Source organism: Agelaius phoeniceus, chromosome 15 (assembly GCF_051311805.1).
Source record: "Agelaius phoeniceus isolate bAgePho1 chromosome 15, bAgePho1.hap1, whole genome shotgun sequence".
Lineage (NCBI taxonomy): Eukaryota > Metazoa > Chordata > Aves > Passeriformes > Icteridae > Agelaius > Agelaius phoeniceus.
The window spans coordinates 17,943,706-18,004,653 of record NC_135279.1 but is presented as its reverse complement, the minus strand read 5'-3'; the positions used below and the strand labels follow the sequence as shown (position 1 = coordinate 18,004,653).

Sequence of the window (60,948 nt, the reverse complement as noted above, 5' to 3'; positions counted from 1 at the left end):
CCTTTGCTCCAGGCTGAGCCCCTGCCCAGCTCCCTCAGCCTCTCCTGGGGCTCCAGCCCCTTCCCAGCTCCGTTCCCTGCCCTGGACACGCTCCAGCCCCTCAGTGTCCTTGCTGCAGTGAGGGGCCAGAACTGGGCACAGCCCTTAGGGGCCTGAGCAGGGCCAGCACAGGGAGAAACATCCAGAAACACAAACTGAGCTGTGAAAGAGCTGCCTCCAACCTCCAGCCCTGAAGCTGGCATTGAGCTGAGAGCAAAAAGCAAGAGTTTCCTGGACTAGAGAAAATAAACCAGGAGTCTGTACTATATTCTTAAATATGGTTTAATACTCTTCTCCATTTCTGTACATCACAACACCAAGATATCACTGCTTGGGATCTCTCTGCAGAGGCTATATAGTATGCAAAGGCTAGGATCTCCCACCCCCACTGAGTGTGTTTGCATGTGTAAGTGTAATACATATCAGTATATATTGATATACACATCAATATATAATGCAATATATATCACTGAAGAGAACACATTGATTAAAGAAATACAAAAATTTGGCATCATTTCCAAACTTAAATAGTAAAAATAAAAACTACAAAAAGGAGCTGCATACCCTAATGTATCATGTGAAACAACAAGCAGTATATTCAAAAATGTAAATTTACAACCAATTTTTGTGGTCTTGTCATGTCACATTAGACCCATTTACAATGGCAAAATCCAGAACATACTGCTGTGAGGGCCAGGGCTGTGCTCAGCCCTGAGCAGACCCAGCCCCATCTCCCGGGAGAGATTCCAGCTTGGATGTGAGGACGGCAGCGAAGCCGCCGGCCAGGGTAGGGACCAGGGGGACAAATGGTATTGCTCACAAGGACAGGAATTTTGGACCTCAAACAACAGTGTGGCAGAAATTTGAAGAGAAGCTCCCTCTGTTCAAGTGAACCAGGACAAGAGGCAAAGGTTTGCAGCTGGAACAGGAGCTGCTCCTGAGGGAAGCACCGGGAGCAATGCTGGGAGAGCCCCCAGGGAGGGAGCAGGACCTGAGCTGTGTCACTGGGCACAGTGCCACTGCTCCCCTGGGACAGGACGTGAGCTGTGTCACTGGGCACAGTGCCACTGCTCCCCTGGGACAGGACCTGAGCTGTGCCACTGGGCACAGTGCCACTGCTCCCCTGGGATAGGACCTGCCCTTGAGCCACTGCTCCCCTGGCCTGCACAGCCCCTGACCCCCAGAGTGTCACCAGCAGGCTGGACACACCCCAAGGATGAGCTCCCTGATCTATGGATGCTCTGTGGAACAGGCAGGACACAAAGCCTGGGCAGTCTGGGACCATCCAGAGGTGATCCTTTGCCTCCTGAAGGGCACATCCCCACAGGACAGACACTTCTGGGAGTTGGGTGTTCCCAGGGCTGTGCCAGTGCTCCACGAATCAGAATCAAATATTCCACACTCCCAGCACTAATTCAGCCTTCACTCCACTGACTCAGTATTCCTGTCAAACACCCACTTCCATTTAAGACCTGTGGGCTCAAATTCACATAATCAAGGAAACCTTACGCAGTCCTAAAGCAAAAAGAAAAACTTACTGAGGAACAAAAAGCCAAGTGTACCTTACTTCACTGAAATCTCATGTTTATTTTTGTCAAGACTGAAAAAAAAATAAATTCCTGAAGGCTGCACTGCTCAAATCCAAATTAAGCCCAAGACTTCAGCAGCATTTTCATTGCAATCCATGAAGTGCATTTCCTAGTTTGTAAGAGCAGTGTTTCTGCAAATAGATTAAAGCACGTTCGGCTGGTGAGCCTCCCCAAACCATCAGAATTTGCAAGCCACATGTAATGAACCAGCACTCAGGTCAGTGCCTCCTCAAGCTTTTGAAGAGAATTATGGCTCCAACCTCGTTCCATTTCTTCTGCAGGCTAAGCTGAGAATGCCATGTAAATGGGTCACGGCGCTGCCAAATGCAGCAATTGATTTCTCCAATCAAAGTATAAAGAAACAAACCAGTAGGATCTTACTTCTATTAATTTTGGAAGGAAGAGGTTTACAGCAGTTAATGTATCATGAAGGTTAAAAAAATCATTTCCATAAAATACAAGAGCAACCAATTTCACCATTGAGTAAAAGTAAAAACTGGGATTCTTTTTAAATTAGTCCAAAGTGGCATATCGGAACTTAGTAGTTTGCTGCTGTACTGACACTATGACAAATCAAAGTGTAGGGTTTTGCTTTCTTAAATCCAAATGCTCGTGGATCAAGTTCTGGAAATGTTCCAATACTAAGGCAGGGATCAGTTGTGTTTTCCACCATGAGTTTGCTCCTTGGGTTGGATGCTGGAGGGGCGAGGCACGTGTTGCCGGACCCAGCTCGACTACCTAGTAGTCATCAAGGTCAAAAAATTCATCGTCTCCTCCTTGGTATTCCATGCCCTGGAAGTCCACCCGGTACCGCAAGATACCTGCCAAAGAAACAGCCTTTAGCTTCCCCAGGCACAGCTCCCCAGCCTGCTCCCACAGCTTCCCACTCATATCCAGCTCAGGCCTGGCAGCAGACAGGCAGCTGCACTGAGAAATGCCACAGGGAATTCAGCGCCCCAAGGAAGCTGCCCAGCCTGGCCAGCTTTCTCCTGGAAACGCTGAGCCTGTTCTGGGGCTGCATCTCCACAAAACACCAGTGGCACATCACTGCTCCCAGTGGCACTGCTCAGATCCAGCCTGGCAGTAAAATCCAGAGGGCAGCTGGCACTGCAGCTACTTTTACAATGCAGTAAAAGCAGGATTTAGGATCTGTCTCTTCCTATCCCAAACACCAACCCAGGGCTCTGGAAATCCTGTATCCCTGGAATCATTTACTGAGGTGAAGGAGATTTTCAAGGACATTTCCTTTCCAGCCTACAGAGCATGGGAGCAAAGAGGATCCCACCATGCAATGAGGCTGGACCTGGCAGGAAATAAGAGACTCCTGGAATTACAAACCCTGAAACTTAGAAACCTTGCTCCTTATGGAGCCAAACAATCCCAGGTTCTTTCCTCCTGACTGGTGCTCTCTGTACCCTAGAAATTCCCCTTTACAATGCCCTTCTCCCTGACTCACATCCACCAGAGCTGAGCCCAGCCAGTGGCACAGCATTGTCTGGAACCCCTGCCCAGGCAGGATGTGCAGCTCCCCCTGGCACTGCTGTGGCTCCCCCTGCCCAGGACTGGTCAGACTGGCACAGGAGCCACCTGCACCTCTGCCAGGCGTGGCTGATGCCCAGTGAGCTCCAGAGCAGGACTGGCTCCCAGAGGCCTCACTGCTCCACAGGATGGACTAAAAACACTTTTCTTTTGAAAAGAAGCAGAAGATCAAGGAGCAAAGTACAGAAAGGCTCCGAGAGAAGAGCAACAGCTCCAAGTGCTTCAGGAACAGGGCTGGGGGTTGTCAGAGCTCCCAGGGCAGAACAGGGGCTGCCACCAAGCCCCTGTGCAGACAGAGCCAGGGCCCTCCTGAGCTCCAGCAGCTGCACAGGGCAACAGCCCAGCCCTGAGCCCTGCACAGGACACAGGCATTGAGGAACACAGCTGGCAAGTGACAGGGCCCAACATGGATCACCATCCTGCTGGACAGGGAATGAATCCACCCTGGTGAACACAACTGTTTCTAAAACTGGTTTCAAGACTGCCAGGAATAAGATTAATCCCACTCATGTTGGCACCAGATTATCAAACCAACCACTATACAAAACAAACACATTTTCCTCTTGCAGTTTACCTCCAATTCCTCCAAATCCTTTCACAAATTGGGATCCTTCTTGTGATTTGTCTGTAACAATTTCCAATGTTGCTCCAAATTTCTTGTAGTTGTTTGCAAACCACTCCAGGAGGGGCATACTTTCTATGAGTTCATGTTCCTGCCCAGTCTGTGGAGACATTGGAAGGGAAAAATAAATAATAAAGCCCTGTTACAGTCACTGTGTGTTCAGTACTGAGAAAATCCCCTCCCAAATTGGCTCCATGGCTTTGTCAGCTGTAGCAGGGACAGCAGCCCTCACAGGGCTCCCTCCACAGGGACATTCCTGGGGGAAGGCATTCCTGGCACAACTGCACCAGGGAAGGGCAGGCACAACCAGCAGCTCCTGGTGCTACAAAATTAATCACTGACAGGTTTTTGGCCCTCTAATAGGACATTTAGTGCAGAAGCAGGAGAAAAACTGCCTTGATTCTTCTGCTCCAGTGTCACTCCATGCTACATCTCAGCTTCACTGCTCATTCAGACTTGCTCTGCCCCCTCATCCAGCAGGCCCTGTTCTCAGGCAGGAACACTGATCCATGAAAGCACAGAGCCAAAAGGCACCATTTTCTAAGCAGGAAGTGCAGTGATTATTGTGAAACAGAAGCACCTCACTGCAGGTAACGCTGCAAACCCTCCATGCACAGCAGGGATTGGCAGTCCTCCCTCCAGGAGGGAATACAGCTGGAAATGGCCCCCAGGCACAACCCAAGTGGGACAGATCCCCACCCTTTGGCAAGGGACACTTTTTCCCAGTTTATTCTGCAAAGTAATACAGACCCCTGGTCCACAAGGGCTGTTTGACCTGCACAGGCAGGAAACTCAAGCAGCAAATGACAGTTCCAGGTGTCAAATGCATCCCCCAAAGCAGACACTCCCTTGGCACCTGATCCAGGTCACCATTCCTGACCTCACAGTGGTTCTGCACAACCAAATCAGTGCCAGAAAGCAGGAAGTGATGGTTCTGGGGCCTTGCCTGCATGGTGGCTACCAAACCCTTGGAGGTGATGGTTTGGTGGTGCTCAAAGATTGACACTGCCCATTTACACAACCTTGGCATTGGCAGCAGGGAAGACTGGAGAAAAGCAGGGGTAGGATCCAAGGGGTTACACAGGAAGAGCCACAGGTTCCTGCCCTGAGGTGTCACTGAGTGCCAGAAGGTCACTGTGCTCAGGTGCTTGGGACAAACTTAGCCCAGATGTCCAGAGCTCTGCACCAACACACTGAGAACAAAGCCAGAAGCCCCAAAGCTGAAATACCTCCTTGTCTGTGAAGTGGGATTTATCCTTCTCTTGCTCTGGTGTCAAATACAGGATCTTCTCCTCTAAAAAGGGAGGAAAAAATGATAATATTAGTTTGGCTAAGGCTACAAGATGCAGTTTAAAGACAGCAGGAGACTGAGCACAGCCAGCAGCTACAACACAGAGGGTCTGGGCACCACCACTGCCTTCCTTCCTCTCCAAAGCTCTGTGAGCAACCCCACAGGGCACAGCAGCACAGAGCAGCTGCAGAGCCAACACAGAGAGGGACAGGTCCTGCTGCAGGCCCAGCAATTGTGTTTCTGGACACAAGGTCACCTCAGTCTCCCCTCTGGTACCACACTCCCTAAGCTGGAAGGAGGTTCCAGGCTGGCCCTGGGACCAAGTGCCCCCCTGGCACTGCAATTCCCTCTGTGCACTGGAACCCTGCTTGTTCCAGCTTTTCCCCCAGAGGCTGGGAAACCTGCAAAGTAACAGAGCCCTGCACAACATCCCTGTGGTCAGACATCCTCAGGGAGCTCCTCCAGCCAACCCATCCCAGCGAGGCACCTCAGGTGTCAAACCCTGAGAGCTCCCATGTCCCAGAGCACCACGTACCCTCCGTGCCTTGGCAGTGCAGGACGTATCTCATGATATCCAGGTTTTCATAGACTATCAGGATCTCTACTGCTCCCATTTCCAAAGCTTTTAGTGTATCTTCCACACCAAAGCAGTACTTGCCCGTGTCCTGGCTGATCTCATCGAAGTATCGTCCTGCAGGGCACACAGAGCCTGCCATGAGCACTCAGCACAGCACACACACTTCAAACAAGCTGCATTTGAGTGCAAGAAACTGAGAAGCAGCTGCCACCAGAAGCCTGGAACTAAGGGGGATCTCTGATGGAAGGAGAGAGAAGGTCCAAGAATTCTGGTGTGGAAAAAGAAACCAACCAAACCCCATCCCCCCATACCAGCACTTGAGGTGTGCAGGTGGTAAAAAGAACCATTGCAAGTGCCACTCTCAGCCAGCATGGCAGGGCTGGGGCAGCACAAGGGCACTGCCAGGAGGGTGAGAGCAAGAGCAGCACCTGTGCCACACACCTGGTTCAGGAGGAGGCTGCAGTGCATCACTTACCTATTAGCTTTTTCTCTTGGATGAATTTCACATTGGAGAGGACCTCAGTTGACAACTCAATTGCTTGATTGAAGCCATTTTCTCCTCCATATGAAATATCAACTAGTTTGAGCACTTTGGATTGCAACCGCTGAACAAGAGAAGGAGGAGACAGGAAATGGTGAATCCAGCCCAGAGCAGGGCTGTCACACTCCTCACCCTGCCATGGGAGTCACTGCTCTCATTACTGCACTTCACCTGAGGCACCTCTGAATGCACAGTACTGAACCACAGTTTTCAGGCAACAGGACCAGGATCAGGTTTACTGGAGTTCAATTCCAGTAAAACTTCTGCTTTAGATTTGGGAGCACAAAGAATGTGAATGCCAGTTCCAAACCAGGGAGGACAGATTTCTTATCAGCCCTTTTTCAAGAACAGGAGCTCTCAGCTCCTTGCAGGAGGTATCAGGAATGGGAGACTTCTTTGGATACATCACATTTTTAGTTTGGATCAAATCTCTTCAGAGGCCAGAGTTACATTCCTCTGCTACAATGACTGCTTCACCACTGACACTCAGACATGATGTTTGCTCAGAACAGGCCACTCACCTGATCAAACATGTCGGACTGACTGAGCTCAGTTTTGAAGTCGGCCGAGCCAGCGAGGACGAGCCCGGCCACGTTGACCTTGTCCCCGGAGATGAAGAGCTGCACGGCCGTCTCGGCCACCTTGCGCACGTAGTTGTGCCTCTTCTCCATGCGCAGGCGGGCGAAGCGCAGGGCAGACTGACCTCCTCTGCCTGCAGGGAGGGACAGGGCAGCATGGGGGACCCACTGCACGCCAGCAGCATCCTCAGGACACAGCTGGCACGGAATAACCACAGCCGAGGGCAGCTGCAGCCTCCTGAATTCAGTTTGCCATGAGCCGAGGCAAGGGCTGCCATGGAACACTCAGAGAATAGAGGGTTCATTCCCACCAGGAGATTTTTCTCCACAGAGGAAAATATTTCTTTTCTTTCTATAAAGACTCGTAACTCTGAAGAAATTGAACATCTGAGCGCATCTTCTCTCCCTGTACCTTCAAGAGAAGCCATCTCCTTTGTACACTGCTTCAAACGCTGCTGACGCAGCACAGCCCAGCAGTCTCTGCTGCACAGCCTCACCAGAGGCAGTGTTTTTGTTTCATTTTGTCCCATCCCACTCTACAAAGGACAGTGGGCCAGGAGTAACCAGCAGACAATTTGCTGAACTCATCAGTGGCTGGCTACAACACAGCAGCACAGAGTGGAACTCGAATTTTCCTTGCTCTATGAGGCCCCGTGCTTCCCGCAGAGAGCAGCTCGCTGCTCCTCCCTGTGGGGTGCACACAGCACCAGCACATCAAACCATAACGACCCCACTGAGTGGGATTGCTGATTGTGCTATGAATACTTAGTTACAACTGTCCCAAAGCCAAAGAAAGGGTCAAACGCAGCAAGAAATAAAAAGTGCCACTTCTGAGATCAACTGAATATTACTGTGATTCATTAATTCTGACAGAAGGCTCAGACTGGAGGCTTTGCTGTCAGATTCCAAGGGAGCACAAATTTGAGCAGAGCTAAACCCCCACAGGCCAAGTTCCCCTTTCCACCCTCACATCCCAGCCCAGGACAGAGCCAGCCCAGTGTGTTACCGTGCTTCTTTGGAAGATCCACAGTGAATTTGTGCAGCACTTCCCGTGTGTTTCCCTGCAGCGTCCCGAACAGGGCCCCGCTCCCATCTATTACAATGAAGCCAAACTTGCTGTCGTCAGAGAGCAGCGCCGTGAGGGCCTGGAACAGACACAGCCATGAGGGAAGGCCAGGACAGCACAGCCCCAGCAGTCCCAGCTCACAGCTGCTCATGGCTGTATTGTCATTAATAAAGTGGAGAAAAACCGGCACATTCAGGAGCTGTAACTATTCCAGATCACTGCAGAATCCCAGGATTGTTTGGGCTGGAAGAGACCTTAAAGACCTTCCCCTGCCATCCCAGGCTGCTCCAAGCCCCAGTGTCCAGCCTGGCCTTGGGCACTGCCAAGGATCCAGGGGCAGCCCCAGCTGCTCTGGGCACCCTGTGCCAGGGCCTGCCCACCCTCACAGAGAGGTATTCCTTCCATACATAATCCCATCCCATACAACACTGTCAAGAGCACAGAAGAAACTCACGTTTAAATTTGATCACAATTTCCCAGCTTTGCCAGCTCCCCACCTGAGGTCACGGGCAGGTGTGACAGCAAAACTCTGGAGATGGGCTGTGGAGAGTGTGAAGTGAAATGGATCCCACCTGTCTGAGGCTGCCTCACCTCTCTGGCTAGCACAACTGGAGCAGTAATTCTCCTGGCATTCCAACCAGGAAAGCAGAACTTGCTCAGTTCATTGTTGGTTCAGTTTTGTAGTCCAAAGCATTGACACAGCCTCCCTACCACCACTACTGGTCTGCTGCACCTGCTGACTTCAAGTTCCACAGGCAGAATGATGAAATAAATCTACAGTGGCTGTAGCAAATTCAGCCTTACAGAGCACAAGGAACAGCAGCAATAATAGTCCTGTGCATAACTGGCTGTGGAGAAGACAGCCAGAACATTTGCTGCAAAATGAAGTTATCCTTCAATTTTCCTCCCTTTAAAAAAAGCAGCTGACTATTTCTCATAAGGTCATTTAAGTTGCCCAACCAAAGCACAGAGTAGTATCAAGGTTTTTGAGTTCACTTTGCCCAAGCATCCAAACTCTGCACTCCTTTCTCAAGGCAGTCTCTCAGCTGCTGCTCCCTCAGGGGCTGTCTGAGTGGGCAGAAACATCCAGCACACACACACACTCCTGCTCACTTACACATGCCCAAAAAAGCAATAGCCAGAATCCTCTTTCTGGCTGGCAAAACCACATCAGTAGGATGGGGAACTTGTCAAAACTCCAGATTGCTTGAAGTCACCAGTTTAACACTGAAAGTGATGGTGCTGGGTTACTGCACGGGACCTCAAGCTGCCTGCAGGGCTGTCAGCCTGATTACTGGGCTGAACTGAAAGGATAAAACCCATCAGTCATCCTCTTCCAAAATCCACACAACCCAGGATGCAGCTCTCTAGCTTAGAAGAAACAGGGGCTAAGGTTTAATGAAATCTCCTGGCCAAAGTTAATATTCTGTATAAATTCCTCAGCAGTGGGATGAATGAGAGGAGGAAGTGGCATTTTACACTGCAATCTCTTGAACTGGGACCGAGCCAAGCAAAACGTGTGACTGGAATGAATGCTCCAGCCAAGGTATCAGAGTAAGTCATTGTAAATCCTACCCCTCAGACACACATCAGGGCTCACAGCCCCCTGGGGGAGTTATTTCAGTTTCACACAGGCAATAAAAGATCTAGAAGATATCTTATCAGATGCTCTTGCCAGACAGCACATGACTAAAGCTCTGATTTCTTGATTTCCTCTTATTTTCATACAGTAGCAATGATCAGTGATTCCCTGGTCAGCTCTGGCAGCAATTGCACTGTTTGACCTGTCAAGCACCAAGGGACCATTGCCTTTGTTCTGCTCCTTCAGCCTGGACTGAGCTCCCTCTCTGCAGCTGTAGCCCAAAGGTGAAGAGCAGCCCTTCCTCCCCACCTTTCCAGGGAAGCTGTGGGTGCCCGAGCAGCTGCCCCTGCTCTCAGCTCAGGGGTTCAAGGCTCTACAGCCAGAGAGGGGGCAAAGGCAGAGCTCAGAGCTCACAGCCCCCAGCAGGCTGCTCCAGCCCCAGCAGTGCAGGCAATCCCCAGGGCAATAACCCCACAACCCCAGCCAGGGAGAGCACAGAGCCCGTGCAGGGAGGGGCTGGCAGTGATCCCATCATCAGGAGCAGCAATTCCCACAAATTCCCCTCAGGTCACTGCCACTCGTGGTGAGCAGTGCCACACACCAGCACCAGTGGACTTGCAGCTGCTCCTGGGAACAGCCTGCTGGGCACTTCTATATGGAATCAGTGCCCTGAGGCACAGGAGACCAAATGAATCCATCTCCTGCCAGGGCAGGAGGAAACCCAGCACCCTCCCACTGCCCACAGCAGCAGGGACAAACACTTCCCTGGGCATGGCATCCTGGCTCTCTACTGAATTCTCTAATTTCCTTCTTGCTTTCACTCATCTATGGACACAGGGACCCAGCAGAACTCCAGACCTGTGCCTGTGCACAGGTTTTTATTCCTGGGAGATCAAAGGCATGTTGGGATTTCATCCTTTGTGGGGAGACAGAACAGTAGGGATGGACCTCACCTGTACAATAAGCACACCTTTCCCTGCTGTACTCCTGCCCTCTGGAAGCTACTTATGGATCAAATCTCCACAGACCCACAAAGACAAGCAGAACTACATCACTGGAGGGCCTGCCAAGCCCTGTCAGATGGGTCTGACAACAGGCAGTTAAGTCTCAGGCCATACATTTATCATGGGAAACATCAAGGATGTGAGGGGCACTGCAAACATTGAGACCTCTGCACCTGCCAGAGCCAAAATAGTCTCAGAGGCAATACACTGACTGCTGTAATCCACATTTCTTTCAAAATGCCTCAAACCATTCATTTAACTTAATTAGATGTTGGATAAAAATAATCCCACTTCCCCCCAGACAGATTAGGCACATGCCAGTTCTCCATCAAGGCTCTCAGTTAACACATCTGATAGCAAGACTGGCAACACTGATATTATCTTGGCAGTATTTTAAAGCCTGACTTGGAATAGTATCTATGGGCCTCTGTGGTTAAGAAAAAACCCAGCCTTCCTCCAGTTACAGAGAGGAGCTCCTGTCTGTGGGTTACACAGACTCAGGGGTGGGAGGAGCTGGGCAGTCCCTCAGCTCCTTCCAGCGGGCATTCCTCATCTCTGGCAGTCCCAAGCCATCCAGAGCCCTCCCCAGGGCATGTTCCTGCTGTTCTTGTGGCTCAAGCACAGCAAGGCTGTGCCCAGACCTTGGCTCCTGCCATGGGGGAGTCCTTACCTCCGTGTGGAATTTGTTGTCACACAAATACAACGACGTATTGATTGGTTTGAAAGGTTCAAAGTCAATGTTGACTTTCTTCTCTTTTCCTTCTTCTGTCACAATTGTTCCACAGTAAACAACCAGACCATTTGGAGGTACTACAAACAACACAATGCAGGTTTAGATCACTAAGGAATGTGACAAGCTGAACTCATCAAAAACTGACTGCCAGCGCCCCTTGAGACTCATAGCAGAATGAAATTCAAGATCCCAAACTTTTCATTTTCCCTTTTCCCCACCTCATTCCCACCCAGGTCTCTACAATGGGAAACAAACTCATTTAGTGCACCTGTAGCAGACATGCAGCCTCTTAAAGCCATGAGTTTGCAAGCTCACACCCCCCAGAGAAAGGCTGAGCAGCCCCTGAAGCTCTGCTGGTCCCCATACAGGGATTTGCAGAGTGCCCATCCCAGGGAAGGCCACAGGCCAGGGCAAAAACAGTAACAATGAACTCTCCCAGGCTCATCTGAGATGGCCTGGGTCTGTTCCCCCCAGAATGATGGCAGCTGCTCAATGCCATGCTTAAGGCACACAGAAGTTTCTGCTTGACAGAAAATTACTACTTTAACACAAATGAACTATTGCAGAATATCCAGCTCTTAAGCCTGGCCAAGTTTAGCACAGTCATCACTAACAGAATCATGACCCCACTCCTTTAAGACAAGGACCACCTTACTACTCTAGTCCCAAAGTCCACCCCTGAAGTAGCCATCCAAGGGCAACATACCTGGAATATCAGTGCAAAACAGCAGCACAGGCCAACAGATTTGATTAGCAGAAAACTGCATAGTGCAGGAACTTAAGGCTGCTTCCAAGAAAGGGAAGTGTGCCAGCATCCATACAAGCTAGAAGTTACCTTTGTTATAGAGTTTCAGTCTTTGCTGTACAGATGTAATGGCTCCCAGTACTGAAAGGCGATTCACTCTGGACTTTATGTTGGAGGCAGTGCCAAACTCGTCCGCTAACATTTTTGCCACTCGCGAGATCTGGTCTTTGGGGGGAATGATCAACGAGATCATGCTGGTACCATTGCTGGGGAGGGAAAAAAGGGATGTGAGCAGGCAGCAAAGCAACAAGCACCCTCACACCATAGCCCATGAACACAGTTCTCTCCTCCCTCCCCCAAGGACGCTTCTTCACCGTCACTGGTGTAATTCCCCTTCTGCTGGACAACAATGGGAGAGGAAAGAAAACAAAACCAAAACAGGCTCTTCTTCAGTGCTCAGCCTCTACCAAGCAAGTCCTCCAAAAGCTGCTTTTTCACTCTAGGGCACTACATGGGAAGAAAGAACACATGTGCAGACCAAGGGCTGCACAGACCAGGGGCTGTGAGCAGAAGGAATGGAAGCAGCTCCCAGCAGAGATTATTTAAAACAATGCAGCCACATACTTCATGGACATCTTAGAGCCCATTTAATTTGTTCTCAGACAGCTGGAGCACTAAGCAGCCCAAGTGCTTTCTTAACTCGTTGTTTTCCTCAGATTAATACAGAAAACTGAACTGGAAGGATCCCTTTGTCACAGTGAGTATTTTCTGCTTTCCCACTATCACTTTTCTCCCCAGAGCAGCTCATCAGCCCTGGCAGCTGCTTTAACTGAACTGTGCTAAGCACACACTGCTGCTTCACCAGCACCAACCCCAGGCACAGAGTCAGAAGATAACACCCCACAAATCACAGGACAGGCTTAAATTAAAGGAAAATAAGTTTGATATTCATTTTTCCTAGGGCTTTGGGGTGGGTCTTGCAGAAATCTTAATCCCCAAAGCTGCCTTGTGGTTTAAATCCACCCAAAGCCAAAAGGAAAATTGGGGAAGCTCCCATCTGCCTTCCAGCAGGTACCTCCCATTTGCCATTGAAGTATCCCAGATGTCTGAAGTGCTGCCTCTGCATTGTCTCAGATTTAACCCAGACCTCATGCTTCCCATTAGAGTAATGGCATAAAAATCAAATCCCTCATCGTATCCTCCAGTTCTCTCAAGGGCAAACCAGCTAAGCTCTGTGAAAAAGCCTTTTCTCAGGATTCTGAGTCAGAGCACCAACAAAGTGCTTTTCAGACATCAGACTCCAGGGTTTTGCTCTTTTACATTTCTTATGGAAGGAGCCTACCCCAGCCCCTGCTCGCTGCTGTTTCAGGCTGTCACATACCAGTGTCCTGCTGAAGTGTTTGGGCTACAGAGGCAGCAGGGAAGTGCTTTAAAAAGCATCACTTCATTAGCTTCTTTACACAAGTTGTACAGCCCTCTCCCAAAGATCCTCAATCCAGGCCAAGTTGAAATGGAGGCTGGTAGGTCAAATAAGTCCTTGACCTTAAAGACAACTAATTGGTTTTAATATCTGAGCTCCCCATACACACCAGTGGAAGTCACAAAGCCACTCTGGCCTGTGTTATTCCCAGGAGGAGCTCTGAGCCATGCTGGCAGCTCTCAGGCTTCCAGGTCACCCCAGCCAAGAATACTCCACAGCCCAGTCAATTAAAGCAGTTCCCCACCCAGTGAATGGCACCAGCCTTGGGGACAGATAATGGCTATCATTCCCAGCAGGCTCCTTTGAGCAAGAGGCTGATCAGAACTAAAGCAACTCTTCCCCACTTCTGTGCAAGTAGCACTCCTGAGTTATCTTCTCCTCTCAAAGAAGAAAGTCTTACAACTTCCCAGAGATTAGAAAGCTCTGCCCATCACACCTAACTTCCTGCATCCCCTAGGGGCATCCCAGTGGGGCAGGTGGGAGTGGGACTGTTACACCCCTTGGGCACTCCATGGCTCTCCTGCTAGGAAGAGATTACATACAATTTTTCCTGAATTGAGGAGAGAGGGGAAAGAGCAGGGAGCAAGTCCTGTCACAAGCTGTCTGGAAGAAGAGCCCAATGTCCCCACCTATAAACCCCTTGCAGGAATTTGCAGAGAGCAATAAGGCCCCCCCTTGAGCCTCCTTTTCTCCAAGCTGAGCCCCTCCAGATCCCTCAGCTGTTCCTCACAGGACTGACTCTCCAGATGCTTCCCCAGCTTTGTGAACAATACGGAGGAAGGCTGGGTGTGCACTCCCAAGAGCAATTCCTCAGTAAAAAGTCATTTGAAAGGCTCCCTTCAGTTTTCAAATGCAAGCCACCCCCCCTCAGACGCCAGCCCCGGGCCTTGTGCTGTGTGCCAGTGCCCCAGAGACACTGGTGCCAGCACAGAGCACCCACTGGATCCTACACACAGCTTGGGGACAGATACTCATCCACCAGGCAGGGTCACAGCACTGCTCCTCAGGGATATCCCACCCGAGGTAACAGAGTGGCCTTCACAAGCCTTGGTGATTCATTACTGCAAACAAACAAATTTAAAGGGTCTCAGAGGATGCACTCCCCTCATTTAAATCTCCAACTAGTTCAACACAGCACAGTACTGTGCCTGGGCCAATCCTTCAGCAAATTCCAGTCTGGATTTGTATCCAAAAGCACCTTCCACTACCAACATCAAGTGCACTTCTCAGGTTTGGCATGCTTCACCACTATTTACACAGTCAGAGCTATTTCAGGCTCTAACCAATTCCTGAAGAATCCAGCAAAACAGCTGGCATGCAGCTTGCCACAGGAGCAACCTCCCAGGCTGCTGGAAGCCTGGAGCACAAGGAACCAGCCAGCTTGTCACCATGTCCCCATGCACCCAGCACTCCAAGGGATCACTAAACAAGCAAACAACCAAAGACTGAGACCAGCAAGACACCACTGAAGCAGATGGGCACCAGCACTCACGGTGGCTGCAGAACTCCCTCACACGCTGCCAACACCTCGTTACCCGACCATGCAAGAGCAGCTTTCCTCTTTCAAAGCAAGCTTGTACCTGTCTGTGACCCTAATGCAGTATGGCAGGGTCTAAAAAACCCTGTGGTGCATCTACTAAACCCACCCCAAGGAGACAAAATGCAGCAAAGAGTTTCTAAGAAAGCTGCTGTTCAAAAACACTCAGAAAAAAATAGGTTATTCTGCAGAATAAGGTAATTTCCAAGTCTGCTCTGGGTCTTTGTAGCCTCAAAAAAATAAAAGGTTTTCTGCAAATCCCACCCTGTCCCCTCCGGAGCTGAGGGCTCCAGAGAACACTTACCTGGGAATGAGGTAAGGAATTTCCCCATAACCATCCTAAGGCCTCCCAAAAGGGGGCACAGCTGCACCACACACCTGCTATGGGACACAACCAAGTGATCTAGTGAGATCAGAGGCACTGCTCACACTGGCAGCTCGGGGTCAGAGGTGCCAGGAGCTGGGTCTGCCCTGCATCCCCCACAGCATTCCTGAAGGAAGCATGGACCCCATGCCAGGCTATATCCCGATTTCACAGCACTGCTGAGGTTTCCCCTGCTCAGCACACCCAAGTTCCACCAGAAAAGCTGGGAGCTGATGCTTTTGGACCAAGCCAAGCCAGGGGCTTGCTGAGCTCCAGGCAGTTGCTGTCCCTGTTCTGGCCAAAGAGCTGCCAGTGCCATCCAAGGGCGGGATGCTCGAGATGTTTGTGATGGAGGGAAGCAGCACCCCAGCCCACAGGCCAGCACCACAAGTGCCACTGCTCAGGGGACAGGGGCAGAGGAAACAATCAGGAGCATGAGGGGCACCAGCCCACACATTCCAAAGAACCAAGGAAGCAGTTCTGCCAGCTCTGGAGAGGCAGAAGGCCCGCACTGTCTGCACTGCTCATGGTGCCAGCCCTGCCAGGAACGGGCAGTTAGCTCAGATTTAGCAGCACCTGCCGTGAGCAGCATTAGGTATCTCCAGGAGAGAGGACAAGGATCAAAGCTCCAACTTTCCCACACCATAGCAGGTGAGCTCTAGCTTTCTCCCACAGTGTGCTGGAGGCCTGTTTGAGGAAAGAGGAGAAGGAAAAACAAGCACATTTCTCTCTTGGGAGACAGCAAGTTCCTCAGAAAATCAAGGCTTGTGGATAGGACAGCCTTTCTGTTATTAAAACTCCGATGTTGCTACAGTTGGAATTTCAGACAACTGTGCCACCAAACAGCTTTCCCAGACACACAGAGAGACCTCAGAGCAACTGCTGACAAGTGATCACAGCGAGTGGCCGTGTGGGCAGCGCTGAATCACCACCAACCCAGTCCCCAGAGCTGCAGGGGAGCTGTGCCACTCCTGCAAGCAGCTGCTGTGGCACCCAAGCAGCTCCTGCCAGGAGAGGAGGGATGGCCCAGGAGCCCTCCCTGCTGTGTGTGCAGGCCAGGAGCACGGCTGGGTCCCTTCCAGGAGCAGGAATGGCCCAGAGGATGCTGGCACCAGCTGGGTCCCTGCTCCCTGCCCACGCCACGCTCAGTACAAGCAGTGGGGCCCTCTGTGGATGTGCTCTGTGCTCCAGCACGAGGGAGGCACCAGAGCAGGAGCCAAGAGCACAAAGCAGGCACTGCACCCTCCTGGGATGGGCTGCCACATGCACCCGGGGCTGCTTTCCATGACAGCTGCCAGAGGGGCCTCCTGCTCTGGGTGGCCATCTCCACCTGCAGGGCTTTGTCACCATGTTCCTACCATCCTGCCACCAGAAGGAACAGCTGAGCAGATCCTTAGACCTTCAGTTTTCAGCTGGCACTAGACAGCAATGTAGTGGTTTTCCAAAAGGCTCCTACCACCTTACACAGTGCTGTGCCACTGAAATGGGTCGTGCAGTGCCACACCCCAAACCAGCAGCAGCCAGCACAGCTCCCCTCCAGCAGGCAGACAACCACAGCACTCTGAGGAGGAGCAGTCAATCAACCTGGCTCCTGCAATTTGGGCTATGAGCTGGCACGGGAGAGCATTAATTTCACAGCCTGCTATATAAATAGCAGTGACTGGCCTGCCCTGTGCTATCAGAGAAGACCTGACAAACAGCAGCTGAGCTGTAGCTGTTCCACAGTGAAACATTTCACACTAACAGCACACTGTGGAATGTGGGATACAGAGGCAAGGGAGGGCAGTCATTCCCTAGGACTCAAAATGGGCTTATTTTTACAGGGCACAGCTTCATGAGCATCCTGCTCTCCCCAGGAACCAAGGGCAGCACCAGGCCTGTGTGTGACTGCCAGAGACTGGCAGGAGCACAGAGCCAGCAGCTCCCAGATAATCTGATCCCAACCACATTCCACAGCCAGGAAGCTTTCTATGAAACAACTGTTGCCACACACTGCTCCAAGCCATGGTACCTTCCCCAGGTAACCTCTGCTGCTCTCCATCCAGGACTGTGCATCAACATATCCCAAGGAGCCCAAGATGCCTGGACAGCCAAGGCTACCCAAGTTATGTGGTGGCTAAAGCAGTTCCACGTGCAGCCAGCTGCAAGGCAGATGCCAGCAATATCACTGCAATCCAAGGCAGATGCCAGCAATATCACGGCAATCCAAGGCAGAACTCCATCAGGCACATCCCAGAGGTGCCAAAGAGCTGCTCCTGAACCAACACCCACAGTGCTGCAGGCACGTGGCACTTCAGTGAAGGACTACATTCAGGGCACACAAAATCAGTGATGTGAAGAAAGAATATTTGAGGGTTTTTCATGCTGTACCTGAGCAGAGATGTTGAATGGAGTGCTATAAAAAGGAAGTGTCCTTTGGTACAGGCAAGTACAAAATTGCTGGTTTGGGTTCCCTTACAACACCCAGGCCATCAGACACTCCCCACTCATCCTGCCCTGAGTGCAAGAGCACTGAGCTTGCCAGAGGGAAGTGCTACACACACTCCTGAAACTTATGAATTATGGCTGTGAAACAAACAGGTCACAGCTGCACCCATTAAAGACTTAATGTCTTTTAATAAGACAAAGCCTTCATCAAACAGAGTGGATCAAGTCCACTTGAGATGCCAAATCTGGAGAGACAACAGCAGATGAAAGAGCTGCACAACTTTTCCTGGAAAACCTGCTAGGAAAGAGCAGGGAATCTCCAGAGTCCAGGATCCCTCAGAGGCCACATCACCTGGAAGCCAAAGACTGCACAGTCTGTAAGATATCAGTTGAATGCTCTGCAATAAACCCAGCAAACACCCTCAGCCTAACTGCTGCTTGGAGGCACCAGGGTTTTGTGATGCCTCCACCAGAAGCAGATGAACTCCCCCTCCCTGCTCAGCCCATGGGCTCCGAGCACATGGAGCAGGACACAAGCACTGCACAGACACCCAGCCAGAGCACACAGCACTGGGGAGCTCAGTGGGACCCACCACAACCCCTCTGAGGTTTAATGTGGAGCTGAGCCAAAAGCCATGCAGAACTTTGTACAGCACAATTTCAGCAGGAACCTCACAATCCCCCAGAGGCATCCTGCATTTCACCCCAGCGTGCAGCAGAGCTCTGGATCATCTCCTAAAAGGCAACATGAATACAAGTCATTCCTCAAAGGCTTCCATGTCATCCAAAGAAGGGTTTGAAGGTATGGAAGGGACCAGTTCCCAAGCAAAAGTAAGGCAGAGTTCACCTCTCTGGATCCACTGACACCTCAGAAGCAGAGAAAAAGGACAAGATGGGGGCAGGGTGGGTATGAGGAGAGGATTTGCAGAGTCAGGAGACCAAGTAATTAATTCTTCAGGAATCCTTTTCAGCATAAGCATGTATTGGAGAAACTGAGCCCCACCCCCCCCTCCACTGAACTGAAGAAACACCCCAGACACTGAATTCTTCCATCAGCCTCTGAATGCCACCTCTCCCCTGGACAAAGGAAAACCACTTAACTGCACAGCATGAGACCATGCAGCTATTCCACCATGGCTCACACAATGCCAGGCTCTCCTGCTGTAGTCCTGCTCCAAAGCCCACAACAGGAATCCTATACATCATTCTCCTCTAATGCTGGCAGACTGGATAGAAAAAGCACTTCATGTAACCAGAACCAGCTTGAAGCAGACACTCACACTGGCCTGGAAAGGTATCCTGCCCTCCTACCCTCACCCACCACCTTTTCAGAGACGAAAGGCCTCCAGATGCCAACCAGGCTCTGAGTGCCAGTCAAGGAGAAAAGCACCCAGCCAGAACCCACCCTGGAAAACACAAGTGAGCCTCATTTCCTCAGTGCACGTCTGGCTCCAGCAGCCAGGGAAAGCTTCCCACAGGGAGGCAGCAAATGGCTGCACAGCAAAGGAGCAGAGCAAGCCTGGCCACAGCCTGAGCAAGGGTCAGGTGAGGCAGTGCTGCCCCCTGAGCCGCCGCCTGCCAGGAGCTGCCTCCTGAGCCCAGCCTCCCTCACTGCCAGGACACAGAGGAGGTGAGACAAGAATCAGGTCACGGACTCCTGCTCCTGCACACAGCACAGCCTGGCAGCTCTCCTGTGGCTGAGGCTGCACAGGTAGCAGGTGATAGCGAGCCCTTGGCCCCTGGGCCACCACACACCAGCTGCCAGAGGGACATGTCAGCAGCTCTGTCCCCAGAGCCAGACTGGGGCTGGCTCTGATACTGCTGCTCAGGCCACTGCCAGCACCCCCGTCCCTGCAGCTCCAGGAGCAGATCCCAATTTCATCCCAAGCACTGAATCAACACAAGTGCATCCTGCACACCCCTTGGAGAAGGTGAATCAATGCCTCTCCAAAATCCTTGGATCAAAGGCAACACACCACAAAACATAATTGCACAGGCATGTTTTGAATAGGCCTTATTGGCTGCATCTGACCTCATGCAGAAAGCCCGGATGCCCAATTACTGGGAAGTGGAACAGACATTTCTGCACTTCAGACATTTGTGACTCACTGGGAGGCTCAGTTTTGCCACAGCTCCCCTGCTCTCCCTCCTCCTTCTCCAATTATTAATGCTCCAAGTTTAAAAGACTTGTTGCATTATGCTAATGGGCCATTTGGGTACAAGATGTCCACTGAGGGACTGAAACAAATCCAGATTTGCTTATTAAGATGCTAATGCCCCAGAGCTACATGGGAATAGGTGGCTAACAGGAGGGAAAAGAAATCCAGTTGCCACAAAGCCAAAAAAGTCTGTCCTCTTTTGAGGTGCTTGTTCCCATCTCCTACCACGTCATTCCTCAGGGGCTCATTCATTAGCTCGATGTGAATGATGATCTGTGCATGAATCACACTGCTCACTAATGATTCACACAGTTGTAAAAGAGGTACCAGGCTGCTGAACAGCCACAGGCTGTCAGACACTCGCTGGAGTTCTGATCTGGAGCCACTTTTCCAGCTCAGGTCCTCCTCAGCCACCTGCTAGTGAGCTCTCTCCAAACAGCACTTCCTAATTGTCACTGCACTACAAAAGGAACAGGTACAGCAGGCAGGTGAGAGCCCAGAAAATGTTTTACAACCATTAGACTGAGGCAACCAGCAGGATGTCAACAACCCTTTGGACATTGTCCCTGGCTTCAGCTTCCCTGGCTCCTCTTCTGACCTGGCACAGCTTTCTCAGACCTCCCACCCTGAGCACCACTGAAACACGAGACACTGCTTAGTCCTGAGAGGTCTGATCAGTCCTGCCTATAAGAAATCCACATGCAGCTTCTACCCCAGCACTGTGGACACTGGCAGCCTGAAGAGGTCCAACAGAGCAGGGAAATGGTGTGGAAGCAGCTGCTGTTCATCCCACGTGGTTTCCTGCCACAGTGCCCTCAGCTCTCCCTTCTGCTCTGGACTGTTTCTATTCCAGCCTCTCTGCAAACACCTCCTCCCTCTCCTCACACAGCAGAAGCAAAGGCACTATTAGCATCATAGCCTCTGCCTCTCACAGAAACATGACCTCCTTTAGGAACTCCCCCTGCCATAGGCAGGATGAGAAAGCACAGCTTGGAGGAAGCAATCTGCCTTGGGTAGGAACTTAAACCACAACCTCTTCCCTGAACACGCCACACTAAGGTCAGATCACCAAGTCAAAGCAGAAAACTCACTGTCAGTAAGGCTCAATTCCTGCACACCCACCTGCTCCTCCAGCCCTTGTCCCACCCGTGCCTCACATTTCCCAGTGTGACAGCCCAGCTCAATTCCAGCTGGAGCAGGACCTTTCTGCAAGAGAGGGCCACTGGAGACACCAGCTCACAGGAGAGATCCTCAAGCCTCTCCCATGACTGGCACTGGCACAACATAACAGAGCTGCAACCTAAATACCACAGCACGAGTTGGAAAGCCAAGGACCACCTTGGTGTGGCTCTGCCCTTCCCAGATGCCCTGGCTCACCCAGGCCTGGGGCAAGGCCTCCATCATAACCCCCATCCTAAGGTGAAAGCTGCAGAAACAGCTCCTGTATCAACAGTTAAACTGCCCCAGAGCTCAGGCCTGAGGCACAACCACAACAACAAACAGATCCTGATAAAGAAGGCAGGGAGAGAGATCTGCTGCCAGGCTGGGAGCAGGGGAGGGAGCCCCTGGACTGACACATCTCTGGCAGTCAGGCAGACACTAGTCAGTGCTGACAGATCTCACCAAATGCTCCTCCTGGTGTGTGACACCCCCTGAGCCAAGAGAGCTGCTCTGGTACCTGCCTGGGCATGGTGGTGGTGTCACCCTAAATCTGCTGTGCTGTGTCTTGTATGGAGCAGGAGAATCCACGCTGGAGTTAACCCAGCTACAATACTGTCCCATAGTTATCCCAGCACAATTCCACCTTCAGCACCACCAGCAGAATAATCCACTCACAGGAGAGTGTTGCAGGAGCTCTGCCTAGTCTAGGTGAGAAATACAGCTCACTCAGGCAGCACGAGAGAATGCCAGCACCATGGCTTCCCAGGACTTTGTTCAAAAGAAACTGGGAACAAGGCAAGGCAGTACAGGAGATAGCTGTCACTGACCCCTGTGATCCCCTGACTGCCTCCAGCAGTGGAGCTGCTGCAGCTCTGCCCACAGTGCTGTTAACTCACAGCCAGGTGGGCTCTCAAGCCACTTCTGGAAAAGGCCCACCATCCTCACAGTGGAACAGGTTAAGACTGCCTTATCCCCCAGAAGCATCAGGCTGTCCAAGCCATCTTAGCCCTGCCAAGCTGCCTGCTCCCAGAGCAGCACCATCCCAGCATATCCCAGAACAAGGTGTTGAGAAGTCCAGCCTCCTGGTCCTGTTCCACAAGGCTGGGAAACAGCAGCAGCTTGAACCTAATTCCAAGATTGGACTTTCCCATCAGGACCAGCAAGACTCCAGACAGACTGCAAGAGAACCCATCTGCAAATGATGTGGGCAAATCTTTTCTGTCTAAGCAACAGGTGAGTTTGTTCACCCTCTAGCAGAACTATATTCCATTTTCCAGGATCTCAAGCAGAACTTTGTCTCTCTTTGCAGAAGAGAAAGGCCCCTGTCCTTCATGGTGACTTTGTTTCTCTCCTTTTCTGCTTCTCCCATATAGCAGATGGAAATCTCAACATGGCAGAATCCAAACCCAGGCAGGAACTGCAACACTTTGCTTTCCTCCCAAGACTCTGGAGACACCAAGATGTCCCCTTCTCTTGCCATTTCTCCCTCCTCCAGCTTTGAAACATTTCTTCCAGTTACAACCAGAATAAGTTACTTGTTCAGACTTTGTTTCTGCATTTGCCCTGTTTGACCCACCTTCCAGAGCACATCATTTGGAAAATGTTCTTCCCCACACCAGCCTCAGTTGTGTTTGCACTCAGTGCCTTCAGTGACACCTCAATCTTCACCTCCTCTTTTCCTGTTCCAGTAAAATAACCAACAAGGGCTTCTGCCCCCAACAGAGCAAGCTCAGGACAGGGGAGATGTCTCCAGAGAGCACGTTCCTCAAAGTTTTCCCATTGTAAGGGAGCTCCACACCCTGCACTCTCACCTGGGGTCTGGAAGCCTGGGAGGTGTCAGTACCATCTGCAAGCAGAGATGTTTGCAGAGGAAAGCATTTCTAAGATATGGAGAAGTTTCCAAACATGATTCCAATGTGACATCTCAGGTCCTCTCCCAGCAAAGAGACTGCTTGTTGTTGCTGATACTTGATTTTGCCAAGCATTTACAGCTTAGATTAGCAGAAAACCCTGCCCATAGCCCAGCTAACTATTCAAAACTGCACAGACCAAAGGAACAAAGAGGGATTGTCAATTTAGCACTGACACTGAAAAACTGCATGAAGCAACAGCAGAAAAGCCCCGAGAGAGGAGAAGAAAGGAAAACACAGTGGCTAATGCTGCTTCTACTTGGGCTGCAGCAGCCCCACAGAGAAAGACACAGCTGCAGTTTCTGGGGGGCCCAGTGTTTCTCCAAATCTATTCTACAAAACTGAACTGTGTACTGAAAGCAAAATGAATCCCTCAGTAGGGGAGAAGTAGAGATGTTGGATCTAAGTCTGAGCACTTCAAGCTCTCAGAGATGCATGACAAGGTTAAACTTCTGACAAGGCCACAACTGCCCTATCAGGAGCCTTTTACTCCCATCTTCTTCTGGCCACAAAGGTTAATTGCCTGCAGTGCTGAACTGGTCCCTCTGCTCCTCCTCACACCCTGTGAGAGCCCAGCTACCCCCCTCCACCTCACCAAATCAGAAACACCAACTCAGCCACTCTGTACAGGATCACACAGTTTGTAACTCAGCTTTGGAGAGCTGGAAGGAGATAACTTCTGGTTTAGGAAGCAAGACACAGATAACAGCTCCTTCTAGTCCCTGTCAGCAGAGACAGGGCTTTGAGGTGGGGTTAGGGAGTTCAAAATTATTTTTCATTGTTTTGAACTGACAGATTCTTTCCATAGAGATCAGTGAGAAAGCCAGATTTCCTTAGCAGGGCTGGGAAAACAACACAGGGCATTCCCACTAGGATGTTACCTCCAGGTATGAGAGGCAGACCTATCCCTGCTGGCCTCCAGCTGATCAGCTTCTGGGAAAGCTGAGGTTTTAATCTTTCCCCTGGGTGCTGTGACCAAGCACTGCCCCTTTCCTCATCAATCCCATAAAGGCACTTCCTCGCCCTCCTGCTCACTTGACTTTTGTTAACACCCTGCAGACTCCACTGAGATTTTACCACATGAGCTGGATCAGAGCAGAGGTGCCCCAACCACCACATGCCAAGGGAATGTCTAACTCCAGCTTCCTCCATTTCCCGTCCTTTGATCCCCTGCAGGAACAGCCAGCACACGAAACTGGGACACTGCTGCTGGGTCACTAATGGAGCACATGAGTAAGGGAAGGTGGGGACGCCTTCCCAGCAAGGCCCTGGCCCTCCACATCACCCTGCTGGAAGGCTTTGCCCTCTAACCCACCCCAGAACAGGTCTTCCTACTGCACAGGAAGAGGAAGTGACTCTTCCAAAGGCCGGAAAAGCCTGTTCCACTGCCCCACACCTCCTGTGCCGGGGAGCCTGAGCCTGCTGGGGGCTGAGGCTGCAGCACCTCTTCTCCTCACTGCACCCAAACCAGGATAATTTGGGCTAGGCCTCCCTGGAAGACACCAAATCAGCATCACCTTGCTCAGATTAGACTTGCTGGCACCAGTACCGCCTTCCTCAGGAGCTGCTTTAGCAGCTGGCAGAGATTAAATTAAGGGACAGCAGCATCACCACCTCCAGGAGATGTGCTGGATCCAGGGGGCACAGCTAAACCTCCTACACAGATCTGACTGTGCCTGTGGCACCTCTACTGCACAGCAGAGCTGTTCCAGGGATCACTGGAAGAGGGAAGACAGGGCAGACACCTGGGCTGTGGCCCCAGGAAGCTGACACCACAAGAGACACCTGCCCTTCAGCCTCCCAGGAGCATTCCAACAGCTGCTGGGACCTTCTCTGCAGCACTCACCTATCCCAAACAACACAAGAGCTGACACTGAAATGGGCACAGCTCGAACCAGGGAGAGACAAAACTCCAACTCCACATTTCCAAAACCCACCCAGGCTCCCTAAGAGCTCTTGCACAAAGCTCCAGCGGATGCCTGGAGCTTCCTGAGCCCTTTCAGCTTCCCAGGACCCCTGTGAGCACAGCCCGTGCTGCCCACACCACGCACAGGCCCAGCCCAGTGATCAGCTGGGGCAGCCAAAGTCCAGTGTGCCACAGGGAAGGGCAGCCCAGGCTCCCCACTCCCTTCTCCCCCCCACCACCCCTGCACAGCTGCATCATGAGTCAGAGTAAAACACATTCAGGACGACCTGTGACTTGGGATCCCCTCCTGCCTGGGTTAGTTTTCAGCTGAACGACTGCACAGAGCAAGCACCAGCACTAAGGACATGGCAAGACAGCAGCTCAGCCTCTGCCAGCTGGCCCCAGGCTTTTGGGGTGGCCCCAGAACGATGCCAGTGCTGCCCCAGCTACAGCAACACCTGTTCAGGTGAGCCTGTGGAAACTGGAGCCACAAGGGTGGCTAAGGAGTGACCCCTCATTTTTATTTTACCAGGCTGTCTGCCGAGACACACTTTCTTTGCTATTTTACAGCCCCAGAACCTTGAAGTCTTGCAATTCCTCAGGCCCAAGAGGGTTCCCAAACGATGGAACCAGCCACTGCCAAGCTGCCCCCTCAAACAGGCACTTCTGGCATGGGGCAGGCTGCAGGAACAGATATTCTGGGGGGACAAAAAAGATTAAAGTGCAAGGATTAAAGGGGGATTAGAGACTTTAAATTTCCCACTGTCCAAACTTTGGAAGAGCTTACTTTCAGGGAAATGGAGCTGAGCACCTCTGCTGGGAGTGGAAGGGTTGAGAAAGATCAAACAACTGTCGGTAAGGAAAGCACTGAGTAAGTGCTGCCTCAGCCCCTGCCTCCCGGCCCTTACCCCGCCGCCCTCCCCGGCCCAGCCGGTCCCTTGGGAGCGGCCCAAGGCTGCACGGGGGACAGCGGAGCGTCTCCTCCGGCTGGAATCCGCCTTTCGCCGGTGCCAGCTGGCACGGGGCAGCCGGACGGGCCGGGCACCGGGGACACGCACCTGTGCCACCCCCGCCGGGGCCGGGGGGAACCGCCCCGCCCGGGGCCGGGTGCGGGAGCAGCTACGGGGCCGCGCCGGGGCCGGCGGAGCCCCGGGCAGCCGCGGCCCTTTTCCCTTTTCCCGTGCGGGAAGCGCGGCCACGCTTCCACTCGGCCCTGCCCTCCCGACCCCGGCCCGCCCTCCCCGCCGCCCCCCCGGGCCCGAGCGGCCGCCGGGTCCCACGCGGCCGCACAAAAGGGCCCCGGGGCCGGGCAGGGGCGGCCGGGCCGGGGCTGCGCCTCCCGTCCCCCCGCGCCGGGCGGGCCCGGGCAGCGCCCCGGCCGCGGCCCCGCTCCAGCCGGGACACCCGGAGCTCCGGGGCGGCGGCCCCGCGGGCCCGGCGCTCACCCGCGGGCCGCCTCCAGGCTCTTGATGAGCTTCTTGATCTTCCAGATCTCCACGTTGCGGTCGGCAGCGCTGGGATCGTCCGCCATCTTCTCCCTCCTCCTCCTCCTCCTCCTCCTCCTCCTCCTCCCGCGGCGGCAGGCGCTGCGGCGGGCGCGGCGGCGCGGGGCGGGCGGGCGGTGCGGAGCGGGGCGCTGGGGCCGGGTGTGTCCCGGGCGGTGCCGGTGCCGGTCGGGCCCCGCCGCTCGGTGCCCGCTCCCCCCGGCGCGCGGCGCTGACGTCGCACGCGGTGCTCGCGCTCCCCCGCGCCGCGCACCATGTGTTGCAATCGCCTCACATGGGGGCCCTTGACGTCACTTCCGGGGGGAGCCGGCAGCGGGGCGCCGCGCCATTGGCCGACGCCCCTCCCCGAGCGCGCGCGAGGCATTGTGGGGCGTGTAGTCCGGAGACCGCCTGGCGGGGCGGGAGCGCGCGCGCGCGTCTCGCGAGAACTGCGCAGAAAGGCCCGCGCGCGCTTAAAGGGCCCGTGAGGGGCGGCGGGGCCGGGGCGGGGCCCGCACTGAGCGGGGACTGAGGGGGACACGGCGCGGGAATAGCCCCAGGGACGGACACTCCACAGCCTCCCTGCACCATCTCCTCACGGCCGCGCACGCCGCCCCCGGGGGAATCGGCCACCCCTGGGGGCTTTGTGTCACCGGAGAGCTCGCACTGACCCCCCCCCCCCCCGCCTCCAAGTCACGGACGGCCAAGTTCATCAATGCCCGCAAGGGAGAGGCCTCCGGGCTATGGCCCCCAGGCAGTGCCCAGCCCGTCTCACTGTCCCCTCATCCAGCGCACAGTGCCCGGCTCTGCCCAAAAGGATTCCAGCAGGGGAAAGGGCAGAACCTCGCTGAAGCCCGGAGAGGAAACGGCCTCTGCTGTGCACTCACCCATGCAGGGGCTGCTCCACTGTGGGAGGCAAGCACACGGGTCAGACACAACTTCCCTTTAATGACCCCACACTGACAATTCCTGACGATTCCACACATGCTGGCCCACCTCTGTCCCCTCTGGTGGAAACTGTCTTGAGTGCCAGAACAAAACCATCCTTTCCTTCCACTAATACTTGAGCTGGCAGGACAGAGCAGCTGCAAATGTGGGTTCTTTTCCAGTTCAAGCGACACAGAGTAAGAGATGGGGGAAAAGGAGACACAGCTACATTTATGCACCTCCCTGCAAGGCCGGGCTGCTGGAAGCACAGTGGGCAAGTGCTGCTCCAGCCTGCAGCCTGTTTTGTAAGGGTAAGCCCAAGCACAAGGTGCCTGACGGGGAAGTCCCATTGCTACTGCAGTCACAGGACCTGGGGCACCTCGTGAGAGCAGCACTGACACGCTCAGAAGAGCCCAGCCTCAACCTGACACCAGAAACCTCCTTTCTGCCTGTGAATGAAGCACAAATTCAGAAAGTTACAGCTGCCTGGCTGTTCCCTCTGCAGCTGTCACAGGCAGTAAAGTGCTTGTGTTCTCCATCAAAGGCCAGGAGACCAGGAACTCCATGTTGGACACTTTTCTGCTTTTATTTTAAAAAAATCCAGAATGGATCCAGTAACAGTTTTATTATCAAGGAAATTGTTTTACCATAAGCAGAGAACAGACACAGGATGGAGCAGAAGGCTTAGACAAGCAAAGTATTGAACTTCCACGCTGCCTCTTTTGTAAGAAATAATGTTACAGCTGAGTTTGAAGTAGCCCCTTTCCTTCAGAACAAGGGTACCAGCCTAGCTCAGGGCTAAATGGTCTCCAGCGATGTCCCCAGCCTTGCCCCTGCTGCTCCCAGCCCTCCACCTGCTCCCAGCTCCTCAGACCCACAAGGAGGAGACATGCAGGCTGTATTCTCCGCCCCATGCCCGGACAGCTTCCATCTCCACCCTCCAATTTCATGACATGGTTTCCAAGCTTGGATCTCAGATTTACTACACCATTGTGTCAAGTATTAAATGATCAGCCAGTCCCCAGGTGCTCAGGGAACACGCCAGGGCCAAACTCATAACTTTGTCTGGCATGAATTAACTTTCATCAAGTGACAATTTATCTAGCAGACACATCACTAAATTTATACATTGAAGAATTTTATATATAGAATACTGCAAAAACACAGTAAGTCTGAATTCTGCCCCTTGCTGCTCAGGAAGGTCCCTTTTCTCCCAAGCATCAAGAAAATCGACCTCTTCATCATTCTCTCATCAAGGCAAGACAGAGACTCCTCCTTATTGCTTCTCCTCCTTCTGATCTCCTGCACTTCCAGAACCTTCTCGCTCCGAGGCCATCTGTGAACAAACATGTTTATTACTTCTGGTAACAACAAACTGCTTCTCCTGGCCATTTTTCCCTGGCTGGCTGCTCAGGTCAGCTCCAGCCTGGAGAACCCTCCCTTCAGTGCAACGAGCAATGTCCACTGAGAAGGGAAATCTTCATCTCTGCCTGAGCTCTGAGAGGGAGAAAACAATCTTCCCATTATTCCTTTTCCCAGGGGATGTAACAGGCTGACACTGCAGCACTAAAGGTTTGGTTTGACATCAGGAAAGCAGCTGTCCTTACTGGGGACAGCTCAGCACCAAGGTCACCTGGGCACTGTGCCCCTGCCATGCTGGGACTCCTCCCTGCACAGGCAAGCACACCCTGGCCAGGTGCCAGGGGCTGGGAGGGCCTTCCACTGGGAAGGGGGTGGAGAAGAAAATCCCAATGGCCTTTACTGTGGCTTTAGGCAGACTGAACAGGAATCGTGTTTTACAATCACCCTGAAGAAAGCTCAGGAATTACTTTACTCCTTCAGGCACTCCATGCACTGAGGTGAAAAGCCCTCTCATTATTCTTCTGGATGCCCCTTACTAGGAGCTTTGCCCTTTCCATGGAATGCAGTGCAGTTATGAACACCCAGCCTGGAAGCATGGTCAGGATTTCAAGCCTTCAACTCTCCCTGACATTCCAGAGCTCCCCCTTCAGCCAGTGTCAGTCAGAGGGAGCTGCACAGAGGCTCAGCACCACCTCCACCCAAGAGTTTGGTGTCCTGACTCCCCCCTTCCCATCTGAAGGCTCTGACTGTGACCTGGCCATGCACCTACCTTCTTGTATGCCATTTCAAAGAGTTTCAGGGAAGCCTGCTGCAGGCTGGTTGCTGCCTGCCTGATGTTCTCTCCTGTTTCACTATCTTTACGAGCCAGAAGTTCTCTCATTTTAGCAATTTCTTCCTTTAATTTGTTGCACTGCAAAAAAGACACAAAGGTGAAATGCTGCTCTTGGTTCATCGTTAATCTCCATCCTGTCATTTCACCACCTGCTGGCCCCCTTTCCATGCCAGAAGCCACTCAAAGTGAGTGTGCAGGGCCTAGGACTGTGCCCAGTTCCCAGTGGGCACCTGTCCACTTCACCAACAGTGTCCCAGTTGGCATTAAAGGGCCCCTGTTTGCTGTCTGGGCAGAGGTGCCAAGAACAGAGCTCAGCAGGCCTGACCACTGGCCAAGGCCATGCTCTGTGCCTGGCACAGCTCACCTGGCACAGCCATGCCAGGGCAGTGGACATCAAGCTGGCTTCCATGGATATTGAAGCCCTGCTGGGGAGCTGGTGAGCAGGGCTGCTCCTGCCCTGCTCAGTCCCTGTGCTGCCTGTGGAGCAGGAGCTCAGAGCAAAGCAGCAGAGTGGGCTCAGCCTGGCCCAGAGCCATCTGTCAGTCCCTGCACAGGCTGGCACTGCCTCCTTCCCTGGCAGGCTGCTGGAGAGGGCTCCTGGGCACGGCTGTGCCAGCAGGGCTCACAGACACGGGCACAGCTCTGCAGCACACCATGAGACAGGGACACAGAGTGACAGTCACCATCAGCACCAGACAGTACAGGCTTCCCCCACCTCCCCAGGGAAGTCACAGGGAACAGTCCCTGCAGGGAACTGGGATTTAGGCTCCATGCTCCTGTGAGAGGAAACTCTCTCACATAATTCCAAACAAAGAGCCAGCTATTATCATGGAATCACAGAATAGTTTGGGTGGGAAGGGACCTTAAAGAACATCTCATTCCACTCCCTGCCATGGTCACTCAACCAAATTATTCCAAGCCCTGTCCAACCTGGCCTTGGACACTGCCAGGGATCCAGGGGCAGCCACAGCTGCTCTGGGCACCCTGTGCCAGGACCTCAGCACCCTCACAGGGAAGGGTTCCTTCCCAATATCCCATCCATCCCTGCCCTCTGGCTTGTCTGCCCCTTGTCCTGTTCCCATCTGCTGGCAGAGAAACAGCCTTTCACCGACCAGAGGCTGCTACCAACAAACTGTAACTGTGCTCCCTCAGACACCTCAGAGCCCCCAGGAGCCCTTTAATTCTGGTTCCCAGAGTTGTTAAATTGGTAATTGGGTGCACTCTTCTAAATTTGACTTTTGAAATTCACAATGCACTGCCTTAGAGTGGTGTGAAAAGCACTCTTGGATATTAAATACTCTCTCATTTCCTGAGATAGAAAAACTGGAGTTAAGTGGGGGCTGCTTTTTACTGCCCCCAGGTTCCTGGGTGCTGTGCATGCACTGCCAGGAGAGCACAGCAGCTGTGCCTCTGTCCCTGTGCTAACAAGGGCAGGCACTGTCCTCAATCTCCAGCCTTGGAGCAAAGCCCCTGTGAGGAGCCAGCCACAGCACAGTCCTTATCACCGCATGCAAGGCCACACCAGGGCCACAGCTCTGACAGAAACCTCTCAGCAGCAGCTTCCCAGGCTGATGAACCTTCAGAGCCTCGGTGACACCAACCCAGCACTCTGCAATAGGTTATTTGCACACACCCAAACCCTGTTCCCCTAAGGATGTCTGTCCATCCATCCTCCCCTCAGGAACACTCACCCCTCCCAAGGAGGGCCACAGCCAGAGGTGCAGGGCTGTGCCACCTTCACCCAGCACAGAAACACGGCCAGAGCTGGAGCCACTGGCCAGAACCAGCTGGGAGTTGAGTGGGAATGTGAGCAATGATTTTGTGCAGAATTTCACGTGCTGTAGCACTCCAGGATCAGGAACCACCTACCTCATCTGCTGGCAGCTGATCCTTGAACTCTTCCATCTTGGACTCAGTGTCGTGGATGATGCCCTCGGCCATGTTCACGGCCTCCACGCGTTCCTGGGGGAGAGAGCTCGTCAGGGCTGCTGCCCACACCCCCGGGGACACAAGTGGTGACATTTCATGCCTAAACTGCCAAGCCCCATAATAGTTCCCACCCAGGGTCCTTCTTAATGGCACCAGTGCAAGGAGAAATGCAAGCAAACCATTCCTAGGTGCACTGTGGCCTCACAGGGCCCCAAGAGGAGTCTGTGCCAGCCATCCCTCAGGCTTTCACTCACAGTCACTCCCCTGAACTACAAGTGACCAATGCACCACCATTGCTGGCACATGGGGAAGGACAAGACACCTCAGGGACAGCACAGCACACTCTGTTCCATGGGAAAGCAGCAGAGCTTTTGGAGAACATCCTGAAGCTTCTTCAGCAACAGGGGCACTAGAGATAACTCAAATGTTGGGTGCTTTGACTCGTGGTCCCTTATTACAAAAATTCCCATTTATGCATTCCTGATGCTTTTATGGCAGTAAAACCAGGAGCAGAAAAGTGTAACAAGGCAATTTTTGAAAACTACAGTTATACAAGTGATCACCTTGCTCTGTGAGCTCACTGGACAGGGGTGAGTCCCACTTCAGGATTACAACAGGGAGAAACTTATCCAGCAATTTAAGAGACAAAGTAAGGCAGCAGAACAATTTTCAGTGCAGCCTCTTTAGATGCCAGACATCCCCCTATGCTCCACAGCAATGGTGAGGTTGTTCAAACAGTGGGACTTCCAGAGCAAGGTCTTTGAAGGTTCCCCAGCTAACCTACAAACGCCTATCAGCCACTGCTCTGTGGCTTTAGAGGTTCTGAGGAGGCCAGGCAGTGATGCCTCCTGGGGATTTATTCCATGCTTTCTCCCCTTCAGCCCTTTTCTGATCCCTTCCCTACTGGGGGCAAGATTTACAGCACTGCCTGGACACCTGAGACAGGCTCCCGCAGGCTGAAGGACATAAAGTGGATCAATTCCATGGGCCAGTTTCAGCAATCACTGAACACATGCTGGTGCCACATCCCAGAGTCAGCCTGTGTTGTGTCTGCTTAAAAAATCAATGGTCTATATTTAGTTGCATAATTCATTATTACTACCCTCATTAAACCAATTAGTTCCAACCATTAATCTTGTGTGTATTACAGGTTCAGTCATTCCTCCATGGCAAGTGCCAGTCTTTACTCAACAAGGCCAGTGAGCATTTCCATCACCTCCTTCTGGTCTCACCTGCACTGAGGCCAGCACTGCTCACATGGACACAGCATTCCAGGTGCCAAATGAACAGCCAAGGGGGACACTGGAGAGCAGTGATGACAGAAACCCTCACCAGAGCTGCAAAGCTGTTTGCCATGAGCAGCAGGCAGGTGGCTTTGCTCACTGCTGCCTCCACATCCCAGGAATTCCTCAGGGAGCAGTAAAGCGCAGTCACACAGAGCAAGGTATCCAACCTCAAGACCCAAATGCCTCTGCAAACACCTTCATGCAACCCTGGAGTGTCAACTGAGCGTAGGGAAAGGGGCAGAGGCTTGGTAAGAGCTCACAGAGCAGAGCCCTGGGCCCCCAGGGGTGGGCACAGCTCAGAGCAGAGTGCTGAAAGCAGCAGGTCCTCTGCTCCCCATTACCTTTCTCCGCCTATCCTCCTCCGCGTATTTCTCTGCGTTCTTCACCATGTTCTCAATTTCATCCTTGCTGAGGCCGCCAGAGGACTGGATAACAACTGCAGCAGAGAAGAACAGGAATAAAGGATCTGCTCTCACCTTTGAGGAGAGGATTATTCCCCAGCCTAACAGCAGCAGCCTCGCTCAGAGACTCTGTGCCCAGGGAGGCCCCATGGGCAGGACAAAGACTGTGACTCTTTAAAGAGCCACTGATGCTGCTGGCAAGGTGAAAGCCTCATCTCCTGGATCTGCAACTCTCCAGCTCTGCCACACACACCCTGCCTGCTGGTCTGCAAGCCACTCTGGCCAGTCCTCACTTAATCCACCTGGAAAGTGAGGGTGCAAAGCCCTCAAACCAAAGGAGCATCCCAGATTAGAACCACAGGACTAAAAAAAATCCAAACGAAAACCCCTTAAACAAATAAACCCTCCAGCAAAAACCCAACCAAAAAAAGAAAAAAAAACCCACCCCAAACCCCCACCCCCTCCCAAAAAAAAATCCAAAGAGAAGGAATGGTTTCATGGTTTCACTAAAGACTCCGTTCCCTGTTTGAAAACAGCCCAGGCCTAGTGGCAGGGTAAGACAACATTTCCCACCCAGCTCCTAACATTGCCCTTAATAAGGAATGGAGCATGATTCTATGGGCAGGCTCTTACACATCCCTTCCTTGGTCTTTTCCCTCTATTAGTGTCAAAAAGCACAGTCCAGATTCAGGTTTTACTGCAGGGATTAGTCAAATTTCATTGAAAGAGGACCAATATCCAGAACATCTCAATGCCCATAAAAGTGCATGCTACAATCCCCACTTAAAGGAACTTTTCTAAGGAATTCTTTGTCAATGGACAGAACCCCGAACAAAGACACACACACAGAGGTGTCCTTTGGATACAGATGTGGGATGAGCAATTCAGCTTTGTAATTAGGACTACATCTACCTACAGGTAGGCAGCTAAAATTCATTCTGGATGCCTGTGACCAGGAGCCTTTTACTCAGCAGTAGAAGGCTGCCACATGTGCAAGATCTCCAAGGAAAATCCAAGTAACAAGTGTAGGGTGGTTTTGGTGTCAACCTGCTGCCAAAAAGCCAAGCAGTGTGATTAAAAGCAGCACACACCCTCCAGCTGTGCATAGTTAATGCTTCTGCTAACTGGAGCATTTCACTGCTCAAGGGTTCTCTCCAAGAAACAGCTGAAGGGCAGTACAGAGGCTTCCAATTAGAAGGGAGAAGAGATTTTTGTTTTGTATCAGGGGAATCTCTAAATGCTTAAAATTAATCTCCTGAACCCACCACAGAGCTTTTGAAACTGACAACTGTGTCATTAATTACCCCAGTACATGGGGCCCAACATTTCACTGTACCACAGAGCAGAATACACTGGCAACTTGAATTCCCTGAGCCTCCTGCCAGCTGGAGTCACTTCCAGCTTAAACACAAGAAATGGACAAGGTGGTTACAGGTAAAAGCTGCTGCCTTAAAAAAACCCCATCTCCAGACTTTTATGATGGAATATAACAAACAGGGTCTTGGCACACGGCTGGTCTGCTCAGCTGTACACAACACACCCTGGAGTCAGAGATCATCCCAATTTGATTCTGCCTTAAAAGCTGGCACCTTCATGCAGCCAGGCTCACAGACAACAATCCCTGTGTGTTCCCAAAGAAACAACACTCCCACACAGCCCAAGGACAACTCATACACAGTGCTGCATTCCTAAACTCCAACTTCTGTCCCCTCAGGGTAACACAGGGCACACATGACTGCCCCAAACACCTTGGTGACAGAGCATGGCCCACTAACACCAGGAAGCCCTCAGTGAGCCACCCTGTGTGCCCAACACTTGGGCAATGGAACACAGCTGATCCATGCAGGAAACCCAGGAAACAGCTGCACTCTGCTCACATGTTGCTGCAATTATTCCAGATGGCAACACCAAGGCAGGACTGCCACACAGGGCAAAACCACTTGGAATGTGGTGAAACCCTGCCAGTGATGGCTGCCTAAACATTGGCATAGGCAGGTGCTTCATCTCAGCCTAACATGCAAGGAGAGCATCCACTGGCAGCAGGTTACTGGAGAGAGGAGAGGCTGTGTGCTTACAGAAGCTTCACTGCCCTACAACAAACCCACAGCTCAGCTCTGACTTATCCCTTTGCCCACCCTCCTTTCCAGGGGAGAGACAGGCTCAGATGACTTCAGCTGCATCTGCGCTGTACTGGCAACAGACTGAAGAGTGGGGGTGACCCAAGCATGGAGCCACACGCTCCATCCCCACCCTGGACTGTGGGACACTACCCAGGCAGCACTGGAGCACACTCCATTCCCCCTGGAATCAGTGTCGCCCTCAGCACCCCCTGCTCAATCCCTGCCATGCCCAGACACTCACTCTGCTGCTCCCGCCCGGTGCCCTTGTCCTTGGCTGACACGTGCACGATGCCGTTGGCGTCGATGTCGAAGGTGACCTCGATCTGGGGCACTCCCCGTGGCGCCGGAGGGATCCCGACCTGAGCAAGGACAAGGGGTGGCCATCAGCTCCCACAGGGACAGAGCTCAGGGGACAAGGGCTGGGCAAATCACCGTGGGGATCTGATAGCGAATGAGCCTCTAAAACAACCCTCAGAGCTGAGTCCTCTAAGTACCTGTTGGCACCATGCTGTGCCAGTGGGATCTGGTTTCTGCCCTGGGAAAGTGCACAGAAACCGCAAGAGAGAACTGCCAGGGTTGGTTCCAAGGTGGTACAGGCTCTGGTTTATTGCTACACAAGCCCATCTTCCCTAGATGTGGCAGGATGCTCTATTTCCCCAGTTCTGGACATAGATTTCACTGGCCACCTCTGGGGAACCATTTTAAGACAGCGAGAGGCAGCACAGCTTCCTTCAAAAGCACAGAAGGGCAAAGTCCTTCCTTTCTGCTGGGTTCTTCCTAGGAAGTTCACAAACTTGGACAGTTTAACAGTGCCAAACTTTGCCATCACTGACCAAACCAATTTTGCTGAGGGAGGTGGTTGGGCAGCCCCCCTCGGCTCCCAGCAATCCTACAACACATCTATTCCCCAGGGAGCAGGGTGTGGGCTCAGTTCACAAAGTCTCCACACAATTCTTCAGAATGATGTGTTGACAGTTTAACATCATGGCGCACACACACTGCAATCCCACAAACACACACCCTGGAGTACCTCAGCTCACACTGACTCTGCTCCCAGGGTCTCACTAGCCTGAAATGGGCTTCCCTGGGGACTGCAGGTATCCTGGAGCTGCTCCAGATCCCATCTTTGCTACACCAGAGGAGTATTCAGATTATCTCCTGGTATTGGTACTGCACAGGCTTTTTTACACCCAGAGAGCCCTTCCTGGTGACCAGGCTCTAAAGCTGCAGTAGCCCCAGTGCTACATGGGAGTGCTCAGAAACTCTGAGCTCCATCTTCAATGCCAGCTGGTCCTCAGCCACAGAAAGGCTGTCCCAGGGCCAGGCTGTGCCTCTAGAGGCTGCCTTTGTACTAGAAAGGGGTCAAATGTCTTCTGTAAGACGATTCCCCCTCAACACTGCCTTCAGGGGGCAGCTGAAATGGAGAAGGCTCTGAACATCTCCCAGAAGGTCAAGTCTAAGGTCAGGAATAGAGAAGCCAACGTACCAATGTGAACTGGCCAAGCAGTTTGTTGTCACTGGCCATCTCTCTCTCCCCCTGGCACACTTTGATCTCCACTTGTGTTTGCCCATCAGCAGCTGTAGAAAACACCTATGGAAAAGGAACTGGAAGTTACTATATAGCTAATTAGAACACAAACATCTGCAGTTACAAGCTGACTGAGCAAGGAATAAAAGGAAGCTGCTAGGAAGGGAAAATAATGAAATGCTTGTTCCCATGTTCCATCTGACAAAACTCCAAGACTAGCAAGAGCCAAGCCAAGCCAATGTTTTCTTGTCCTGTATGCACCTGGGGACACAAAAACTGGCCATCCATGGCAGGAGCAGGTTCCAGGGCAGCCACCACACTCCAGAAAATCTCCCCTAAAGCAGCAGGCTTCAGCCCACACCCCAGACAGCTCAGGTGTTATCAGAGAAAGCACACAGCAGCAGGCCCAGACAGAGGCAAGGGAAGGAAGAGATCACACCCAAAGCACCAGGACATTACAATGCAGAGAAAAGATAACCCCTTCCCAGGCACTCAGCCAAGCAAGGGCTCTCCCATGGGTGTGGTGCTCAGTTCCAGAAGGGCTCCACACAATCCTTCTTCAGAATGATGTGTTGACAATTGACATCATGGCACACACACTGTAACAACCCTCACCAGGCCACAAACACCCTGGCATATCTTGTCATCATTAACTCAACTGCCCTCCCCTCTGGGCCACAGCAATAATCAGAGATACTCAGTGGCTGACATTAAACCTGATTTCTCCACTGCTTCTCTTGTCAGATGAGGAGGCAAAATCATCTACTCGCATGCTCTGGGTGGCCTTTCCCGAGCTGTCTGACAGCACCAGCAAAGTCCCACCCATCCTGAGTCAACTCTTACCTGGCTCTTCTTGGTGGGGATGGTGGTATTCCTGTTGATGAGCTTTGTGAAGACACCTCCCAGGGTCTCAATGCCCAGGGACAGGGGAGTTACATCCAGCAGCAGCACATCTGTCACATCACCAGCCAACACCCCGCCCTGGATAGCTGCTCCAATGGCCACAGCCTCGTCAGGATTGACTGCTTTGCTCGGAGCACGGCCAAACAATTCCTGCACAGTCTGCTGCACCTGAGTGGAGACACAGCACAGCTTATCCACAGGGAAACCACCACGGCCACAGCAGCCTTGGCTCAGCTCTATGTCCTTATGCTGCTGCTGCCATGGAAGCCTGAGACAGAAACACCAAGCCTCAGCTCTGTGCCTGCTCCCTCACTGCCCACCCTCCTGCACAGCACTGAATGCCCTCATTCCAGCCCAGACAGCCCCTTCTCCAGAGGCTCTGTGTGCCAGCTGCAAGGCAGCCCCTTCAGTGCCTTCACACAGCCCAGCCACATTCCGAGGGGATCCTTCCAGGCTTATCTGGGAGTCAAGGACTGCTCCCTGGGAACTGTGCAAGCCAACACCGAACAGGACACAACTGCCAAGGACAGTACAGCTGTGGAGGAGCACAGGGAAGGTAAAAAATCCAGCAGCACAGTTCATGTTGTTTGTGTGCAGTGAAGGGGGGAAAAAAAAAAGGGACTTGTATAAAGAACAGTATTTTCCAACTCTTTATTTCGTGGGCTGTTTCAGCAGAGATGTGTTTTGTCAACACTCTGAGCTCTGCTGTCAGCTCTGTCCTGCTCAGCCCACTCCCCAGGACTATGCTCATGATCCCAACACATTTCCTGCTGAAGCATCCAGACAGAAATGCACTGAGGCTCTGCCCCACAGCACAGCTCAGAATTGCCCTCCTCTGCCCTACAAGGGAAGGCTGTGGGGCTGGGCCTTCTCTCCCAGTAGAGGTGTTGGGCACACCAGCCCACATGAGTGGGATGTGCCTGGAAAATTGCTGGAAGCAAACACCCAACTCTGTGCTGCAGCCAGGAGACACCTGCCCCAAGCGCCCATTACAGAGGAGACTCTATATGTGAACATGTAATTAAATGCAAATCTTTCCCTCTGGAGGTGTATTTTACAGTACAAAACAATACTTGTAACCACCCACAGTCCACCTCCTAGAGTCCTGGCCATGGGACAGCTCCAGAGAAGCCACATTCCCTCCTAGCAGGGGAAAGAGAGAACAACAAGGTACTCAACAGAAGGCTTGGCTGTGTACAACACACTGGCACCAATTTCAGAGGCAGAGCAGTAACTACAGGCACTCAGGAAAGCATTCTGTCAGCCCAAAGCTACAAATGGCTAAGGGTTAAGAGGGGAAGAAGGGAAAAAAAAAATCAATATTTAAGTTCTGTCTTCCACCCCTGAAGGATACATAATGTTTCTTTGTCATCACTTTATACATAGGTAATCACACCATTTTTCCTTTATCCAGCTGGAACAACAAGGACTTTGGGAACATACAGCAGAGTTACTCCACATGAGCTTTGGCCAGAACAGGAGCTTCTGTTTATCTTGCTGCTCTGGCTCCCCTGCCTGGGTGACTTTCTGCTTATACCAGTATCACCTCCAGCCACCAGGCTCATCAATGCAGGGAGGAAAAACCCTCCCACCAAACCCCAAATCAACCCCAAGCAGGACCATGTACACACCTACTGTCCTAGAGAGGACCTGCAAATCACAAAGCAACAAATAGTCCAGGCCTGAGTGGTCCCTCTGGAGTGAGATTTTGGTGCTCTCTGCAGGAAAGGCCAGGCTGTACCCTTGGAGGGAGCAGTGAACATCCCTGTTCAGCTCTGGGATGGAGGAGCGGCAGCAGGGCATGGCTGGAACAGGAGCAGTAAATCACCTGCAGACAGCACTTATCTGCACAACTGTGCATGTCAGCACAGCAGGCTTTAAAGCTACCTGCTGAGCTTATCTCCACAGAACTAAGGGCCAGGCTTTAGATAAGGAGTGTCTGCAAGAGCCAGGTAAATGGGCCTGCCAACAGCAGCCTCCAACAGGTAGCTCTGATTACACACAACCAGCAGGTACCAGAAGGGTTCTGCTTGTGCAGGTTCTTCATAGCTGGAAGTGCTGGAAATCCCTTGGAAGGCACAGATTGCTTACAAGTGGCTGTCACTGAAATGTACCTTTACCACACCGAGTCCACAACAGAAGGAAATGCCCTGTACTTCTCAGCAATGCTGCTCATGTCCAGTGCACCCCAGGATGTCAGGCTGCAGCTGGACTCTCACCTCCCAGCATGTTCCCTTGGCTCTGTACAGTGCAACTCAGCTCCAGCCCCAGGGCCCAGCTGGGCTAAGCAAACAGAACGAGAGGTCCTGGGCAGTGCTCCCAAGGGACCCTCAGCACTGAGTCTGCCCTGAGCACTCCCAGCTCCTCTGTCCTGACCCTCCAAACAGAGGCACAGGGCAGCTGTGCCAGCCCTGCCTGAACAGGCCCTGAGCTCATACCTTTGGCATTCTGGTCATGCCACCGACGAGGATGACTTCCCCAATGTCACTCTTGCTGACTTCAGCATCCTGCATGGCTTTCTGGCAGGGGGCCACGGTCCTCTTGATCAGGTCAGCCACGATGCCCTCGAACTGCGCCCGACTCAGCTTCATGTTCAAGTGCTTTGGTCCGGAGGCGTCCATGGTCAGGTAGGGCAGGTTGATGTCGGTCTGTGGCATGGAAACAGGCTCAGGAAAAACCAGGAATGGGCTTTACATCAGCTTACAGGTTCTGTTTGGCCTGTACTGAGGTATCTGTGTGGTTGTTCACCCTCCAGCCCAGTTTAAGTGGCAGCAGGCACACTTTTATGTTTGACATTTCAGAAATAAGACAATTACTTTGTTCCACACCTCATGATTACAATAGTTAAACCCCAATTTTAATACTGTGTTACTTCAAGGTCTTTCATTGTTGAGCAAAACAATTTGTCACAGCCAGAAGGTAAGAGCAGAAACACTGGAAGTGACAACCTTAATGCTGTTCCTTCAGCAAAACACAGAAGAAAGCCCATCTGCAGAGTTCCTGCAAAGATTCTGCCAACTGACTGACATCAGGTAAACTCCTTGAAGGTATTTCCTTCCCTCCTGGCTATTCTCTAAAAGCCTACAGCTCATGCTCAACAGCCACTCTGCTGCCATTTAACACAAAGTTAATTAGAGCAAGGAACCGTATTCCCCATTTTAATGGCTGTTTGTCACATGCTGGATTTTTAAAGCAAATCTTATACTGAAATCATCTGATTCAAGTGCTGAGTCATGCTGACCTTGAAAGACACTACAATCCAAAGCAATTAAAACATTAGTGCTTTAAGCTCTAGAGATTAAGTTTACACAAGAATTAAAACCATGCTGCTGACTAGAGGTGTGCACTCACTTTATACAGAGCGTGGTCAAAAGTATTAGGGGAAAACGGGACCAAAAGCAAGTTGTTTTCACGTCACTGCTAAAGAGTTAAAGAATTCAGTCTTTCCTGGTATGAACAAACTGCATTTGCCAGCTCTTGAGCTCACAAAACAGAGCTTGTTATGTCTGTGGCAGAACTATGCAGCCATTGTGACTGCCCTCAGCTCCTTGCTCTGAGCTCCCCACTGGCCAGCAAAAAAGACCACCATCAGATAAAATTAAAGATGCTTATTCAGGAGCTAGAACTTGGCACACTCCCCATTTCAATTACTATATAATTGACCTTAATTTCACTTAGCCAGGACTACTACACTCCCAACTTTCTGCTTTTCCAGTTCCTTATTCAGTAATTAATTCATAAAAGACACACTTGACTGCATTAAAATACAAAGCTGATGGAAAAAAGGAGGGAGGGTGGCTGCTGCCCACTGTTCAGCCAACTTGTCCATAGGCAAGTAAGTCAAGATTCTGTATAAGAATTACTACACAAATTAGCTGTTTCAGTGGAATGAGTAGCACCAAGGTTTTGGAAGCGCTTGCACAGAGCTGTAAGTGGTTCCAGTACCCAGCAGCACTGGCTAAATTCCCTGATGCCCATTACAGTTCTGAAGTACAGAACAGGTTGGGAAGGTCACATTCCCTGCAAGATCAGGTGTGGTGCCAGAAAAAGGGCAAAACCCAGCACCCAACAACTCAGCTTCCAGCAGCTCTCTGTGGTCTGAAAGCCCACCCTGCTGACTGACCTCCCGTGCCAGTGATGCCACTGCGTTACACAGAAGAAAAACCAGTGTCAGAGAGGTTAGTAAACAAAGCCAGTGCAGAACTCCACGTCTCCTAGTGTTGTAGTGGATGCTCTGGATCCAGGCACGTACCTGCACAGATGATGAAAGCTCACACTTGGCTTTCTCTGATGCTTCTCTCACCCTCTGAAGGGCCATGTTGTCTTTAGTCAGGTCAACTCCCGTCTGAGCGACAAAAACAGGGTTAACAGACTCTCAGCACCTGCTCAGGAGTCACATCCCTGCAGTTCACCATTCAGAGCTCTTGACTGAAAGCTATTTCTAGAGCAGACTGCCATGTGCACTGTGCTGCTCTCTCCCTGCTGGCAGGGGTAGTCAGCATTTCCAATCTGCCAGCCCTCTCTGCTCTGCAAGTGATCATATAGTGAATTACAGACTGAACCTTGGAAAGGCTGCTGCAGCACAGAATAATAAGACAGGACTGAATTAGCAAAGGAGTTGGAATTACATGGCAGTTTCCTCCCAGTAACCCATTTGCATCTGTCTGTCACATTCAATTGCACCACAGATGTTTACTTTTAAAAGTAAGCAGACTGTGTATAGGACAGTTCTGTAACACCAGCGAGAAAGAAGGCAGAAGTTCTGCTATTCTGTGCCTTCCAAGGAATATTCCACTTCAAGAAAAGAAGTGGAAGAAGTGGAAGCCAGGCTAAAGAGTGTCTAAACCTCTTAAATTCCAGCAGTGCCAGAGGTGACAAGTCCTAAGAATTTAAGAGAATGCTCATTCTTCTAAAGAAGTGAGGTTGAAAAGCAGTGTAATTCAGGATTGTGCTCTCAAGAGACACCTTACCTCTCTCTTGAACTCTTTCACAATATACTGTAGCAAAGCCTGGTCAAAATCTTCTCCACCCAAGAAAGTGTCACCATTGGTAGACTTCACCTCAAAGACTCCCTTCTGGATTTCCAACACAGAGATATCAAAAGTGCCACCACCCAGGTCATAGACCGCGATGCTGCAGGGAGAGAGGCAGGACAATGTTACTTTCTCAACAAAGGTAAGTGGCTCAGAACTCCCTCTCCTCAAGAGATGATGTGCAGAACACACACTGGTCCCCACACAAGTTCAAAGCTTCTCTAAAGATAGCAGTGAACCATCCCAAAATGTCCATACCCCCTGAGCACTCAGAGTCCATGTGGGGGTCCCTGGAAATGTGCTGCACAAAGCCTGACCTTGCCCATTTTTTCAGAGAGGGCAGCTACTGCCTCTCCAATATCAGACATTGTCACATTCAGTGACAAGAGCAGGGACACCAGAACTATTATGAATTTTTTTCCCCCAAAATGTTTCAAATGTAATGAGGTTTTCACAGCATTATCACTACCACAGAAACACAGAATGTCTAACAAAAGCCTGCACTTCTGTAACCACCCCTGACAGCAACAGAGGACTGAATGCAGGCAGGGGAGCTGCACGCCCTGGACAGCTGGCACAGCTCAGCACAACTCCTGTGCTGCCCATCAGCACCTCTAGTGACAGCCTGTCACCCAGCTGTCCTCAGCCACACCCACCACTGCCACTGGCAGGTAAGGAAACTCAATTGACACTCAGGTTGGATAATTAAGTTGTAGCTGCAAGTTATGAACTCTCTTAACAAGGCTGGTTGGCACAGAACAGAGATGACATTACAGAGCTCTCACTAAAAGCTGAGTCCACCTTGGCAGAACTCCAAGCAGTGCTCTAAAACCCAGCAAGCAGAGGAGGCAAATCCCAGCAGGTTTATTTCAGAGGGTTGGTGTTATGCACTTACACTTTGTCTTCAGACTTGTCCAGCCCATAGGCAAGTGCAGCTGCTGTGGGCTCATTAATCACCCTCAGGACGTTCAAGCCAGCAATCTGCCCAGCGTCTTTGGTAGCCTGAGGAGGAAAGGGGACAGTGCTGACTGCTGAGAGAAACTGAATGCAATTTCTGAGCCCCAACAGGTCCCAGCTTGATGAGTACCTGTCTCTGAGAATCGTTGAAGTAAGCAGGGACTGTGATCACGGCGTTCTTTGCCGCATGTCCCAGATAATTTTCTGGAAGAAAAAGGAGACAAAACAGAAGTTATCCTTGTAAGAACACCAAGTTATCACTCACAGAATGGGTGGGAAAGGGACCTTTAACTCCATCCCATTCTACACCCTGCCAGGGGCAAGGACACCTTCCACTGTCCCAGGCTGCTCCTGTCCAGCCCTGTCCAGCCTGGCACTGCCAGGGATCCAGGGGCAGCCACAGCTGCTCTGGGCACCCTATGCCAGGGCCTGCCCACCCTGCCAGGAGAAACTTCCTCTTACTGTCTAACTTAAACTCACTCTCTTAATTTAAATCTACTGCCCCTGTTCCATCACTACATGCTTTTGTAAATAGTCTATCTCCACTCGCACCTAGTTTGATATTATTTCTGCCAACCAGCAGAAGACAGGCTTGCTGTTTTCTGGGAAAATGCAGAGGGAGCTGTGCAGAATTTCAGTCCTTCCACAAAAAAGAATAGACTTGTAGACTTCTGGCAGCATAGCAATGCACCTCTGCAATTCCATAAGTGAGTGGATGTCACTGTAATGAATTACCTGAGAGCTTGTCTTTTTATTGCATGAGACTGAAGCTGCACTCCATTTTCCTGCATGTGATGCACTTAAAAAGTTACTAATTTTCATCCCATTTATAGAATCTGCTGTTGCCAACACTTAGACAGCACAAGCAATGTACATATACCAACTTTATAAGTGTTTGAGACAGCAAGTCAGAAAAATATCTATGACACCCTATTTTAAAGTCTCAAAAAAGGGAAGTCCCCAAATGCACAGTGAGACCTGCTAAAAAATACAAATGTGCACGATGCAGTGTGGATGCACAGACAAGACTCATGGCTGTGCAGCAGTCCTGCACAGAGCTTACACACTGCACTGCTCTCTGCTGCCTGCAAAGCCACTGCTGAAACCAGGCAGCACCCAGGCCAAAAAACACCTCTCCAGAAAGCAGATCCCTGCTGAAGGCAGATCAAAGTCAGTCAGATCTATCACCTCCAGATCCTCACACACCACATACTTGTATCTTACTACTGGTGGAGCTCTAGCAAGTGCCCAGAACCTAATAGAGGAAATACAATAATTGATGAAGTTTCAGTCCTGTCCTCCTCACACTCACTGGACGCAGTGTTTAACAAGTGAGGGAGCAGAAGGCACTACTGATTGGTCCCTCTCTGTACTACACTTAGTTTCCCCAGAAACCACTTAAGAAATTAAGAAAGAGAGGAATATGTTTCCAGGCCAATAGGTATTTTCCCCTAGTGAAGACTTAAAGTCACCACTGGCTAATTATCTATTAGGGCCCAACAATGTGGTCTCTTGAACACTCCCTCTCTCCCTACCTGCCACATATCCAGCAGCTGAGTAGGAACAAAACCACTTCAAGCCTGACTGCCCCAGCCTGTACCCAGCAGCAGCCAGGGAGGCACAAGGACTGCAGCTTCCAAGGAAATGGAGCTCCCCCTTCTGAGAAAGTGCAAATTCCATCAAAGTCAACTCAATCAGCAACCAATTCTGGTATGAGTATCTTTTAAGTAAAATACTGATATTTTGCCAAAGATTCAAGATTGAGACAGGCAATGATCTTCCTTGAGGCTTCCTAGGAGCCCACCCTATTCCCTTCCCCCATCTGCAGCCCTGCTCTACAAGGGTTTGGTACCAAGAAAGTGCTGTTTTGGCTGCAGCACTTCCACTTACAAAGCACAGAGACAGCAAAGAGCAAGCTGTACCAACCTGCAGTCTCCTTCATCTTCATGAGGACAAAGGCACCAATCTGGCTGGGAGAATAGAGCTTCCCATGAGCCTCCACCCAGGCATCCCCGTTGGAGGCACGGACAATCTTAAATGGGACGTTCTTACTGAAAACAACAAAACTCACACTCAGTTTCTGCAGCAGCACAAACCCTGTACCACCAGTATCAGCAGATGAACACATGTAGCTCTAAACAAAGAACACTGAATTTGCCAGCAGAGCCCCAGATCCAGAGTCCCTAAAGTACCAATTACAGATTGAGGCTGCCAACACTTACACAATACAAATAACACACATATACCAACTTTATAAGTGTTTGAGACAGGTCAGAAAAATACGTACTACACCCTACTTAAGGTCTCAAAGAAAGAGAATTAAGTCATCAAATGCATAAACAGTACTCATGCCCATGCAGCAGCCATGCAGAGAGCTTACACACTGCATTGTTCTCTGCTGCTTTAATCAGACGCCTCATTTAACCACAGGCCTGAGGTATGATCACACAGCTTTGATTGCAAGCACCCTCAAGAATTAGAAAAGTCTGCACTGCAAGCACCAGCAAGCCTTTTTTCTTCTTCTCTGGAAGCCTTAATGTGATCAGCAATGAATGCAGCTAAACACAGCCTGGCCCTCACACAGAAGCGCTGCAATCTCAAGAGCAGAGGGCACAACAACTTCCCCCAGAGCAGGGCGGTGTCTGGAAGCAGAGCAGGTCATGCTGCCCCCATGGTGTTTGCTGCTCTGGTGCTGGCAGTGGCACTGTCCCCTCACTCACATGTCCTTCTTCACTTCGGCGTCGTCGAAGCGGCGGCCGATGAGGCGCTTGGTGGCGTAGAAGGTGTTGTGGGGGTTGGTGACCGCCTGGCGCTTGGCCGGCATCCCCACCAGGCGCTCGCCCTCGGCCGTGAACGCCACCACCGACGGCGTGGTCCGGGCACCCTCCGAGTTCTCCAGCACCTGGGCACAAAGGCAGGTGTGACATCCACACGCTCACCTCGGGGACACGCTGGGGACACCCCGTGTGTAACTCTCCTGTTTTACTCACTTTCGCTTGCTTCCCTTCCATAACAGCCACGCAGGAGTTGGTGGTACCCAGGTCGATCCCAATAACGGCACCTTTGATTGCTTCTGAGCTGGACGGCACATCAGGAGAGAGAAAAATTACCATTAAAGGAAAACAATCAATTGCAAAAAAATGTCCAGTCCCAAAGACAGGACAAAGTGATTTTCCACGCAATGTTGAAGCAAAACCAGGCTGTATCCTAACCTAAGGTGTTCTCTGACTCTTACACCGAAATTTAAGCTTGTGCCTCTGTTCTGAGCCAGATGACTTACAGGTAAACCCTTGCTTGTTAAAATAAGCATATAAAATATTATTCTTCCCTAGAATATCTTTACTTAATACACATATTTATATCTTCTCAACAATCCTTACGAGTTTGGTATAAAAAAAGCTATAACTAACTTTGTCCCTGCAGACAGAAACTGTTTTGGGTTACTTTTGATCACAGAATCCCAGACTGGTTTGGGTGGAAGGGACCTTAAAGCCCATCCAGTGCCACCCTCTGCCATGGCAGGGACACCTTCCACTACCCCAGGCTGCTCCAAGCCCTGTCCAGCCTGGCCTTGGACACTTCCAGAGATCCAGGGGCAGCCACAGCTGCTCTGGGCAACCCTGGTGCTCAAACATATTTGAAAACATTCACCTGGAGTGAAAAAATAAACAAATACAATTTATTTGTGTTACCACTGCTTAGCATGGGGAGAAGAATCCACAGTGACAAATCACTTGGTCCATGCAGGGTGCTCTGGGCCAGAGCCAAAGCAAAACACCTTCCTGATCCCCAGGAGCAACAAGTGAATTTAGTCCTGAAAAATGGCAGTGGTTGTCACACAAGACAACTGTGAACCCCTTCCTCCTCTGTGGGAAGAGTGCATCACCCCTCCTGAGGCTCAGAGAATCCCTGAACTGTAGTTTTGCTTACAGACAAAGGCACAATCTGGGATGGAGAAGGCATTCTGCAGCAGAGCAGGACTGTTTATTTCCAGGAATGTCACTTTCCCAGTGCCCAAGCTGCCAGGGGCTCTAACTCCAGTTCCAATAACAAAGCAGTGAGCTTGGAACATTCAGCTGTACCAGACAGACCCAGCTTTCCCAACACAAACAGATTTCCCAGCCCATGGCCTGAATCAGCATCAGCCACAAACATCTGAGTAAGTCACACAACCAACTGCTCCCTTCTCCCATTATCCTGCAACAACGAAAATGAGTGATTCAAATGCATGTTTGAAATGAACTTTTATCTGCAGGGAAACGGATCCAGACATCACCCATATTATGTCAGTGTAAAACAATTAGTCCCAACAGTGTCTGGATTACTTTTTGGTTGGTTCTAATCAAACAAATCTCAGCAATCCATGTTTTGTGGGCACTGCTGGTGACGGGAGCAGCAGGGAACAGCAATTCTCAAAGCTCCCCTGGAGAGAAACAAGATATTAAAACTAACCTAAGAGAAGTTAAGGGAGGAGGCTCCAGTTTTATTCTGCTGGTTTGGCTCTGTTACCCAATCCCTGGCTCAAATAACCAGTTCTGGTATCAGAAAGAGATAAATATAAACACCAACAGCCAAACACAACCACCCCAAGGAGCACTTACGCATATTTCCTGCTGGATGCTGCTCTGAGAACGTTTTGGCTGAGGCCATTCCAAAATGTCTGTAAAACAAAGACATTCAAATGAGAATGTAGTTTAAAACATCAAGAGATCTTCAACCCAAGGCTTTCAGAGGCAGACAAGCTCTGAAGCAACACCGTCCTACTACAGTGGACCCTCTTCAAACACTTAACTGCAAAGGAATGAATAACTTGAGCAAGACTCAGGCTGACATAAACAGCCCCCCCCAATTACTGCACTAATTCATCTGCCACAACCCTAATTTCTATGACCAGAACCAAAGTATTTCCTCATACAGAATAATCTGTGAGCATGTTACCAGGCAAAATACATCTCAGTAAGTCAACACTGAACCTTCAGCAATCCACGAGCAGCAGCAGATAAACATTAACCCCGTTTCTCAGAGCTTTTTGTGCCTAGTCAGCAACAAAAGCCCCACTGCATCCCTTGAGGAACCTGCAGCTGAGATTTTGCTACGCCCCAGCTTGGCCGCCCCTGTGCACGTGTAAAGAAGCATCCTGGAGAGCTGGGGAAGCATTAGCCCTCTATCTGATTAAGAACGAACGTCTAAGAAGATATTTTAATGCGAACGGAACCGAGCCATGACTACTTTGCTGAAATTTAAAGACGTAAGGCCCGGGCACTGCATGGGTGGCTCAGGCTGCGACAGAGCCGCGCCAGCACAGCGCGGGTGGATTTGCGGTCCCCGCTTGTCCCTAAATCGCCTCCGCGTGCCCTCCGCAGCCCGATCCCCGCTGTCACTGGCACACGCACGGTGAGGAACCGAGAGACCTTATTACAAACCTCCTTAACGCAAAACAGACTCCTACACGTAAAACAGGTTCCTCTACGCCCCCCAGGTCCGCATCGCCCCGCAAAAACACGAGCTCGCTCTTAATAAAATCTGAGCACTGAAGAGCCGCGGCCCGGGCCCGGACTCGCCCGCAGGCAGCGCCCTTCGCTGCTCTCCCAGCCCAGCGGTGTCCCCCCAGCTCGGTGTCCCGGAGCGCTCGGGCCCTCAGGGCCCGCGCTGTCCCCCCGGCCCCCCAGGGCCCGCGCTGTCCCCCCAGCCCCTCACGGCACTGACCTGCGCGGGGCGCGCGGGCGGCGCGGGCGCGGCGCGCGGCAGCAGCAGGGGCAGGCGGCTCGCGCTAAGCATGGCGGCGGCGGCGGAGGACGGGGCGCGCGGGGCCGCGGCTCTTCTGGAAACCTCCACCCACGTGGGCCGCGGGGGGGCCGAGACGCGCCGCAGGACCCCCGCCGGGGGCTGACTCCAATAATGCCTGATCCCGCCGCTCGCTTTCGGCGCGCCGTTCGGACTCCAGCACCGGAGGCACGGCTGCACGGTGGCTTCCCGACACGGATACACAGCTCGGTGTACAGGCTGGCGCGGGCCGGGGCAGGACACAGGCAAAGAGGCGGAACGGTGCACACCGGCACGGCGTCGACAGCCCGGGTCCTGTAGCGGCCGCGCACTCAAGGTCGGACAGGATAAAACGCACGGCGATTGCAGCGCCCTTGCGTCAGGCCCCGTGCTGCGCATGCGCAGGTCGCGCAGGTCGCCGCATGCGCCTGGGGCCCGGGGCCGTACCGCCCCTTCCCGCGCATGCGTGATTCAGCCCCGGGCCCTGAGCGCAGCGAGGCCGCGATCCCGAGAGCAGGAACGGAACCTGCCGAGCACAGCCCCTAAACCCTGCCGAGCGCAGCTCCTAAACCCTGCCGAGCACAGCCCCTAAACCTTGCAGAACGCTGCTCCTGAACCTTGCAGAGCACAGCTCCTAAGCCTGCGAGCCGTGGCCCTACCGCCCCGTGAGCACCAGAAACGGCTGTGCCACCGGCTGCACCTGGAAAAATACGTGTGAGGGATGAGACTGATACTTCCTCAGCCCCAGAGGAGAAACAGGACTTTAAATCAAATCAGGTAGTTCACAATTCCACAGCATTCCCAGCCTGAACCCAAACCCAGCACCGAGCCAGTTCCTGGGAAGAAAGGAGCCCTCTCCCAGTCAAATCCAGAACAGCAGGAACACTCCCAACAGCTGTTTGGGGCAATCCTACTTAAAACACCTATCCCAGAAGGGCTCTCCTATGATTCCCATCACCAGCCCCAGGCCCAGGGGTTTCAGATGAGCCTCCTGGAGAGCACGGAACCTCTGGAACCTCTGTGGTCTCCTGGACACCGCCTGTGCCACTGAGCACGGGCTGTCCCGGCTGGCTGAGGCACAGCGTCCTGGGAGTCCTGGGGTGGACACTGGGGGCTGCAGGACACCGGTGGCTCTGCCACCTGCCCTGGCAATGCGTCTGTGGCTCCAGCTGGGCTCTCATTTCTGGTTCCCAGCTTTCCTTGGCCGTGTCAAGAGAAGTGGTTATGCCTAGCCTAAATAGGCATATCAATTTAAGAGAGGTTCCAAACAAAGAAGAGATACAATACACAACCTGTTGGGTAGAAAATGAAATTTGGGATAAGAAGATTAGAGTACATGAAGTATCCAAAGAGACTAAAAAGGAAAAAGAGGAATTTGAAAAGAAATGGAACCCACTGGACTGTCTCCCATCCCCTGCTTCTCCTGTGCTCCCAGCAGCCTGTCCTCCTACTCCTCCATTACCTCTTCCTATCCAACCCATACCCCTCCCTACCCCTCCAGTACCCCCAATAGCCCCCTCTCCTATTATTCTCCCTACGCCACTCACCACTCCCACTGCCCCCCTTAATCCTCCTCAGATACCCCAAGTTTCCCCTGTACCTCCTCCTGCTCCTTCTATACTTCAGCCTGCCCTGCCCAGTATTTCCCTAACACCCCAAGTTTCCTCAGGAGTGTCACTGACTAGTAAAGAGAATGAGCAGGAGATTATAAATCAACAGAATCCCCTGAGTGAAGGTGTAATTCATTCTTGTGATTGTACGATTGTGGTTGAGACCAAAGGAAGAAGCTGCAGTTTCAGGGGGTCACCCTGAATACCCAATCCCAGGCGGGGAAATGTTTACTGAAGGGAGAGATAGTGGAAAAGTTACTACCCTTAAGGGAAGTCCCCATGGGCCGTGCCTGGGGGGGGGAGGGGGATTGGATTAGTGAATGTGCCCTTGACTGCCTCTGAAGTAGGAAATTTTAAGAAAGAGATTAAAACCTTATTAGAAGATCCCATGGTTATAGCCAGCCAGGTTGATCAGTTTTTGGGCCCAAGTATATATACCTGGGAGGAACTTAATTCAATATTAGGTTTTGTGTTGTGTTGTGCTATTTGGTTTGTTCCTGTTCTCCCCCATTTATGGTTTCACCCTAAGTTGCCTCCCCTTCACCAAATGTCAATTCTATCCCCACGCCCTCCAGTTCTAGAAACTTCCCTGCCAATCCTCATATCCTCTCCCTGGCATCTTGTCTGTCACTCAGCTTCCCATCCCCCTCTCTAGAAGCTTCCACAAAGGGCATTGAGTGATTAGTCAAGGGCCAGGGGTCCATCCTACTAAGTTCCCCAATATGTTGTTCTGTTTGTCAATTATTTCTTGGTTCACTCCCTATCCTGGTTTAGGGCAAATTTGGGAGAAAACCTCCAAAGGGGGCCCTCCAGAAAGCACACCCACACAGCCCCTCCCCCCAGCCGGGTCGGGAAGGATTCCTTGGAAACAAGTGGAAAGAACCTGTTTATTTAACAGGCACAGCACCCCCCAGCACACAAAAGGAACAATACCAGGTGACACCACTCTTTCACCACTCTGAAAAAGATGACAACTTCAGAAAGTCTCTCTCGGGGGTGGTCGCTCTGTTATCAGTCCCTCCTGTGCTGGGGCAGCTGCTGCAGCCACAAGGTGCAAACTCTCGGTGTTTCCCAGGTCCCAGTCCAGAGCAGGCTTGAGTGGTTCCAAAAAAGGGAAAGGAGAAACAGTCCAGGAAAAATTTGGGACTGCTTAGCTAAACTAACTAATGAGCAGGAGCAAGAGCAAGAGCAAAACAGAAACAAGAGCAAGAGTAAAGCAAAAAGCCAAGCAAAAAGCAAAAGCAGCACCATGTACTGCCCTGTCTCTGTGTCCCGCCAGCCATAGGGGAGCGGCTGATAGCAAAACAAAACATTCGCTCTTCAGAGCCAGCCTTGAAGGCACAGAACATGATATCCAGCATAAACAGAACACACAAAAGGGGATACAAGCATCATAATGTCACCCTTTATAAAGGGACATTCCCCTTTATCCCCTCATTGGTAGATGGCTGAACTCCTCCCTTGTTTCCACTCCTCAATAAAAGGTGCTGCTCCCACTCTCAGGGGCTTTCTTGAGTTGTATCCCCTGAGGCTGGGAGCTCTTTGTAGCTTCTAATAAAACCTTGGACTAAATACCCTCTGGACTGTACCCTTCCTTCATCATCGTTGGCCATGTCTCTCTGAGGAAAGGGCTAACGACCCTTAGCTGCCCCTCTGTCCCCTGTAGTCGCAGCGTCGGGGCTAGCAGGGAGGCACCAAGTGGTCACTTGATGAACACTGTGACAATCAGGCATTCTTTTTTCCCATTGAAGAAATGCAGCTAATATGAGCAGCTGGTATGAGGATGTGGGAAAGGGAGAACAGGGCTGGCCCTCTAGGGGATGAAAAGATGCCCATCAATCAGCCTGATTGGGACCCAAACAACCAGGTCAGATGCAGAAACATGAGAGATTATAGATCGTTAATCATCAAAGGTATTTGGGAGGCAGTCCCTAGGAGTAGTAATGTGAGGTTGGCTTTTGACAGCCAACAAGAAAAAGATGAAACCCCCAGTGCTTGGTTAGTGGAAGCAGAATTTTCAATTGTATTCGAGCATGGATCCTGAGAGTCCAGAGGGGCAAAGTGCTAGTGAGGGTGCAATTTGTGACAAGAGCATGGAATGACATCAGAAGAAAGCTAGAAAAGATGGAGGATTGGTAGGAGAAAGGTTTGAATAAATTGCTGTGAGAGGCGCAAAAGGTGTATTTGAGAAGGGAAGAGGAGAAGATGAAGTCAAAGGCGAGGATCGTGGTTGCAGTGGCGAGAAAGAGAGGAACAAAGCGAAACAGATAAACAGAAAAGGGAAGAGACTTGAGAACTGTACAAGGACCCCTGGGAGGGGAAGTGTTTCTACTGTAGGGAAAAGAGTCATTTCAAAAAAGATTGTGAGAAATGGAAAAGGGACAGGAGGCTGTATAGAGAAACGGGTATTGGGGCAAATGATGATTAGGGGTGTCAGGGGCTCTGTCCCCTGGGGAAAATGAATGATCCTAAGATAGAGCCCTTGATAAATTTGGAAATTTATCCCCAGGGGAAATAATTTGATATTTTAGTTGATACTGGGGCTGATAGATCATGCATTTCAAGATTCCCAAATGGATGCCAGTTAAGTAAGTGGATGTGCAAAGTAAGGGATGCCAATAGTGAACTATTTGAAGTGCTGGCTATAGAGCAAGGTGCTGTTAAGGGAAATTCGAGAGAGGGATATGCAGATTTGTTATACATGCCCAAATTAGAATGTAATTTATTAGGCCGGGACCTACAGGCGCAACTGGGGGTAGGAGTAATCCCTAAAGAAGGACAGATGGTAGTGAAGATGATGATGTTCAAGTGGGAAGATGAAAGTGAGATTGATTGCAAAGTCTGGGCAGAAGAGGGAGGCCACAGCCTACTAAACATACCCCCCATAGAGATGAAAATGAAACCAGGAATTTCACCTATCCAGGTAAAACAGTATCCCATTTTGGCAGAAGAAAAGCAGGGATTGGCTCCAGTGATAAGAGTGTTGATGAAAGATGGGATACTGGAATCGTGCATGTCTTTCCATAACACCCCAATACTACCAGTAAAGAAATCATATGGTACTGACCAACTGGTTCAGGACCTGAGAGAAGTTAATAAACAGACCATCTCATGATACCCAGTAGTATCTAATCCATACAAGTAAGATACTATCAAAACATGCATGGTTCAGTGTAATAGATCTAGAAAATGCTTTCTGGGCTTGCCCCCTAGCTAAGGAGAGTAGGAGTTTGTTTGCCTTTGAGTGGCAGGATGAAGAAACAGGGAGAAAACAACAGCTTCAATGGACCCAGTTACCCCAAGGGTTCACAGAATCCCCAAATTTATTTGGGCAAGCTCAAGAAGAACTATTAAGACAGTTTCAACCAGTAGGATACCCAGATCCTATAGTATGTTGATGATTTATTAGTGTCAGGAGAACAGAAGGGACAAGTTCAGAAAACAACAATAAAATTATTAAACTTCCTGGAAGAGAAGGGTTTAAAGGTGTCAAAGAAGAAACTCCAATTTGTAGAACCAGAAGTAAAATATTTAGGCCATCTGATTGGGAAAGGGTACAAGAAACTAGAAGCAGAACAAATCCGAGGGATCCTCTCACTACTGGCACCAAAACCAGAAAGAGATGTACGGAGATTGCTAGGGCTGGTTGGGTATTGTAAATTATGGATAGATGGACATACCAAATTAGTTAAATTCCTCTATGACAAATTAATAGAACAAGAACCTTTAAACTGGAATGAAGAAGATGGACAGAAATTGAAAGAGTTAAAGGAAAAATTAGTAACGGCCCCAGGTTTAAGTTTACCTGACTTAGATAAACCTTTCAAGCTGTTTATAAATGTGGAGGAAGGAATTGTGTATGGAGTACTGGTGCAAAAGTGGTGTGGGTATAGAAAACCAGTTGCATATGTATCAAAGTTACTAGACTCAGTAGTTAGGGGTTGGCCAATGTGTTTACAATCAGTAGCTGCAACCTGGCCTTAGTGGAAGAGAGTTACAAATTAGCATTTGGAAGCAAAATTAAGGTGTATACTCCTCATTATTTGAAAACCATACCGAGCAAAATGGCCAGTCAGTGGATTACAGAGACCAGGTTATTGAAATATGAATTGATATTAACTAGTATTGAAAATTTAGAACTAGCCACAACAAAAATTCAGAATTTGGCACAATTCTTATATGGAGAACCCGATGAGAATCTGGAACATTGTTGCATAGAGATGATCAATTTACAGACCAAAGTGAGAGAGGATTTACAAGAACAGCCATTACCAGAAGGGGAATTGTTGTTTGTTGATGGTTCTTCCATGGTGATTGGGGGAAAGAGAATGTTGGGGTATACAGTAATAGATGGCAAGAATGTGGAGATTATAGATAAAGGGAAATTCCCGACAAAATGGTCTGCACAATGCTTTATTGAGATTTATGCTTTATTAAAAGGACTGCAGTGGCTAGAATATAAGAAAGGAACTATTTACACCAACTCGAAATATGCCTATGGGTTAGTACATACATTTGGTAAAATCTGGAAAGAAAGAGGATTCAAAAATTCAAAAGGCAAAGCATTGATCCATGAGAAATTAATAAAAGAAATAGTAGAGGCTTTGAAAGACCCTTTAGAGAGTGCAATAGCACACATAAAAGGACATCAGAGAGGGACTTCTATGGAAGCACAGGGAAACAACTTAGCAGATCAGATAGCTAAAGAAGCTGCCTCAGAAAAGGATGAGCAGATCCTACAGTTAGTGGATTTGGGGGACAAAGATAACAGTGAACAGGAACAGAAATAGTTACAAAAACATGGAGGAACCAAAGATGGAAAAGGGAAGTGGACAATGCCAAATGGGAGACAAGTGTTAAATAAAGCTTTAACCAGAAAAATTTTAGAAAACTTACATGCTTTGACACATTGGGGAACACAGGCCCTTTGCTGTGGGGGCTGAAGAGGCAGCCAAGGGAGGGCTTGCTGCACTCCCCTGCAGGGCTAACCCCTGAGCCACAAACTTTTTAGGGTGAGCAAATTTCACCTCCAGAGGCCTTTGCTGCTCTATGTTGATTCTTTGTTACCCACTGGTCCCTTTCCCCATGCTCCACCCTTGAGCCTGTATCCCATTTGTTGCCAGTTTAACCCTGGCCCTTGCCTTCCCTATATAAACCCCCGTTTTTCCCCTGTTCAGGGAGCTTCTGTTCCTGTCTCCCTTCACAGAGGGTCCTGCTCTTAATAAAGGCCGTTACTCTGTGGAACACCATACAGAGCTTGAGTCTCTTCTCTCCGTGTTGCCTGAGAGCTGGAGCTGAGCTGAACATCACTCGCCGGGCTGGGAGAAGGATGTGCCTGTGCCCCTGAGCCATCCTTCTTAGGACATTTCTTCAGGAAGGTCATGGCACCCTTACCACCACCCTGCTGCCATGGCACTTTGCGACCATTGCATGTGAACATATGTCTGTATTGGAATATTTCAAATTGCTAAAATGGTAACGAGAGAATGTATGATTTGTCAAAGGATAAACAAAAAAGTAATGAGAAAAACACTGCTGGGTGGAAGGCAGCTAGCTTGGAGGCCCTTCCAAAATGTTGAGGTAGATTTTACTGAACTTCCCCCAGTCCAAAAATTTAAGTATTTACTAGTGGTAACAGATCATTTAACCCATTGGGTTGAAGTGTTTCCAACTATAAGGGCTACAGCAGAAGTAGTTAGTAAGACTCTACATGAGCAAATAATACTGAGGTATGGAATTGTGAATACTGTTGATTCAGACAGGGGGCCACACTTCACAGCCAAAGTTCTACACCAGGCGGCTAAAGCATTGGAAATCATATGGAAACTCCACACCCCGTGGAGACCCCAAAGCTCTGGGAGAGTAAAAAGAATGAACCAAACTCTAAAAGAAATACTCACAAAATTACTAGAAGAAACTAAGATGAACTGGTTAAAGTGTCTCCCATTAGCATTAATGAGGATAAGCACAAAACCAAGAGCTGACATAGGCGTTTCCCCTTACGAAACAATGTTTAGATTACCATTCCTAATCACCTCAGATTGTGTACGGACTTATGAGGAAGGAGAACAGAGTATGAAGAAGTATATACAGATTATTACAAACACCCTAGAAGAATTAAGGAAGAACAGATACCTTCCCCAAAGCACACCAATTGACTTAAAAATCCATTTGTTCCAGCTGGGGGATTGGGTTTTAATAAAGGTGTGGAAAGAACAACCATTAACCCTAAAGTGGGAGGATCCCTTCCAGGTCCTCCTAACCACAGAAACTGCAGTAAGGACACAAGAGAGAGGATGGACTCACATCACCAGAGTTAAAGGTCCAATACTAGCCCCTACCAAATGGGCATTGAGTGATCAATGCAACAGACACAAAACTAACCCTGAAAAAGAAGCTCCAGGAGAAGTAGAGTAAAAAGAGGCAGAATTTTTAACCCTTTGTGAAATGTCAAAGTTAAAAGTTATTTGTGAGTTGAGATGTTATTTATAAATTGTTATTTAAATATTTATTAGAAACCATTGTAAAATTTCTGGTATTTCTCATTACAGATCTAAAAACCTGAGATCCCGAAGAATAGAGCATCCCTCCACTCACTTAGCAATCAGCCTCTACAAAAAGAAACATACAAGTCAATACAAGAAGGGAAGTGAGTCACTGCAAAGCAAAGTAACCAGTAGTCCGCCCTCTTCCTGCTGAAAGGTCAGGTCATTGCTCAGGCCATTCCGTTGCCACAGCAGCTGTTCAATGACCTGGATCTTTCAGTTTATTACACTGAGGTGGTAGGAGAGGACAAGCCCCTCATTTGGTGCAGCCTTAAGAAAGGGGGGCACTCAATCCAGCTCCAAGGGATGATGGACACAGGGGGGGCGTTATGGTGATTCCTCCACACAAGTGGCCGTCACGCTGGGAGATGCAAGATGTAGTGAGTAAAGTACAAGGTGTAGGGGGCATCCGACTGGCAAAACAATCAAAGAGCACTGTACAAACTGAGGGCCTGATGGGCAATTGGCTGCTGTACGCTCATTTGTTTTGAATTTGAAGTTCACCCTGTGGGGGAGAAATGCCATTTCCCAGTGGGAAGTCAGGCTCAAAATCCCAAAGACTCCCCAGCTTTTTTAGGTGCAGTTATTGAAGAAGAGCACTCCACCCAGAAATTAAATTGGCTCACAGAAACATCTGTCTGGGTAGATCAGTGGCTGCTAAGTAAACAAAAATTAAGTGCACTCACTCAGCTAGTGGAGGAATAATTGGCCAAAGGTAACATCGTTGAGACAAACAGCCCTTGGAAATCCCCAGTGTTTGTCATCAAGAAGCCGGGGAAGGACAAGTGGCGTCTCCTCCACGATCTGAGAAAAATAAATGAAGTCATCAAGGACATGGGGTCTCTCCAACCAGGAATGCCATCCCCTTCAATGCTCCCCCAAAACTGGCAATTGGCTGTAATTGATATTAAGGATTGCTTTTTTCAAATTCCCTACACCTGGCCAATGCCCCATGTTTTGCCTTCTCGGTTCCCTCCATCAACCAAGAAGCTCCCATGAAGTGCTACCACTGGCATGTTCTTCCAAAAGGAATGAAGAACTCCTCCACCATCTGCCAGTGGTACGTCGCCAAAATCCTGTCCCCAGTGCATGCCAGAGTGGGGGAGTGCATCATCTGTCACTATATGGATGATGTACTGGTGTGTGCCCCCAACGACAATGTACTTACCAGGGTTCTTGATGATGCTATTATTACTTTGTCAGCAGCAGGATTTGAGTTGCAGCAAGAAAAGGTGCAGAGGCTGATGCCTTGGAGGTTTCTAGGCCTTGAGACCACCAACTGGACAATAACACCTCAGAGATTGGTGATCAATGATAAGCCGAAAACCTTAAGTGATCTCCACCAATTGTGAGGGTCCTTGAACTGGGTCAGGCCCTGGCTGGGGCTCACCACGGGGTATTTATCTCCTCTTTTCAACTTATTAAAAGGGAGGGAGGAGATAGATACCCCAAGGGCTTTGACCCGGGAGGCAAAGGCTGCATTGGACAAGGTTGAGCTGGCACAGTCAAACCATCAGGCCCACCGCTGCCAGCCAGAGCTTCCATTTAACTTCATCATCTTGGGAAAACTGCCACACCTGTATGGGCTGATATTTCAGTGGGACAAAGGTCAGAGGGACCCCCTCTTAATCATAGAGTGGGTGTTCCTTGGCCACCAACAGTCCAAGAGTATCACATGGCCATCGGAGCTGATGGCCCAGCTAATCAGCAGAGCCAGGGCATGCATGCGATTGTTGGCAGGGTGCAATTTTGTGTGCACTCATTTACCCATCAAGCTGTCCACTGGGAAGTTAACCAATGAGATCCTGGAACAACTATTAAGAGAAAATTAAAATCTACAATTCGCTCTAGATAGTTACCCCAGAAAATTGTCAATCCACCATCCAGGCCACAAATTATTTAACATCTAATTTAATCTGGTCCCAAAAGACAAACAAAGTCCTAAGCCTCTCAAGGCCCTGACAGTTTTCACCAACGCATCCGGAGGTTCTCACAAGTCAGTAATTACTTGGAAGGACCCCCAAACTCAGCAGTGGGAAGCCAATGTTAAGATCGTTGAGGGCTCCCCTCAAGTAGCTGAGTTGGATGCAGTCATCAGGGTCTTTGAAAGATTTTCAGAACCAATCAGCATTGTCACTAATTCAGCTTATGTGGCAGGGGTAGTATCTAGGGCAGAACATGCAGTACTGAAAGAGGTCTCTAACCCAGTGATATACAGGTTGCTCTCAAAACTCGTACAGCTGGTTTCTCACCAAGAGCAACCATTCTACATAATGCACATAAGATCTCACACAGACCTGCCTGGACTCATTGCAGAAGGGAATCAGAGACCTGATGCCCTGGCCACTCTGCTGCAGCTGGCTGGCCAAGGAAACATCTTCCATCAGGCCAAACTTAGCCATCAACAGTTCCACCAGAGCATGCCTGGTCTGTTCTGCCAGTTCCATCTTAGCAGTGACCAGGCCAGAGCAATCATGGCCACATGCCCAAACTGCCAGGAGTCCTCACTACCACCCATGGGGGCAGGGGTGAACTCCAGAGGACTCCAAAGCTGTGAGGTGTGGCAGACAGATATCACTCACATTCCCCAATTTGGAAGGCTCAAATATGTGCATGTGTTGGTGCATACTTTCTCCAGTGGAGTCTACGCCTCTTCCCACACGGAGGAGAAGGCCAGTGATACACAAAAACACCTGGTGCAAGCCTTCTCCACCCTGGGGATCCCTAAGGTGATAAAGACCAACAATGGGCCAGCCTATACCTCCAAGGCATTCAGTAATTTCCTGCAGGAATGGGGGGTTGAACATCAGATGGGGATTCCATATTCCCCCACTGGCCAAGCAATAATAGAAAGAACGTGTCAGACCTTGAAGAAGACATTGGAATACCAAAGGGATGACATTAAGACCATTCCCCCACATGTCAGGCTCTCAAAAGCACTGTTCACCATCAACTTTCTGAACTGCTCTTTTGAGAACTTGAACCTGCCAGTATTGAGGCACTTCCATCAGAACAAGATGCTAAGAGTTTAAAGGGCATCTGCCAGTCCTGGTGAGGGACCCAGAGACATGAGAAACCCAGGGGCCTTTCGAGCTGGTGACCTGGGGGTGTGCATACGCTTGCATGGATCCCATGCAAGTGGGTCAAGCCCCATATTCCACCAAGGGACAGAGACAAAAACACAGCCACCCCACCCCTGAAAAATGATCCCCCCCCTGCATCCAACAGGAAAAGACACAAGAAAAAGGAGGAACCATGAACTTTGTGTTTTCCTTTTGTCAGAATTATTGTTTGAAGATACATGCTAAGTTTTCTCATATGTTGTTTCTCTTTCTTTAAAAGACATCCATTCCAGTCACTAGGATGTGGAGATACCAGTGGCTCCTAGTGCTGATAAGCCAGTCCCCCGAGGCATGGA

At 50.7% G+C, this 60,948-nt stretch overlaps 2 protein-coding genes and 2 non-coding genes across 4 annotated transcripts; all 4 read right to left on the bottom strand.

The window, feature by feature from the left end:
- Nucleotides 1-303: 303 nt before the first annotated feature.
- ETF1 (eukaryotic translation termination factor 1) lies at nt 304-26,606 on the bottom strand. The gene is made up of 10 exons (XM_054642651.2): nt 26,296-26,606; nt 11,997-12,172; nt 11,099-11,238; nt 7,783-7,921; nt 6,720-6,910; nt 6,133-6,262; nt 5,616-5,771; nt 5,019-5,083; nt 3,742-3,889; nt 304-2,449 (listed from the first exon to the last, which is right to left on the bottom strand). Exons 1-10 carry the CDS (start codon nt 26,379-26,381, stop codon nt 2,367-2,369), a joined length of 1,314 nt encoding a protein of 437 aa, XP_054498626.1. The 5' UTR covers nt 26,382-26,606; the 3' UTR covers nt 304-2,366.
- A 1,216-nt stretch (nt 26,607-27,822) lies between these two features.
- HSPA9 (heat shock protein family A (Hsp70) member 9) lies at nt 27,823-49,776 on the bottom strand. Its single transcript, XM_054642640.2, has 17 exons — nt 49,319-49,776; nt 48,214-48,272; nt 46,603-46,690; nt 46,333-46,514; nt 45,539-45,663; nt 43,743-43,816; nt 43,551-43,657; nt 42,593-42,755; nt 41,875-41,967; nt 40,061-40,270; nt 37,563-37,790; nt 36,678-36,782; nt 35,433-35,550; nt 33,012-33,106; nt 31,325-31,417; nt 29,393-29,533; nt 27,823-28,597 (listed from the first exon to the last, which is right to left on the bottom strand). Exons 1-17 carry the CDS (start codon nt 49,772-49,774, stop codon nt 28,538-28,540), a joined length of 2,397 nt encoding a protein of 798 aa, XP_054498615.2. The 5' UTR covers nt 49,775-49,776; the 3' UTR covers nt 27,823-28,537.
- Nucleotides 36,114-36,182, bottom strand: LOC129127005 (small nucleolar RNA SNORD63). Its single transcript, XR_008535142.1, has one exon. It is a non-coding gene; the product is annotated as a small nucleolar RNA SNORD63 (small nucleolar RNA).
- LOC129127004 (small nucleolar RNA SNORD63) lies at nt 37,242-37,313 on the bottom strand. Its single transcript, XR_008535141.1, has one exon. It is a non-coding gene; the product is annotated as a small nucleolar RNA SNORD63 (small nucleolar RNA).
- Nucleotides 49,777-60,948: the final 11,172 nt, after the last annotated feature.

Coding starts and splice junctions, on each gene's coding strand:
- ETF1 (XM_054642651.2), bottom strand. CDS start 26,381: ATGGCGGACGATCCCAGCGCTGCCGACCGCAACGTGGAGATCTGGAAG. Junction 7,922..11,098: donor ACAACAAATTCCACACGGAG/GTAAGGACTCCC, acceptor TGTCTGTTCCAG/GCCCTCACGGCGCTGCTCTC. Junction 6,263..6,719: donor AGTCCGACATGTTTGATCAG/GTGAGTGGCCTG, acceptor TCTCTTGTTCAG/CGGTTGCAATCCAAAGTGCT.
- HSPA9 (XM_054642640.2), bottom strand. CDS start 49,774: ATGCGCAGCACGGGGCCTGACGCAAGGGCGCTGCAATCGCCGTGCGTT. Junction 45,664..46,332: donor GCCGAAGTGAAGAAGGACAT/GTGAGTGAGGGG, acceptor TGTTGTTTTCAG/TAAGAACGTCCCATTTAAGA. Junction 40,271..41,874: donor AGCTTTCATCATCTGTGCAG/GTACGTGCCTGG, acceptor TCCATGCCACAG/ACCGACATCAACCTGCCCTA.